This window comes from Nelumbo nucifera, chromosome 6, assembly GCF_055504915.1.
Source record: "Nelumbo nucifera cultivar China Antique chromosome 6, China Antique-T2T, whole genome shotgun sequence".
NCBI classification, from domain to species: domain Eukaryota; kingdom Viridiplantae; phylum Streptophyta; class Magnoliopsida; order Proteales; family Nelumbonaceae; genus Nelumbo; species Nelumbo nucifera.
In genome coordinates, this window is record NC_142654.1 from 62,340,004 (window position 1) to 62,412,092 (window position 72,089).

Here is a 72,089-nt window from a genome sequence, read left to right on the forward strand (position 1 = left end):
ACTTCAACAGCCACCTGTCACCGCCACCTCCAGTCACAGAGACGACTCCGACAAAGAGAGCAGTGGTGGTTGTCTGCCACAGCAGAGGTGATGACACCCGAATTGGTAGAAGTGCAGAGGTAATAATACTCGACCTGATAGGAGCCTGGGAGTGAGTGCGCGAAGTGGTTATAAAAGGCCCTCTTCCCCCCAAGAGGAAAGGTACGTGATAACTTTGCGCCATCTGGTTTCTTATCTTGCCTTTGAGAGAATACTAACTTGAGCTTCGGAGCACTCTCACTGGGTTCCTCCCCGGAGACTACTTGCTTTCTTCCCCGTTTTAGGCACCTTTTGCTCCAGCCAGAGGCAAGATCGTTGACAGCTAGGACCGACCGGATTGCGCTCCATCAGAAACCATTAACGAATCATCGACCAAGGAGACAATCCGCCTAGTCAGCATCACAATATGCATAGAGATGAAGTGGGCCTAGCTGAAGATGAAAGCATTTTCAAGTTTTAACAGTTGTGAAATGGGCTTTAGTGGGCCTTTTCAGAAATCGATAGGCCTAATTCATTAGAAAGGCAATAGGTCTGGTCAATGTCACATATTGAAGAGCCCCTACCAGATTTCTGTAGAGAAGTTGGATCAGCAAGAGGAGGGTTGGCATCAACGCAAAACTTGGCAAGAGAAGCAAGACTGATAATGGGCTAGCAGTCCACCATGTGTAAGTGCTCAAGTAGATCAAAAATATACTTGGACTGAGATAGAAAAAGTCTAGTAAATTCACGTTGAACCCATATGCCCAAAAAAATAAGATAGATGGCTCAGATCTTTCATCTTAAATGAGTTGCCAAGAGTATGTATGAGAGCAGTAATAAATGAATATTTGTTCTATGTGATTATGATATTATCCACATATAGAAATGATTAGTGTGTCATGGTAATGCTAAATGAAGAGAGATGGGTCTAAGGTAGGGATGACAATTATCCCCTTCCCCGACGGGGACCTGACTTCCCCGATCTGATGGAGTCGGGATGGGGATGGGGACGGGGATTAATAGGAATCCCCGATCGGGGTCAGGGTCAGGGATGGGGATTGAGGTCCCCGTCCCGTCCCAACCCTGAATAATATTAAAACATTATTTATAATTTAAAATTTGTATTTGTTTTAAATAAATTTATTTTTCAAAAAAATACTATTATCTAATTTTAGAATCGGGGATGGGGAGGGAATATGATCCCTGCCCCGTTGCCATTTCTAGTCTGAGGAACAGATGATAAATCCAAGTGCAATGAGGGTGGAGCCAAACTTCTCATACAAATCCAAGTGCCTAGAGGGTTTAACTAAGGTTGTAGAAGGCCTTGCACATTTTACATGCATAAGATGGATAATTAGGGTCAACATAACCTTAGGGTTGGGCCATATAAATGTCTTTATGGAGGTCACCATGCAAAAAGACACACTCAACATCCAACTAACAAAGAGGCCAATTTTGAGCAACAACAATAGATAACACAACCCGGATTGTTGTATACTTAACAACAGGGCTAAAAGCATCAATATAGTCAACTCCAAGCTATTGAGTGAACCCCTTGGCAATAAGCCTTTCTTTGTACTTATTAATAGACCCATATGGATTGCATTTGACCTGATCTACATATTTACAACCCACAATATTAACATGTGGGTGGGTTGTAACCAAGTCTATTTACCTTGATCTTGGAGTAGCTAAAACTCACTACCCACAACCTCTCTCCATTGAGGACATTTATGGGCTTGGATAAAGCGATCTTGGATCTCCTGCCCACAAGAACTCTTCCCACGTCTACCCACATAACATTGCAACCACACATGGGGAACATCTCATCCTCCTACATAGTATTATGCACGGGGAGATGTTCCCAATTCATAGAGGTAGTGTGTTGTGGGTAAACGTGGGTAGTCTCTACACGATTAAGTGTAGTGGGCTATATTGGACTTGGTAAAGTCATGGATTCAACTACAAATTAAAGGTAGTGAATATGTGTCAGGTGTAGACATAGCCAAGGCGTCCACGTGTGAAGTTGATGAAAGTGGAGGGAGGACTGAGCAAACAATATCCATGGGCCAAGAGTTGGATAGCCAATCTGTGAGAATTTGGATTAGCTGAACGCGATGTCTGTTCCTAGTGGGGCCCATGAATTTATTACTGGAATGGAACCTTATCATTGGTTCCACAGCCTACTGAATAGCCATTCCGTTGAGCCAAACCTTGTTCAATCTGTGATGGTGTCTGAAGAAAAAGTGGAGGGTTAAGAGGTAGTTTTAGCAGTGAGGGAGAAAAGGGACATGTGTGTTCATCAAACGGTTTGAGATGTAGACACGCCCGAAATCCGAAATCGAGGCCCATACACTTGTACCTCTTTTGATGTTGATTATAAACAGAAAACAAACACTTGGTTGAACAAAAACCCAATTTATTTGTGGTGTATGAAGAATTGAAGATAACTAGGGAAAACAAATACAACCAAAGAAATTTAAGTTTGTGTAGTCAGGACCAAACCAAAGAGAGATTCAAAGGGTGTAAGAGGTGTGGAGAATCAAATTGGCATTCTATTGATAAGATAAACTGTTGCATGGAAAGCTTAAAGCCAATGCTTTATTATTATTATTACTACTACTACTACTACTACTACTATTATTATTATTGTTGTTGCTGTTGTTGTTGTTATTATTATTATTATTATTATTATTTCTTAAACTATTCCTATTGTTTAGCTAATTAACTAACTATACCTTTACTATTTAACTATTGTCTTGGACCATCCCTACTGTTTCAGATAATTGACATCATCTTTAAGTGCTAACAGAAAAAACAAAATGTCAAATTTACCCTCTACTATTGCTGAAATTTTCAAAATAAAACCCAAATTTCAGGAAGAGAGGAAGCATATTGTTGCTCCGTCTCCATCTCTATCTCCGCCACCGTCTCTGGCGAGTTTCCTCACTTCTCTCTCTCACTCTCTCTCTTTCTCTCCTCACAGTTCTCGTACCCCTGTCATCGCTAAACTAGTTGCGGTGACTTCGTTCTTCCTCTTTTTCTCTTCATTAATTGGTTTCCTTCGAGCAACTCCATTAACGGGTTTTGGATTCTAGAGGAGGTTAGACAATGACAGCGAGGATTTCAATAGTGTCATGGCTCTGTTAATAGGTTTTCCTCTACGGTTCGGGTTCAACAACCAAGCTTTTCCTCTTTGAAACACTCGATTTTCCTGAGATAAAAGGTAACAAAAAGAACACATTAAAGGATCCCAATCTTTCATTGTTCATCATCTTTCCCAATGCAAGACATATAGAGTGCGGCAACCCCTCTTCTTTAACTCTTTCAACACTCTTTCTCTTTCTCTTCCTTTTCCTTTTCCTTTTTCTTCTTCCTTATTTTTTTTTCCTTTTTTCTTCTTCCCTTCCGTTGTTTTGTCACTACCACCAAGGTTTTAAAAGGCTAAAGGCATATTTGAGGCATAATGGCCCAAAAAGGTGAGGCTTCTCAAGGCATTGCAAGGTGTAAGCCTCAAAGTTTAAGAAAAAAAATAATTAAAGTTTGTAAATTGATGAAAATAACATATAATATACTAAATTAAAATGATAGAAGGTAGACATATCTTTGAACTAGAAGTTTATAAGCAAAAAGTTTTGGCATTTAAGCATTAAATAAAATAATTACTAATCAACTAGAAATTATAAACATTTTATACTTCATGTAAAAAAAATAATTTAGAAGAAAGTAAACAACTTAGTTGATTTGATCTATGTAAATAATAATAATAATAATAATAATAATAATAATAATAATAATATTATTATTATTAAGAAAAAATCAATTAGGAAAAGAAATGAGAAAAATAATAAACTTGGGTATTACATTTAGAACAATAAGAAAAATCCCACTTGACTTATTCAAAAGAAACTAAGAACTTAATTAATCCCTTTTACTTTTTAGTTTTTCATTTTTTAGTTTTTTATTTGATCCATAATTATTGAAGTATTTTTTCTATATGTTTTAAATTAAAAAATTAAAAAAATATATTTTTTGTATTAAATCACTAATTAATTATTAATATTTGAGGCTTACGCCTTTTTACACCTCAGGCCTTGAGATTGGCTTGAGGCAAAATTTGTACGCTTCGCCTCAGGGCTTAAACCTTTTAAAACAATGACGGCAACGCGTCCTCTCTCTCTCCGTCCCTTTCATTCACTCTCCCACTCATTCGTTTTTTATTGTTAAAACGCTTTGCCTACACCATTTTCGGTTTTATCGGCTGAGCACAGAAGACCGTAGAAGACAAAGAAACAATACATGATATTTGGTCTCAACATTCCCATTCCGGGTATAATGAAGGTTTTGTGTTTTTTTCTTAGATTCTGATCTCAACATTCCCATTCCGGGTATTATCTTTTTTGACAAAAATACCCCCATTGTTTCCAACCCTAATCGCCTAGAGGAATAAGCACCCATTCTTCTTCGGTTCTTCCCCTCCTCCTTCCAATCAGTCAATCCAAGATACTCGTCGTCGTCGAACTGCCCTCCGACGAGGTAAGATCACTGCCAACCCATTTTTCTTCTATTCTTCCCCTCCTCCTCCTTCTTCTTCTTCCAAATCAACTGCACATACTTTGATCCGGGATGTGGGATCTTCTCTGATGCAGGATCTTCTTCTTCCCTTCTTCCTCTTCCTCTCCTTCTTCCTTCTTCTTTTTTCTTTTAACTGACTACAATATGATTTTTATTTTTTGCAGACTCGCCCCTGTTCTAATTCGGGATTGATCTATTTCTTCACTGCTGACATTAACGAGTTCTTCAAATCAGTCAATCCACGTTTTGCTCTTCAAACCAAGCTCTATTTTACAATTTAGAAATCAGTACAGTAGATGCTCAAACCAGATTGGATAATCGGTCAGATCTCGTTAGGTACTGTCATTGAGATTGTAGGAATGGGTGCAATGTGATGAAATCTTGTTGAGATTTATGTCGCACCGTTGTATTCTTTTTTCTTCATTGGTTATTATGAAAAGTTTAATTTCAAGCTACTCTTTTTTTTCTTCATCTCGATCCAAACTTGTTGAGATTTATGCCACGCCATTGTATTCAAACCAAGCTTTTTCTCCCCCATTACCACCCCTTGTTCCTTGGAACAACTCACTTTCAGACTAAATTCAAATTCTCACACATGTTGGCCCAAGATTTTATCATCGAACCAATCAATGGCCCCCTCTTTTTTTTTTTTGATGAATATTAGTGGCCCCTCTTTATTTGCAGTTGAACCATAAACTTATTTGCCATAAGCTCCATTTAAGATAGAGTAAACAAGCTCTAGTTAATAGTGAAGGTGAAGGAAATAACCATACTTCTTGAAAGAATTTTTTATCAATCCCTTGAAAGTAAGGAACTAAGGATCCCTGATTTCTTAGAAACATAATTGGCTGAGAACTATTTGACAAACACATAAGGTAAAATAGAGATGGAAAAAATTTACCAAAGAAGCCAGGGAGTTTGGATAAAAAATAAGAGGCTCCTACATCTAGAAATAGTCCTAGTGCTGTTTCTGGCATGGAAAAGACCTGCAAAAAGTCAATTGTAGGATGAAGCAAATGGTTCTAACTCATGAGGAAGGAAAAAATATTTAAACAAACAAAAAGTAATGATTCCAATCTTATAATCATATTTCCTAAGAAAATAAGTAAGATATATACATACACCTACATGAATATACATATATAGATACATACATACATATGTATGTATATTACATATATGTTTACCAAAAGTTTAATGAAATCCTAAGATGTGAACTGCTATTCATAAATTATCTGTTTATGGGCACATAACATTTGAGAACTTAGATAATGGGACTATGGAGAATAAAGTACTGAGTTCTCTGTTTATGGGCACATAACCACAGCTGCAACATCCCCACCAGCACTAAATGCTCTTCCTTCTCCCTGCAACCAATTGAGCATATTAATCACTAAAATGAAGCAAAATGACAAGAAAACACAAAATACTGAAAATCAAATATTACATTAAGATAACTAGCACACATATTGAACAAGAAGAGAAAAGCTTGGAAATCAAACAACATTAAGTGCAATATTTGCAATGAATTGAATATATTACTAACTGAAATGAAGTAGAAGGGTAAGATTAAACACAAAAAATTGATTTGACTACATTAGCATAGCCAATGGAAATAATGAACAAGAAGGGTAAAGTTTGGAAATAATATATGGTAACAAGAAAAAATATGATTATACCACCTTCTCTTGACAGGATGAATTCCTCTAAACTGAGGGCACCACATGTGTATGTTGCTCTGCATGTCATAGCAGTCAATTGCTCTGCACCCTCCTCGTGCTTGTCAAGCAGTACCCCATGTTCTATCATCTAAAGGACATGGGTTTCTTTGTGTAATTCCTTTTTATATTATGTGACTAAGCTCATGTGTCTTTGTCCTGGAATTGGATTTGTTATAGGATTTTACAGCAGTTTGGAGTCCATTCCTTTGGTCTACTTCTTGGTCTAAAGCCTTCATGTCCAAATGAAGAGGTTAGGATGCTAAAGTTTAGGAACACCTTGTTAGGTAATTTTTTGTGAATTTTTCCTTTGCTTGTTAGTAGGGGTGATCATTTCAGCCTGGCCTGGCCTGGCCCGGAAATTCAGGGCTTGGGCCTGGGTTTTGTGCTTAAGCCCCAGCCTGGGCCTGGGCCCACATCAGGCCCACAAATTTTAGGGCCGGGCTTGGGCTTAATACCTCAAGCCCGGCCCGGGCCCGGCCCGACCCACATATATTTAAGCTTACACATTTTGTGTATAATGTATACATGTTATTTTACATTATATTATATATTTTATATATAAATATTATAACATGACATGTATAATTTATATTATATGTAATATTTTATATTATATAGTATATAAAATAAGTTTATATGCATGTTATGTTATTTAATATATAGATATGTAATGTTTTATATATGAGTGACATTGGCCCGGAATCAGGCCCAACCTGGCCCGGACCCTTATAGACCTGGGCCCAGGCCTAAGCTATAGACCTTATCATAAGTGCAAAGCCCGGCCCGGCCCATGATCACCCCTACTTGTTAGTAACACATTCTATTTCTAATACATTCATGATATGAATGGTAATCAAGGGGAGGAAGTGTGTGGTTTTGGCAAGAAATGCAATGTTAGTGTTGCCTTAGAGATCAACATTTGTCATCCATGATTCCTTAAATATATCAGGTATAACACTCTTGAATTCCTAGAACAAAGTTTTTTGAATATATTTTATTGAAAAATTCCCTTCTTATGTAGAATTTTCTAAGAGTTTGTTCTATTTTTTGTTCTTATAGCTTGCCCATTGTTCATTTTGTCTTATTGTCCAACTCTGTTTTTTTTCCTTGTACTTAGGTTTTAGAAGAGGATTAAAAAGTTAAGAGAGTGGCTTGATAGGTTGGCAAAGGTAACAAGTTTCTAGCATTTTCATGCATTTTCTGCAAGACTTGTAATTTATGCATTTTTCTGATTTTCTTGCAATTTTCTGCAATTTCCTGCAATTTTTCTGTAATTTCTATAGTTTTCTGCAAAAATATTGTAGTTTCTACATTTTCTTGCAAAGTAAATGATATTTTCTATAATTTCTATATTTTTTCAGGTAATTTCTGTAATTTTTGCAATTTTTGTAAAATTCCTGATATTTTCATGCATTTTCTGTTTTTTTAGCAAAATTATTGTAATTTCTGCTTTTTTGGGATTTTCTTGCAATTTTTGCAAAATTTTAGGTATTTTCAAGCATTTTTCTGCAATTTACTGCAAAATTCCTGATATTTTCATTCATTTTCTGATTTTTTCTGCAAAATTATTGTAATTATGCATTTTTCTGATTTTCTTGCGATTTCTGAAAAAAATAGGTATTTTCATGCATTTTCTGCAATTTACTGCAAAATTTCTGTAATTTCTATAATTTTGTACAAAATTGTTGTAATTTCTGCATTTTCCTGCAACTTTTGCAATTTCTGCAAAGTTCCTGATATTTTCATGCATTTTCTAAATTTTTATGCAAAATTATTGTAATTTCTACAAAATTTCAGCTATTTTCATGCTTTTTCTGCAATTTCCTACAAATTTTCTGTAATTTCTATAATTTTCTGCAAAATTGTTGTAATTTCTGCATTTTCCTACAACTTTTGCGATTTCTGCAAAATTCCTGATATTTTCATGAATTTCTGCAAAATTATTGTAATTTCTGGTATTTTCATGCATTTGTCTTCAATTTCTTGCAAAATTTCTACAAAATTATTGTAATTTCTACATTTTCCTGCAAAATTTCTGCAATTTATGCATTTTTTGGTATTTTCATGCATTTTTTGCTTTTTTTTTTATTTTTATTAGGGGCAAAATTGGAAATCATGGTTGATTTCGATTCCAGCCTCTTCATGAACCAAGCAACATGATTCCGATTCCTGTCTGAACCAAATAGGTAGGGGGAATAAACCCTTCCGATTCCAATTTCAAAGGATTCCCATTCCAATTTCGATTCTGATTCCGATCACGAACCAAGCGGACCCTTAATTAGTTTGTGTGGTCGTAATCCTAAAGGTTCACGTTTACTTATTTTTAGAGAAAGTGGGAAACTGCGAATAGCCAACGCCTCCTAGTTGTGCCTCTTGGGATTCAGAAGAGTTGCAAAGAACTCGAGTCCAGCTTGCTCGCCCTACAAAGGCAAGCGGACACGGATACTAAAGACCTCTAATCTCACTAATTTGTTCTTTTGATTCTTCAAGAGAATAATGCCACCACATACTAAATCTGTCTCTGTGCGACGAGAATAAGGATCTAATTACTGCGTCAAGAGCAATTAAGCCCCTATTAGAAGCTCTCAAGAATGGAACCACGACCACGAAGAACACTGTGTATGCTCTACTTCGCTTGTAACAATGGAAGAACCTGAGTCAGTTGGGTTTTATTGCCTGAAAAGCCACCGGCTGCACCTAGACTTTGAAAATTTTCATCAACGTGAGTTGCAAAAGACCGTGGCCGCCGACCCGCCAATGCCATCTCTCTCTCTCTCGTATGTCTCTTCTCCTTCTAAAATGTTGGATCTGAAAACTGGCATAATAGACCCGCTCACGGGCAGTGATTCTTACCTGGATTACAGAAGAAGGATGAAGAGTAATATTGGGGTTTAAAAAAATTTATGCCACATGGTGTAATGTGTGTGCAGATTTTGATAGAACAATAACAAATGCTAACAACAAGGGTAGAATTAATTAATTGTCGGAAACAGTAAGGGTGGTCAAAGACTAATTAAATAATAAGAGTACAATTTGTCAATTAACTAGAAAATAGGAGTAGTTTAAGAAATTTGCCCTTATTATTATTTACACTTCTAGCCATCCAAGTTGTAGCTCATGAAGGCCTTGGTGCCCATTTGGGAGGGCTTTCTTCTAGGTTATATGAGCCAAAAAAATCCACAAAATTGTGAAACCCTATTAGATAAAAATCAAGAAAGTTCAAAATAGGCTTACATTGGCCCAAAAGTCGACTTTCTATTAAAGCTATCATAGCTAGTATGTAACTTCTCAAAAGCAACTATACCAATATAGCTCAATCACCATAAAAGCCCTCCCAAACAGGCTTTCTATGTACATGGTCTAAAAGACAATTAGTTTGGAATCAAAATAAAATGACTGAATTAACCCCATCTCTTATATTTTCATTTAAAGCTATCATAGCTCGTATGTAGCTTCTCAAAAGCAACTATATCAATAAAGCTCAATCACCATAAAAGCCCTCCCAAAGAGGCTTTCTATATACATGGTCTAAAAGACAATTAGTCTGGAATCAAAATAAAATGACTAAATTAACCCCATCTCTTATATTTTCATTTAATTTTACTTGATTAATATACAAAAGTGGGTTGAAAACCCTAAAATTAGGGGTGTTTATATTGAATTTCAAACCAAAACGATTGAGGATAAATGAGTCATGATCTGTTTATATGTTGATGATATGCTAATAATGGGAATAAGTCTAGAGGTAGTAAAAAAGCAAAACAATTTCTAATGTCCAAAATTGATACCAAGGACTTGAGTGAGGCTGATATAATTTTGAGGATTAAAATCCATAAACAATAAGGAAACTTTATTCTCTCTCAATTACACTATGTAAAGATTATTCTTAGAAAATTTGGACACTATAATTGTAAACCGGTTAAAACACCTCTTGACTGTAGTGTTCACTTAAGGAAACATGTAGGAGAACTTGTTTCACAAAAAGAGTATTCAAGTATAATTGGATCTGTATCTTAATGAACTATACAAGACCAGACATGGCTATAGTTGTGGGAAAATTAAGTCAGCATACTCATAATCCTAGAAACAAACATTGGGAAGCTTTAATAAGATTATTAAAATATTTAAAAAGAACTATAAATTTTGGTTTACATTACCCATGTTTTCCTCCTGTTTTAGAAGGCTTTACTGATGCGAGTTAGATTTCAGATTTAAAGGATAGTACTTCCATTAGTGGATATGTGTTTACTCTAAGTAGATGAGCAGTATCGTAGAAATTGGTAAAGTAGTCATGTAATACAAGTTTAACAATGGAGGCTGAGTTTATTGCACTAGAATTGGCAGGGTTTGAGGCAGAGTGGCTAAGGAACTTACTAGCAGATATACCACTTTGGCCATAGCCAGTTCTATTTATATCTCTCCATTGTGATAACCAAACAGCAATAGCCAAAGCTAAGAATTAGATGTACAACGGTAAAAGAAGACACATCCACTTACGGCATAACCTGGCAAGACAATGCCTCAACGAAAGTACAATCGCTCTGGATTTTATAAGGTTTGAAATGAACCATGTAGATTCGTTAACCAAACTACATACTTCTAAGGTAGTTTATGAGGCATCGGTAGGAATGGGGTTGAAGCCCGTTACATAAGTCATTAGTGATGGACACCCAATCTATGTGAAAAGGAGGTCCCTGAAATTAGGTTGAATGGGTAAAAATGAGTCGCTAGATGATTTAGGAAAGCACTATCATTTGTGTCCCATTTTAGATGTCAATGTAAGATTCATTGCAGTTTGAGGAGGTTGAGCATGAGGCTCTTAATCAATTAAGAATAGTGTATGTAGTGAATGCTAATAACTGACCTAAGTGAGTGTGAAGTGTAGCCGCTTCTAAGAGAGATATAGGGCTGACTCTCTAAAACACTCATGATTCCAAAAGGGGAACAAGGCCGAAATGTTCTAAATCAAAAGAACCACTAAAGAACTGGCGAGTTGAGTTGGTTGTCCGGTTAGCTAGTTACAACAAAGAGGAAAGGCTGAAGGAATCTGACTCCACTATACTCTGTGACATAGCATGTCATACCTAAGTGATGATTGAAGTCCAAAAGACATCACCATGAATACTTTTTTCACTACGATGCTCAAATTGTTTGATCTTCTTGTAATTTTGAATCTTGTGGAGGATTGTTGGAGGGAGATTCAAAATTTCAAGAATATCTCTCATTTCTCGTTTTTTAGTTTTGTCTTTTCCTCTTTGCACTCTTGAAGTGCATGGGAAGACTCCTTGTCCCACTTTGCACTCTATAGTTTTGCAGGAAAGCACTATAGATACCCCATGCATGTGAGGGGGGGTTGGGGGTGCTTTTCACATGCGCACGCCAAGCTGAGTTGAGTCGGGTCGGGGCACGTTTGCGTTTACATGCGTGCAATGCACCGAGCCAGTTTTTCTTTTAACCAGATTAAACTTTTGAATTTTGAATTTATTTTTAAACATTTTTTCTCTTTCTTTTCATGTCTCTTCCTTCCTGTGCCTCTTCGAATAGGTGCACTATTCTGAAGAGGTTCCTGTTTGAAAGGACACCTCTGTGTCCATTCGGGTCTAGGAGCACTCTATAATAGGAGTATTGGTCGACCTAGTTTTCACACACAAAAAACATTTTCGACATTCTTCTTCTCTGTCTTCTTTGAAAATCTAAACATCATCTCTCAGTGGTTCACGGAGGTTTGTTAAGTGAGTGCACGCCTACCGGTGGCCTGTGGGTTGTTTTATCTTGGCAACCGATTTGTGATCACCTGATTGCATCGTAAGGGGCAATTGCGGTTTTAAGGAGAGTGACCAAATGGCATGACTCAACCCTCCTTTTCTTAGTTTTGTAGTTCTACAACATCACACTCCTGCAAATTCTTGGTTTGGGAAGCGATTACCAATAAGTTCCATCTACCTTCTTTATTATTTTCCAACAGATTGACTCGCCAATTAGCTATGGGTTATGACGTAGAGGAAAAAACAATTCAGCCTTCCAGGTTTGTTCTCTAAACAGTTCAGCCTTCCAGGTTTGTGAACATTTGATAACTGCATATTTTGATGCATCACCCTAAATCTCCCACATCGAATCAATAAATAAGTGAAATAAGGGAATATCTATGATGCCAAAAAGACATAACGCTAGAAGAGCTTTGACCAATTAAAACTCTAAATTTTGAAAAATATCACCTGATTAGTTACCACTTTTATGATAGTAGTGGATTAATCATGAGTTCAAGTTCAGGTTTCATGGAAATGACTTTTAATTCATTTTCAACAATGATTTATAATGTTTATATAATTTCTAATTCCTTTAATCGGATCCCAATCAAACCCTTATTTTTAGCTCTATTTTAATGATTCTATTTGTGTCGAGACTCATTGTCATTAAGCTCAGTTTGAAATAAGTATAAATTTAAACTGCAACACCTTATATTTTGTATGCATTTATACTTTACATATTTATATTTATGCTATTTCCAAACTAAGCCTACTGGTTGAATGAATTTTGGTTTTAGCCTCCATCTCCTCTCGCGCAAAAAGAGGGAACAGGAAACCACACTGGATAATATCCGATTTGAGATTAAATGTTACTAGGCTCATATTCAAATTTAGATGGATCCGACCCGTTTGCAGGCATGACCAGACTTTCAGTCTAGGTGAGCATTTCCCCAATGTATATGATGAAACCAATTAGTATGATGAGGTACATGAGTACATAGAATTTATAACAGCTCAGGGATCATTTGATGGCATTATTGGATTTTACAATCCGGGAATCCTAAAAACCTGACCTCTAAGATACAATAGCACGCAAATCTATAAATTTCAGATTATTGGGGCGTTGATTGTTTCATGAAGATATCCATTACCCAGAATTCCCACAGGTGAGGCCATTAGCCCATTACCCATTACCCAATGTTGATTTCAGCTATTTGAGTTGGGATCTGCTTTAAATATGAACGCTTCCAACATAATCTGACGCCATACGTCTCACCGTGTCATTAAGACCCGTAAGCCCAATAAGATTTTACCATCACACCAATTGACAGTCCTTTTAGTTGTTTTGTTATGTCCAATGCAGATTTTTGATTTTCATTGCAGAGTTATAAACATTTAAAGTGCTAAAAATTCTTATTTTATATATTAATGCCCACCATGAATTGACATTAATTCTGAGTGGGCACTCACCCCAACTATATTTCGGGCCTAAAAATTTTGACCCTGGGCTGAATCATCATTCTCCATATTTTAAGGGTTATACAACTATGGAAAGGGGGATAGTCCATCCCCCAACCCAGTGCAGTTGGAATTCAATTCCAAGTCTCCACTACAATTAGCAGGAGGCCTTATCAAACAATTGGTTGGCACCTTGCAATCCAATCCTATCCTGTGGGACCGAAAAAGCTTTAATCAATCAAACCACATTCATGAATTTTGTAAAAACACCTAATTGGTTACCACTTTTATGATACTGGTTGATTGGTCAAAAAAAATTTCGGATACCATGTCTTTCTTTCTTTTTTTTTTTGATAAAACCATGTCTTTTCTAGTATTATAGTTGAAACATTTTCGAATATATAATAACAAGCCATCTCTATTCTTCTTCTTCTCTCCCTGAACATGACATGACAAACAGCACAATGTTTTATATGGTTACCATTGTTTGTAAGTATTTTTATTTTTCTTTCTTTTCTGTTTTTTGTTTTAGCTTGGGAGAGTATTATAATTCAAGGTTTCAACGGTGCCATTTTGGGCTGGAGGCAGGAAAATTTAAAATCCCTCTCAAGTCGTGGTCGACTGCCTGAGCCACCTACTTGTCTGTGTCTCCCAATCAGTCAGACTTCCTGGCACACACAGTAAATTTGCAAAGTCTGGGCTTCTGGGCAAAACCCCATTTAAAATATAGCGATTCTTTTATTTGGGCAAGTAAATTTTAGTGATTTAGGGTGTCTCAGAAACTAACTTCATAGAAAGAGTTAGCCCTGTTTGAATTACTATTGAACCACGGCCAATAAACATAGACGTACAGAGGCCAGTCAATTAGAAGAACGAGGTATTCGTGAACCAGACAACATATTTAATGTTGATACGTTCTTATTTATTACTCTCTTACATACAAGGAAAAAACGATGGAGAAAAGGGATCCTATTTCCATGCTCAAAAGAAAAAGAAAAACTGAATAAGGAGCCATAGACTACCTCTCAAAAAGTATTAACTCTCGTTTGCCTTAAAGTTTGAAAATATCATTCATCCAAAAAGAAAAAAACTATATATCAAGTTCCGCTTTTATATTTTTTTACAAAGAATAAGAAATTGAAAAAGAAAACATCAAAACAATATAAAAGTATAAGACATTTGTAAATCGTAATACATGGTTGATAGCTTTCAAGCAAGAGATTTAGGGCCCATTTGGATCACAACTGAAATGGGAATCAAAATCCCGTAGAATGGGAATCAGAATGGTCTATTTTCATAATCCGTTTGGTTTACATAAAAATTAGGATAGTCTTGAATGGTATTTCATTCCCAAGGGAGGGGAGGAAATGGCCATGTGAGAATGTCATTTTAGCAGGAATGGGAATGAGATTCTAATTCCACCCATTCAAATAGTTAGAATCTAAATGGCCTATTTCAATTCCAACTTCAATTATAAACCCTTATTCTCACAAACCAAACAGGGCCTTTGGTTATAATTTCATCTGAATTCTGAACCCAATAAATAAAAATAAAAACCGAGGAATAAAAAATTAAAGGTCTATTTAGTTTATAGTCAGAATCAAAATCAAAATAAGAGTTAGAATCCTCTAGAATCAAAACCGGAGTATTATATTTTCATAATTTGTTTGGTTCAGACACGAATCAAAATAAAAATTAAAATAAGGTGGAATGGGATTTGATTGCCAATGGAGGGAGAAGGAATGGCTGTGCTGGGTGAAATTTGGATATTCATACAAGATATATTCGGCTTCATTTTCTTCATAAGCATCCATTAGACTGCTTTGAGGCAGAAACCATTGGGAGTTGGGGCTGTTAAAAAGTTAAAACCCTATTTGCCAGAAGTAATGTTATGATTTATGAGAGTGGACTCTGAGAGAGAGAGAGAGTAACAAAACTACAAAAGTAACTTATTGCTGGGATGAAAGTATGAATGAAACTAATTGTTTAGGCTGTGGACCGTGATACACCCAGACCCAGGGGACTTATCACTGACCCATCTCGACCGATGAGTCAATGTGTCTATCGTAAGGTACAACTGAGTAACAAGCATCTTCATCAATGCTTCTCTCTTAATTTTTTTTTTCTATAATTTGATTTTGTTCTTATTTCAGATTAAACGAATTGAAACAACGAAGTCGTATCTTGTTAATTTGATGTGATTTCCTTCTATATATGGTATTCCTCAATGCTCAAAAAACATCTCCTTGAAGAAGAGGGGGAAGAGAATATTACAGGGCGGTTCCCTATTAATGGCTGTGGCCTGCCCTTCTGGTTCTGTATCGTGGGGGTGCGTGGAGAGAGAGAGAAAGAGAGAGAGAGAATATTATGAGGCAGTTCCCTATTAATGGCTGTGGCCTGCTTTTCTGGTTTGGTAGCCGAGACGAGAACGAGAGACTGTGTCACAGTGAGAGAGAGAGTATTATGGGTCGGGATTCCTATTAATGCTCTGGCCCGTTTTTCTGGTCTGGTAGTCGAGGGTTTTAAATGCTGTTGCAGACCCTCAACCTTCTTAAATTCAACCAAGACATTCCCATCTCTCTTCACCACTCATCTCAAACACTTCTCCCGCCTCCTCTCCTCCTCCTCCTCCTCCTCCTCCTCCTCCTCCTCTTTCTCGTTTTTTAGCTTCTGTTTCTATATCTTTGTTTGATCTTTACGTCCTGCCTTCCTTCCTTGTTCGGAGGGCGGCCACCAAAAGAAAGATCGAAGAAGAAAGAAAGAGAGCTGCAGGTTACGTTACGATATTGAAATGGTTACTGCGATGTTGGCCCGGTTCATTCAGACAAACAACCTCACATGCAGTGTATTACACGTAGAGGTGTGTTATTTTGATTGAGCCGTGCCAATATCTCAGTACTCTTTCATTTCTCCCTCTTCTTATTCTTATGCTCAAGTTCAATCGTCTCTCCGACAAACCCTGTAACCAACAGAGAAGGTTTGTATTTCATCGAACACTACACATGCATCGCGCTTTAATAGCAATGGCACAAATGCCTTCGATCAGTTTTATATTATATGGCTATTTGTTGTTTCTGCATTATCGAATTGCTCAGGGCTTTCTTTTAATTTTTCAAGATGCAGATCCACGATACCTCATGGTCATGTTTTGTTTGTAACCAATGGATTAGAACTGATGGAATCCATTGATTCATCATCATCATCATCATCATCATCATCCACTTTGTTCCAATCCACTGGTAAGGATGGCGTCTGAATGATGCTGCCTTGATCTATATATATCTTGCTCATATTATTTGTTTTCTTCTACGTTTGTTAGGGAAGGTTATAAGGTTAATAATGTCCGAATATCAATTCTAACTCTGATGAGTGATGAATGACGAGTCTGAGAGGTTGACGCGGTTCTCTCGGTATGGATCCGATCCGAAAACTGAATCCTATGTATTCTGGTCGGGTATTGGGTTACCAAAATTAAATTTGTTGATGTAAAGATTCTCTTTTTTTATTGGAAGATTATATTTTTTTTTCTGCGTTATTACTAGATTTCTATTTCTAACTGGTGTAATTTACCCAATACAATCAATAATGCATGGGAATCCATGGAATCATGAAACCGGATCGGATCCACATGATCCGGATCCGTGAGTACTGGTTTATGTACTATGCGTGTTTGCTATAATTTCTAAAGGTTCAGCAGTGCTAAATCCAGTATTCGTTTTTGCCACTCACTCATCTCAACAAGTTGTAACCATGGTTGAGTTTTTTTTTTTAGGAATTGGAATCAAAATCCTTCAGAATTGGAATCGGAATTGAAATGAGAATTAAACTCAACAGGAATGAGATTTTATTCCCAAGGGAGGGGCAGAGAATGGCCATTCCCTTAAATGAAAAATGCCATTCCAACAGGAATGGAAATAGGATTCCAATTCTGCCCAACCAAACAGTTAGAATCTGAATAGCCCATTTCCATTCCGATTCCAGACCCCTATTCTTGTGAACCAAATGGGGCCTAAAAATTAAAGACCAAGGACTATGGTTTTCTTTTTTTGTTGGTTGATCAGTATAAATGTTCCTGCATTTGATCTTTATTTGTTAAATATTTATTTCTTTTAATTTTGATAAAAATGTAAGGTCCCCTTTGGTTTGTTGGAACATGGGTATGGAATTGGATCTAACTTTTTGGTTGGGAAGAAATCTTATTTCAGCTGATTTCAATTCTTTTCTAAACCAAACAGATGATGGAAATAGATCATATTTGAATTCGGAATAATTTTGATTTTAATTCCAACTATGAATCAAATGATCCAAAAATGTAAAGGTAAAAGGCTGAGAAAATAAATCGTTTGATTTTCTATTTTTCTTATTTATTTTTATAGTTGGGCTCATTAGTTTTTTTTTTTATTTTTTTTCTTTTTGGCGCTGGGAGTTGGTTGATAGGAATAAATGGGGGAAATGGGGGTGTTGGGCGTTCATTAAATGAGGAGAGGAGTAAATTTCGATTCGCGTGGTGATGAAGAAATAAAGAATACAAACTGTAGACATTTATACGCATTGCTGCCTGCTTTTATTTTTTTAGTCAGACAAAGATTCCCTCATTTAATCCTCATCGCCTCGCATAGTCGCATGCCATGCTCCTCCTGCAGTGCTGCCCCCTCCTCGCTTGGTTCAGATTCGGACAGGGCTGAATGGTTGGACCATTTGGACCTCCCATTCTTATCAATAGTCCAATAATGACTATAAAGAAAAAAAATAGTTACCTTAAATGTTTATATTTTATAATAATATTGATATTTATTTATTTATTTTAATGTAAAAATAATTTTAAAATATATGATTAACAATTTTATTTTAATTTTTTATATTTTTATTTGAATGAACAGAACGGTCAAACTAATTGATTAATTTGTCATGATCCGGGAATCAGGATTTATTCTTTACACATCTTTTCATGAATAACAACACACAAGTATAGGAGATATTCCCAATATACAGCTAAGATGTGTTGTGAGGTTGGTGAACAGCAGATCCAAACTCATGACCCATTGGCCAAAAGTCCAAAACAGGTCCAGTCCAAGTATGACAAGTGACAACACTGCCCTAGTTTAAGAGTGTTGAGAAAGTTGAGATACCATAGACTAAGTTATAGGGAATCTTGTATAATCCAATCAACTTGGCCCATGTCACAACCCAGTCCACCTAAGGATTTAAGAGCTTTGTTAAAAGGGAGTTCAGATTTGCTACCAACAAAATGCTTCCAACATCTCCCAACTGGCCACTGCATTTCTACATTGGGAACATCATCCCATTAACGAAAAAAGGGAAATGTTTTCAATTTGCCGTTGCAGTAGCCTGTTGGGACAGTATTAGGAGCATTTTATTGGTAATAGATCCCTACCCATTAAAGGAGGCCGGAGGACTCACCAGTGGCGGGGTCTACTGCAACAAGCTATGATATGCTAGTCCTGAATAGGACTGCCAATGGATCAGATTCAACCCAATCAATGGACTCACAAAAAAGTTCTCACACTATGCTCAAGGCCTTTTGCAGCCGTGCGTCAAGAACATCTTATTTGTATGTTTTTATTGATGACGAGATATTCCCAATATACAGATGCAATTGGCTGTGAGCACAGTATGAGAACGAACAATTATGTGATGACTGAATCCTATTTCTATGACTTAGGGTCTGCATTATGTGGCTGTTTGGAAAGGCCTTTATACTGCAGTTTTTAGCTTTGCAAGGTGGTCCCGTAGAAAAGTCTAAAATCTATGCTTGGTGAAACCCAGTGTGCTTCAGTTCAATTATGATATCCATTCTTCCATGAAGCTAATTTTAGTAGCAAAGTAGCCTCTCCAAAGCGATTTGGTCAGTGCAGCTCAATCAAAGCTGAAGCCCTTCTTAACTGGTCCTATAATTGGGACAGTTTGAGAGTTTGAAATAGTGAAATGTGCCAAATTATGAACTATGAACTTCCCGGAGTCTGTATTTGGTTTAAAAGAAAGGGGAGGGAAACTTCCTTTTCAAACCAAACATAGCCTACTGATGAAACATGATTCATGTAGTAAATCCATGTACTTGGGATAAAAAGATTAGGAGATGTTTAGTTCCATCCCCATTTATTTAAGGGAAATTGTCTAAAACTCACCATGAGTTTTCAATATTTGCCTCAAACTCACAACAACTTTTCAAAATGTCTAAAACTCACCATGTCAGTAAGTTTTTATTTTCCAAAACTCACCTTTCGTTAGTGCACCGCTAATGCTTCTTAACAGAGGTGGCCATGTCAGCATAAATAACAATTTTTATGACCAAATAACCCTTGAATGGCAAGTTAGAGGAAAAATGGTCTTTTTCAGTTTTCAATTTTCATTTTTTTTTTGCATTTTTAGTATTTTATTATAATTTCCAATATTTTTTATAATTTCTGTTTTTTTTTACATTTTTTATTTTCTAGAATCTATAAATTTTCCTGTATTTTTTGTTATTTATTTGTATTTTCTGTGTTTTTCTATAATTTTTGGTGTCTTTTCTACAATTTTTATTTTCTGATTTCATTTTTCAATTTCTATAGTTTCTATAATTTGAAAATAGTTTTTTATATTTTTTGTAATTTCTATATTTTTATGTATTTTACATTTGAAAATATTTTTTGAATTTTTTCCTTTTTCATGTCTAAATATTGAAATGGTAATATATTAACACCCGCTAATTTATTTTGTAGATATTTTATATTTTTCTATGAAGGTTAAAATGGTAATATATTAACACCCGTTAGTTTGTTTAACGTCAACTTAGTGACATGGTGGGTTTCAGACATTTTGAAAAGTTGTGGTGAGTTTAAGAGAAATGCTGAAAACTCATGGTGAGTTTTGGACAAATTCCCTTTATTTAATAAATATATTGTACGATCTTCCTTAAAGTTGTTGGAAAATGTTTTTAAACGTTTTTGACAGATAGGCACCATTAGTCACCAGACTCACCACGTAAGCTGAGTAGTGAAAAAATGTCTAAATGTGGGGAAAACATAAAAAATACGTTTTTTGATCGGAAAAATCTATAATACAGAAAAGATATGATATGAAAAGAATTTTAACCAATCAAAATCCACCCATAAATTTTGATAAATAACACCTGATTCACTACCACGTTTATTATTTTAATTATTTTTCGGATATCATATCTTTTCTCTATCTTACTCGAACCAATATGTTTATGTAGACATTTTATAAAGATAACTCTCACAAAATATATTTGGTTGGATGGTAAAAGGGGACAAAAACTAGCCACGTTAAAAAAAATCCTTTTTATTTTGTTTTTGTCATAACGCAAACATGTTTGGCCGGGGTCCCACATTGTACATTTTGAATGCTGTATATGAAATCATTTATCAATTATAGGCATTTATATAAGCCAATAAATATGCAAGCGACCTCTTGCTCCAGTGCGTTGCGGCACCGTTGTTCAAGGGGGTTCCTGTAATTAACGAAGCTTCTGTAGGCATATTCTCGCATTACAATTTTTACCTTAATTCCTTTATTATTAATATTTTATTTTAATTTTGTAACGCATATTTTAATAATTTATAAATAAGTTTACATTTCCAAAGTCTCAGTTTGGATAGAGTAAAAATATAAACATGTTCAGTGCGAATGGAGTCTAAAGTATGATATTAATAACTTTTTTTTTTATTTTGCTTATTTTTTATGTAATTAATATTAATATATTTGATTGAACTTTTATTCAAATTTTATCTAAATAAAATTATTATAATATACTAGTGTAAGACCACATCTGCACTAGTATTTGAATTTAACTTTGATGATTTACACAGAATCCAAGACAAATATGTATAGATATGCATTTAATGTGTATTTGATTGAATTTTTGTTGTATTTAAAAGCTAGGACAACCGAATTGTACATTAACTTTTTCCATATTAATTTTATGGCTGAATAAGGACCCACTCTGAACTAGGCTCCGTATTTCCTTACGAAAAAAATAAATAATGAATTAAGGAGTGAACTGGGGCCCACCCAACCACCCCAATATGCTTAGATGGTTTCTAATTTTTGTGCCTATTTACTTCTTATACAAAGTAAGTAAAAATTGTGGATTATTCCATCTCACAATTTTTTATTTGTTTTTATTTTATTTTCTAAAGCCTCTACTTATGACACACAATACACGTATCCCCTTTTATTGTGTCATATTTCCCCATTTATCACTATTTGTGAAGTTGGAGAATCAATAATTTGTAACTATGACAAATTTGTGAAGTAGAAGAATCAATAAATTGCCAAAAAATATTGTGTTGTGATACGAGGTGTATAATGCACATTGTATCCCATATGTGTGTGTAGGGGGGGATGCGGATTAGGGATGCAAAAGCTTGGATTGAATTCAAATTAGGGTATATTTGATTCTGACCTTAAGATCCCATTGAATCTCATAAATATTGATTTGAATTCAAATTTGATCAATATTGATTTGAATTCAAATTTGATCAAGATGTTGGATATCTGAATATGATCTAATCTGAATTAATTTTTTAAAAAATAATAAATTATTAAAAGGAAAAGAACATATAACTATTTAAATAAAGAAAAACAAAAAATACAAATATTTCTCAACTATGTTCATCAATATATACATGTTTTTATAAAAAATTATAAACATACAATATAAATAACATTTTTATAAATAAATAACATATGTACATATATATTATATATAATTAAATAAATGAATAACATATATCGGATCGGATCCTTTTAGAGTGGATGGGGGTGCTCCAAATCCGATCCAATCTAAAAATCTGAAAAAAGGATATCCAAATCTAACATTATAGGATCAAACTTTCAGATCGGATCATCATCTGATCCATTTGCACCCCTAATGTGAATGTAATTTTGGAGAGCTATACAAGATTTAATGCTAATCCAGACTCAGGTCTAAGGCCAATGACCCTATAGCTGAGATGGTCTATTGGCGTCTTACAGGGTCCCTATTACGTAATATATGATACCAGAAATTAAAATAAAAAAAAAAAGAAAGAAGGAAAATCCAAGAAGGTGTTTGGCAATGCAAATGGTTTTCTTTTTCTAAAACAAAAATAACTGCCACATTGTCCAACCAGGGTTCAGCGAGGTTTTCATTCAAGGCCCAATCCGAGCCCAATGTACAATTCTACAACCCAAAAACTTATAGTGACATTGTAATTGTGGTTTTGATTTTTGAATACGAGAAGCTTGAAATTCGAGAAAAAAAAAGATTTTATAAGTTCAACTTCATTGACTTATGCATGCTATAAGCGGACACTTGCCTTGAGGTTTGATAAGGTCGTAAATGAATCCAAATACATAATATCATATATGATAAATGCTTAATTGTACGTGTTCATAGTTGTGGATAATTGTATTTACCAAAAATAAAATGTGGATAATTCTGGATGTCTAATCTATAGTCCTATACTAAATACAAGTAGATCTGTTTATGGGCCGGGCCAGACTGGGCTTTAATTCTGTATTAACAGATTTTTCTAAGGCCCGAGCCCGAGCCTGGCCCAACCATCGAGCCTACAATTTGGGCCCGAGCCCGGCCCTCATAAAAAGCCCGAAGCCCGAGCTTAGGCCTGAGCCCAAAATTTAGCTCATACTGTTACTATTGCTGAAGCGGCTGAATAGAGATAAAGAGAGAGATAGAGAGAAATGATAAAGAAAAAAATGTATATATTAAATTATAAATATATATTTCAATAAATATTATATTATTTATATATTTTATATAATATATAAAATATATATTATATAATATATAAAATACATATTATATATTTTATAAAATATATAATGCTGAGTCGGATTTACTGTGTTAGGCCCGAGGTCAGGCCCGCGAGCCTAATTACATAACCAAGCCCGACCGGGGTGCGGGCCAGGCCATCGGGCTACCTGACCCATGAACAGGTCTAAATACAAGTGGACCTAAATATTTTTGCTCCAAAGGGTAAACCGCTGTATTATTGAAATTTTTATTATTTATTTATTTTAATAATTAAAAAGCAAAACAGTAAGTCTTTCTGTTAAACAGCCATCAACGGCCTTAAAAGTCTTGCTTAAGGGAGTGTTCAACAATGTAAATGGTTTTGTTTTATATATATATAAAAAAAAAAAAACTGTAACATCAGCACAAATGTATTATTTTTGCTGATCAAATTGCTTTTATCTAAAAAAGACCACTTACATTGTCCAACACCCCCTAAATTTCAAGTGACCAAGGGCAAATCTCTTAGGGGGCGTTTTTCTTTTTTTTTTGAGATTTTGAGAGGGGGAAAATTGGGCAATAGGATTTTGGTTCCCATTGACCAAGAAGCCTAAGTTCTTTTTTCATATTTATGTGGGGACCAAGGAAAGTTTATTTTTCTTTACCCGCCCATCCCCTAAGTGAGTAAATAACTTTCCCACTTAGAGGGAAAATTGACAACACTTGAATGGGACAAAAATGCCCCTTTTAATAATGGAATTTTATAGCTAAAATGGTCATTGCATTATTTACATGGGAAATAAAAGAACATGGGTAAATGCACTTACTCCGTAAATATTTCCCCAACAAAAACTTACCCAAGTAATTGCATTTACCTGGATAAATAACTTACGGAAAAGCAAGCAAGGCCTTAAAGTACCCCCTAAGTTTTAGGAAATTGAGTAACTCTACCCCTATTGTTGACATATTGTCCCCTAGGTTTTTCTGATAATTGACTAAATCCTCCCTTGCTGTTAGCGTCCATTAACAAAAAGATGGAAAAAACTATTTTATCAGGTAAGACAAGAGTGATCATTTGGGTTTAAATATCAGGTAAGACAAGAGGGTAGCATCATCCACAATAGAAGAATACAATGAAATGGGTAGCTAGACGTTACTCATCTCCATAAAAAGTCTCCCTTCCGTTTTTTTGACCTTGAATAAGTAAAGGTTGAAAGCTGTATTGTTATTAGTAAGGTGGATGTTGAGTTTTATTTTGAAAAATTAAAGAATAGAAAAGGGTAAAATCGATCACAAAGGGATAATTAATATTGGGCTTAAAAACGGAAATGGAGGATTTAATCAATTGTTAAAAAACTTAAGGATACTTTAAGAGAATATGTATATAATAGGGTAAGTTTAATTAATTTCCTAAAATTTAGGGATCCCTCAAGAGATTTGCCCTTTTTATATGATATAATGCTATAAAATGTAGCATGATAAAGATATACTCATACTTGTATAAGATATAATAATAATAATAATATTATATCGGGTAAATCTCTTAAACTACCCTTATCGTTTAACAAATTGATTAAGAGTGCCCTTACTGTTTGAAAATTAACTGTGTGCAACTACCTTTTCTGTTACTCTCAGGTCTTTCCCGTTCGGTAGAGATTGGACGCAAGGAGAGAACCGGAGACCGTCAGACATCTCCAGAAAAAAAAAATGGGGAGATTTTAGACAAAGGTTCAAAGGGTCTGGATTTTATAGGGAGATCGAGATTCCTTTGAAACCCACCCCACAAACATTTAAGACCCTCTGCATTCTCGTCCATCAACCCAAATTGACCTCTACCCAGTTCCTTTTCGAGCATGTAATGAGCTTTAATATCTTCGAAAGGCTTTTCCAAGATCGTATCTTGCTTATGAACAAGGGAATGAGGAGAAGGCTTTACAGGAGTGGTGGCTGGCGGCTGAGTCTGGTGCCTTTTGGGTAATGGGTGGGTCTGCTGGGTAGGAATTTTGGGTTGCGCATGAACGACAGGCTCTTGTCTTCTCCGTTGATGCCTAACAACATTCGCTCCTGATCTATGCCCGTTAACATCTGGCTCCGACACCTAATAGCATTCGCTCATGAACGACAGGCCCTTTGCATTCTCGTCCATCAAACCAAACGGCGCTCGGACAAGCAATCTGAAAGGATCAGATTGAGAAGGAGGGGGAGGGCGGCAGAGATCTCCGCCCGCCTGCGCATGCTCCGCCTTCGGTAGTTGCAGCGACGTCGTCGTTGGCGATGGTGATGGTGATGGTGATGGCCGCGTCGATGGATGGCGCTCCCTCCCTCTTTCGATGTGGCCATCTATTAGTCAAAATGGTCGCTGGCCATTTCCAACATTCCCCTTTCCCCTTCATCTCGTCGATGACTATTTCCAAACTGCTCTTATCCCCTGTTCCCTGGTTACGAAGGCAATCCTATTATCACCCCCATCTTCTCATATTTGTTTTCTCTGTTTTTTGGTTTCGTTTTTAGTCTGAAGTAATGAGCTTATTTTTATTTGATCGTTTGCTTCATTTAATGGCTGCCATTAAATGAGCTTCTCGATTACATGGTAGAATTAATAGTTCAGCATAAATAAGAGAAGAAACAAAAAAAATCAAGAGAATTATAGACCTTTAAGGGCTTGAATTTGGGTTGTTGAACGTGTTTATAACTAATGGAGAGTAAAGGTTTTATTTTGAAAATATGAAAAGAATAAAGGGTAAAATAGTCTTTTTGTCTTTCCTAGAGGTAGTGTTAGTCAATTTTCAAACATTAAGGGTATACTTGGTCAATTAGCTAAACCATAAAGATAGTTTAAGAAATTTACCTTTATTACATTCAAAACAATAAGTTATAATAATAATAATACTATAAATATTAGAGGCTTTGATGTGTACAATACTAAATAACTTCATAGTCTTACCCATTTATAAAAAAGAAGAAAATGGATGAATCGTCCAACACCCTGATTTCATATTTCTAATCTTGCCCTCTTAAAATGCCTGAAGAGAATGAGACAAGTAGAGTAGTCGAAATATCCCAATATTACACCTATTACCCCTAGGCTACAAATGTTTGGGTGAACACTTTGATTTGTCCCATTCATAATAGATGGGCGAACACCCTATTAATGGCGCTAGAAAACATGAAGTTTATCTTCTCCATTTGACGAATGGTTTCTCACCCCTACAAGGCTGCAAATGCTGGTTGTCCTATTGGGCGAACACCCTGTTATTGGCATTGGAAAATATGAAGTTTCTCTTCTCTATTTAGTGAATGGTTTTGGTGCTAAAAGGAGAGTAAGAGAAAAATAGCAAAGGGTGTTTCGGCATTAACACTTGTCACATATGGAACTCCAAGTGTTTAGTTTCTTTGATTTCGAAGATAATCGGAGTTATTGCGCTAGTGGGAAGAAGACTAAATCAAAATGCATGCCGGAATACTTCTCAGCAGTGTCAGGATTTTCCCCATCTCAGTGGTAATTTTTGACCTTTGTTTTTTCTCATATATCTTTTTAGGCTTAGGTTTTATAAATAGATTTCCTGTTTTGTGATTTTTGTTCCTATTTTTTGTGAATAAATTAAATAAGTTTTTCTGTTTTGGTTTATCAACAATAGATTATTTTGTGATTAAATTAAATAAATTTTTCTATTTTGGTTTATCAGCAATAGATTATTGATTCATGAATCATGAATGAATCTACTAAAGCATAAAATCAATATCAATTTCGGTGGTTCAACTTATGGTAGTTTTTCAGTATTTCGGGTTTTTTAGCTCAAGCCTCCCAACAATGTAGTTTGGTGCGTCATAATGATAGGTAAGGATTTTTAGTAGCAAGTGAGAAATTTCAAAAATTCTTACTTTTTTTTTCTCCACTATAACTTAGATTTCTTATGATTCTTTTTCTTTTTCTCTTGTAAAAATCTGAAAATTTTGAGATTTCAAATTCTTTTCTAGAACATCAAAATACTTTATAGAAATTTGACTGAAACAATAACTAAAGTTACAAGTCATTCTCATATATCTTTTAGGTTTTTATTGAATGTAACTGCATTATTCAATTGATTTCAATTAGGTTTTACAAATAGATTTCCTGTTTTGTGTTTTTTGTTCATACTTTTTGTGATTAAATTAAATAATTATTTCTATTTTGGCTTATCAACAATAGATTATTGAATCATGAATCATGAATGGAATCTACTACACCATAATTTAGTCTTCCACAAGAATAATTTCCATTACATTTTTATGGGAATCTACTACACCATAAATTCCTGGCCAAAGCTAGATAAATTGGTTTCACACACTTATGAGTGTTTAACAACTCATTGCTTATTTGCTTTCCATCCTCACTTCTAGACTAAATGGGCTTGTATAGCCAATTCAAAACAGTTTAGATATGGCTTACTTCATCTCATTCATTATCTTAAGCATTGCTAAAATTTTTCAAAGTTTTTTTGTTCCTGACAGTTTTACTGAATGGAAAACCTTGTCTTAGCTTTTGTTTATTTTGGCCATAGGGCTGCAAATGAAAAACCTTATTTTGTGTTTAATTTTGTAGGTTTATGTTGGTTCTATACAGTTATATTGAGCTTTGAAATAAAATGGGTATTTGGACATATATGAATTGAACTCATATTTGGATATCACCCTATCTGGGTTCAATCCAACTACTTGGCCAAAAATTTTTTAGTGTAGTTAATGCCTTGCTTAGGCATTTTGGAGGCCTATTGCTTAGGTAAAAAATTCAGTAGGTGATATAGATATGAATGCATGGATTTGGCTGAACTTATGTCTTGGTATTTAATAGGGGTGTTCATGGGTTGGGTTGGGTCAGTTTGAGTCATTTTCTTCAACCAACCCGACCTAATCGGTTTACTTATTGACTTAATCAAAACCAACCGACCTTGAAGCAAAACCAACCTAAACATGAAGGATCGATTTATCGGTTTAGTCGGTTTTTATATATATTTTAAACTAAAATATCTATTTATATTTAAGTTTATTTCTTTTTAGTTTTTATGCAAAACTGATTTTTTTGTCAATATATATTTAAATTTATACAAAATTGAATTATATATTGTACCATTGTATTATATTTGTATTGGTTTTATGTTTTTAGTTTTTATCATAAATAACCATTTTTTTTCAAAGTTCAAACAAAACACATACAATATATCAACATTTAACATATAGGGTAGGGACTAATTAATAATTACTTAAACATATTGGATCGGTTCGGTTTTGGTTTTCATACATGAAAAATGAAACCGAATCGAATTGTTGGTTTATTTTCTCATACAAACCGAAACTGACCGGTAGTTTTGAAAAAAATGGCCAACTCGGGTTGGGTCGGGCCAGTTTGGTCAGTTTGACTTTTAATGTAAACACCCCTAGTATTTAATCAATTATTATTAACAGAGAGTGGCCTTTCCTAGCTTTGCAATCTATAAAAGATAAGTTTTGGGGATATATATACCATACATTGCAAATACACTAAAAAACCAATTGTGGTGTTAGAATTTGGATCCTCAACTCAATTATGATGGGATCAATTTTATCAAATTTGTGTTGGAAATGTTTAGACCACAATAAATTATTAATTGGTGGAAAGCTGATTTGATATAAGGTCACTTAGAGGAGTTCTCCATACTCAAGATGTTCTGGTATGTAGGCAGGTGGTTGAATCAATATTTCACTGTGATATATAGAAGGTTACAAGAATGTATCAACCATTAGCTTTTGGGCAGTTCAAATTCGTAAGAAGATTCATAGCTAATCAATATTGATAGATTTCAACTGTGGGTGAACTAGAGATGGAAGCAGCTGTTAGTTTAAGAAAAATGGTAAAATACAAAAACCTCCCCTGAACTTTTTGATAATCATAAAAATCTCCCCTATAGTTTCATTTTAGCAAAAACCTCCCTTTTATTTTTGAAAAATTTGAGAAAAACCTCCTTTCCATCAATAATCATGACAAAAAGCATTAAACCCATGATCAATTTTTTTCAAATACCTATTTTACCCTTCATACGTTAATGATTTTCAAATACCTATATTTTTGTTTATCCAGTAGGGAAGATCTGCCTCCCTATCCCCACCAACTTAAACCCAGAAAAGTCATTGGGTTTGCAAGGCTTCGCAGATGAAGAACAACATTGGCAGCAACCCGTGTTCATGGTTCCAGTCAATCGGTCCAACAAGCTGAGTCTGAGGTTGAGGTTTTTCAAAACTGATCTGTCTCTAACTCTCCATCTCTCCTGCTATCAACTTCGACAATGATGCAAGTATCCTTCAATCAATGTACTTACACCAATCAGGAGTGGACACGTATCGGTACGAAATCCAAGCAACGGGAAAATGTCGGTCTTAACTAGCAGGTGTCCATCATTTTTATGCATGGCGAACTGAGCCAACATGTTGACTGAATTCTGCGTTCTCACCACAATGGGCTTTTCAAAGTTTTAAGATCAAGGCTTTGAGAGAAGCTTCGAGGAGCTTGAATGTTTTGGTCTTTAAATCGCCGCCTCTATTCGATTACTTGTACTGTGGCTCATCATTATATGACTGATGAAGGGTGATTTGCATGACCTAATAAGAAGGGGACACGTGGATGCAATCTGCTCGAGAGGTGACAACTGAGCTAAATGAATCTAGTTCGCAACATTCGGAGTTCTAGTATTCAGTCACCTCGGCCCAAAAACCACATCGACATAGAAACACCATGACACCCAATCCAATTTAGGACTAAAGAACCGAAGTGCCAGTTCGGAGTTAAAGAGCCGAAACGCCACGTAATCGACTCCAAAGGCCTCCCCAACGGACCCCAAATTTCTTGGGATCACGAGGAGACTTATCCTAGATCCACATGAATCGGAGGTAAACGATAAATCTTATCAACACATTGCTCTCCTTCAAAAATGGAACAGTCCTTATCCGCACAACCCGGCGGAGCTCTTTCGTAAGGTACGCGTGATTATTTACTCACTAGCATTCGAGCATTCAAGTATTCAGCTCGCATCCATAGTATAGTACTGACTTAAGCATCAGAGCGATCTTGCCGGTTAGCCACCTCGGGTTCTCTGATCTACTATTTTGTAGCTTGGTCCAGCTCGCTGCGTAACTGGAGTTCGGATCATCCTCCAGCTAGGAGTATCTAGATCGTGCACCATCAATTGGTACCGTCTGTTTGAACTCGATCGAAAGGTCATCCCAATCTTAGTTGCAATTTTATTTTTCAATTTATCCCAATGGATTCTTCCAACAACATAGGAAAAAGCATCGAGATGAACGTTACCAAGGGGCAAGATCAGCAATCAACCTTCCCCCAAGGTCCTACGGTATGCATTGGCCAGTTTACTATTCCTCTTATGTCTCGTCACTGTCCGTACCGCAAAGCACTACGCAAGTGAGCGTCCCGTTTCCCCTAGTGGGCGTAACTTTCTCCGAGCCACCTATGGTCCCTCCTGGAATCGGGCACTCCCAATTCCATGACCTCGTTCAATGCGTCTGGACAATACAGATCCAGATGCAATAGGTCCAGCAGTTCCAATAGTATCAACAGTACTATCTGTACCAACAATATCAGCAGTAGTTCCCACCACTGTAGTCGAACCAGCAACCAATTCCACCCCGACACCCAGGGTTGTGTCAGGGCTAGAACCTGAATCGGCCTGGAACTAGCCAGAATGTTAATCGATCCCCCCATCGGGGTGAGGGGACCTCGCAGGTGCCGGTTCCTTCTAGGGGTCAGGTTTCGCCCCGTAGGAGGAGAGAAGACTAGCACACTCCTCCGTTCTCGCAAGGAAATTTTAGAAACAGGCCCGGGGATAGTCAGCTCAATAGGACCAATCCAGCTCGACACTCCCACAGAAAAATAACAACTCGCAAGGAGATAACAACCAACTCGAAGTTCGAGGCGCGAACTCGAGGCAGGACCCCTTCGTTCCTTGTGATAGTCGGTGCGAACTCCCCAACCAAGAGAACCCGACAAGAAGGAACTAGGATCCACCTTGCGATAATGTCCGTAGTGATGCCAAGATACCAAATTAGACCGAAATCAGTAGTACCAACACTAAGCCGGTGAAGAAGCAGCAGCAGTGTCGTCGCAAGACACGCCGCTCTTCGGCTAGAAACAACCCACCAGCGAATCCAAGCCAGCAAGTAGAGCAAGCTAAAGAAAAGGAAGAAGTGAGTTCGGTGGCAACGAAGACTACGCCTCCGTTGCTTTGCCGGTCATCTCCCCTGTCTCCCGAGCTCCTAACAACTCCGATGCCGAAAGACTTCAAGGTGCCCCCATTAGATAAGTATGACGGGTCATTTGACCCCAACGATCATGTGGATTCCTTCCAGTCTCAGATGCACCTAATCGGGGCTGACGAGTCCTGCATGTGTGTAGCCTTCTCCACTACGTTTAGTGGGGTAGTCTGAACTTGGTATCGGAACCTCGCACCGGTCTCCATCAAAAGCTGGTCCCAATTTGCCGACCTGTTTACTACGCACTTCATTACTAGCAAGAAGTGCCCGGAGTTGCAAAAAAGCTTTCTAAACGTGGTTCAAAGGGAAGGAGAATCAATCAAAAGCTATATAAAGCGCTTCAACGATACTTACCTGCAGATACCGGACCTTGATCCAGCGGTGCGATTCACCACGCCAAAGAAAGGGATCACCCATTAAGAGTTCAAGTGGCACGTGGTAGCTAACAAACCAAAAGATATCACAGAGTTCCTCAAGTTGGCAGATCCGTTCATCGGTACTGAGGAGGAAATCAACCTAAAGATTGACAATCCACCGCTGGAAAAGAGGAAGAGAGAGAATGAAGGGATGGGCAATGGTGGACAGAAAAGAAAGAAGAGCAAGTCCCCAAGCAGGGGAAGAAGGAAGTCAAGAAGTCGGTCTCCCTCGCGCACCCACAAGCTAGGTCGGTGCTCTAGGACCTTGACCATGGAAGAACGAGCTATATGCCTTTGAATGCTAAGTGAGGAGAAATCTTAATGGCTATTAATGATTCCTCCTTCGTCAAATGGCCTCCCAGGTTACGGGGGGACCCGACAATAAGAAATCCGAATGTCTACTGCCATTTTCACCGAGATCATGGACACAACATGGAGAATTGCAGGAATCTCCGCGGCAAGATCGAGGAACTTACCCGCCACGGGTACCTAAAGAATTACATATTGTGAGAAGAGAGGGGGCAAGCAAACTGACAAGCAAATCGACAAAGGGACCAAAGGAGGAATGACCCCGAGGTTAGCAGGCAGAATGAGCAACCACCGTGACAGTTGCTAAAGGACCAGTTTGCGGGGTGATCAACATGATCACCAATGGATCCATCATTGCCAGATGTACACCGGAAACTAGGAGGACATCGGTCCATAAATTGGAGAACGAAGGTGAAAACCTGCCAAAGAGACCTCGGCTCGAAGAACGAATCTACTTCACTAAGGACGATGCGCGTGGGATCCAGTACCCGCACGATGATGCTTTAGTAGTGAAGCTAAGGATTAACGACTTCGAGGTGAAACACATCTTGGTGGACTTAGATAGTTCAGTAGACATACTCTTCAAGGAGACCTTTGACAAATTACAGTTACAACAGAGCGACCTGAAACCGGTAGACACGCCTTTGATAGGGTTCAGCGGTGAGGAGGTCATACCTCTTGGTCGAATAATGGTACCCATGGAAGCCGGCACGTGGCCAAACATTATGCGATTTGAGCACACGCTCTTGGTAGTCACGACTCCCTCCCCCTACAACACAGTAGTAGGTCGGCCTATCACACACGTTTTAGGTGCGATAGTGTCCACTTACTACTTAGCAATGAAATTCCCAACTGATTACAGAGTGGGAGTCGTGCGAGGTGACCAGCTCAAATCCCACAAGTGCTACGTGGCTTCCTTAAAAGGAAAAGCAAAACTGACAGATGACGTTGAGCTTGAGCGACCTGTGGAGTATACCGACGAATGAGCTGCCTCGAAAGAAGAAATGGTCCACATACCAGTCTCTGCTATCAAAGTAGCCAAAACTCTTCAGATCGGTGCCTCAATTAGCGAACCACTTCGAACCCAGCTAGTAAGTTTCTTATTTGAAAATTTAGATATTTTTGCTTGGTCCGCGATAGAGATGCCCGGGATTGATCCAAAAATTATAACTCACAAACTTAATACCGACCCTTTAGTCAAGCTAGTAAGACAAAAGAAACACAACCTCGCCCCGGATCGTTGGAGGGTAGTCGATGAAGAGGTCGGGAAGCTCCTTGCGGAAGAATTCATCAGAGAAGTCCATTACCCGAGCTGGTGGCAAACACGGTTCTAGTGAAAAAGGCCAATGGCAAGTGGCACATGTGCATCGATTACACCGACCTGAACAGAGCCTGTCCGAAAGACTACTTCCTGCTGCCCAAGATTGACCGCCTAGTGGACGCGACCTTAGGGCATGAGTTGTTGACCTTCCTGGACGCCAATTCCGGTTACAACCAGATTAGGATGGATCCTGCTGACGGAGACAAGACCGCTTTCATAACTGAGCTCGGGTTATATTGTTACAAGGTCATGCCCTTCGGATTGAAAAATGTTGGGGCAACATTCTAATGCCTTGTAAATAAAATTTTTGAGCCGTTGATGGGCAATAAAGTAGAATGTTATGTTGATGATATGGTCGTGAAGACCCGATTTTCAAATTCTATGTTGAATGATTTAAATGACATTTTTCAAATTTTATGAAGATATAACATGAGATTAAATCAGAATAAATGCGTCTTCGGAGTCACTTCGGGTAAATTCCTAGGCTATATAGTTAACCGACGTGGCATCGAGGCCAACCCAGAGAAAATAAAAGAAATCCTAGATATGAAACCACCCTGGAAAAAAAAAAAGAGGTCCAGAGGCTGACTGGCCGGATAGCCGCCCTAAGCCGCTTCATGTCTAAATTGGCAGACCGGTGCCTCCCCTTTTTTAAAGCTATAAAAAAGAGCAAGAACTTTGAATGGACTAAAGAGTGTCAGCTCACTTTTGATGAGCTGAAAAGGTACTTAAGTACTACCCCAGTTTTAACTTGACCCGAAGAAAGGGATGTGTAAAAACTATACATCTCTGCGAATGATGAAGTGGTTAGTTCAGTACTGATCAAAGAAGTAGATCGGGTACAACAACCCATCTACTATGTTTGTAAAATTTTGCAGGATGCAGAAACTAGATATTCGGAGATCGAGAAACTAGCATACGCGCTGATCATAGCAGCCCAAAAACTTCGCCCATACTTCCAGGCCCATACTATTGTTGTTTTCACCAACAAAACCCTGAGACAGATTATGCTCAAGCCCCGAGGTTTCTGGATGATTAACGTCCATCGACTAGCAGTAAAAGCCCAGGTCTTGGCAGACTTCGTAGCAGAATGCACGTTCAACACAACAACCCCCAAATTGACCGAGCTTGCTCACATGACGGGAGCATCAACCAGTACGGTGCCAGCCCTAGTCAGAGTGGAACCGACTTGGGACGAGGGGCCCTAGATCCTCTACGTCAACGACTCATCCAACCAGCAGGGCAGCAGTGCAGGACTGATACTGTACGGCCCAAGCGAGGTGAAGCTGGAGTATGCTCTACGGTTTGGATTCAAGGAATCGAACAACGAGGCAGAAGATGAAGTGTTGATCACCGGGCTAACCTTAGCAAGGGAAATGAAAGCAAAACACCTCATCGTATGCAGCGATTCACAACTAGTGGTCAACCAAGTCACTGGTGAGTATGAAGCCCGTGACCCAACTATGGCAGCTTACTTGGCCAAAGTCAGAGAGATCCTGCACAGCTTCGTTTCCTGCTTTATTAGGCAAATTCCGAGGCCCGAGAACACTGAAGCCGATGCCTTGTGACGTCTAGCGAGCACGAGCAGCAACAATATGCGAACTATGTACATAGAGGACTTACATCGACCCATCATTCTCGTGGGGCAGAAGAGGTCGCTCTCGTGTCACAAGCAGAACTGAGCTGGATCGACCTGCTCGCTGGTTATCTGCTCCACGGGAACCTACCTACATAACACAATGCGACTTGGAGGGTAGAGCACTAATCAGCCAAGTACGTCCTCACAGACGGACAACTGTATAGAAGATCCTTCACGCTCTCTTATCTGCGCTGCCTGCGACCCTCAGAAGATGAGCACGTACTTTGTGACACCCATGAAGGCTTGTGCGGTGGACACTTGGGGGGTAGAGCACTCACATAGAAAGTGTTAAGGCAAGGCTATTATTGGCCCACAATGAAGGCAGATGCACTCGATCTCGTCAAAAAATTTGACAAGTGTTAGAGGCATGACAACTTCCACCACCAACCTGCTGTTGATTTAAAATACCTCACTAGCCCGTGGCCCTTCGTGCAGTGGAGAATCGACATACTTGGTCCTTTCCCACTAGCAATAGGGCAGAGGAGGTTCTTGGTTGTAGCAGTATATTATTTTACGAAGTGGGTGGAAGCCGAACCCCTGGTAACGATCACAACCCGCAACATACAGAATTTCTTCTGGAAAAGCATAGTATGCCGCTTCGTACTACCCCAGGTGTTGATATCCGACAATGGGAAGCAGTTCGAAAATGTTAAGTTTCAAAACTAGTGTGCCGAGATGAGAATTCAACAAAACTTTACCTCGGTGGCACACCCCCAAGCGAACAGGCAAGCTGAAGTAACTAATAGGGTGATACTCGGCGGATTAAAAGCTCGCTTAGCTCGAGCCAAGGGATTGTGGGTGGACGAACTGCACAATGTCCTTTGGGCCTACCGAACTACTATCAAGACCGCGATGAGTAAGACCCCTTTCAACCTCACGTATGGCACAGAGGCGGTGATCACGGCAGAAATCGAGGTACCCACATTATGATTGGAGGCTTATGATGAGGAAACGAACGATGACAAGCTCCGTACCAACCTGGACCTATTAGAGGAGGTGCGAGACCTGGCCTACACTCGGACCGCAGCCTACCAACAAAGAGTAGCTCGGTACTATAACGCCTGGGTCAGAAAATGATAGTTTTGTGTAGGTGACCTAGTTCTTTGGAAAGTTATGGTACCTGAGCCCGACATAGGTAAGCTTGGACCGAATTAGGAAGATCCATACCGTGTAAAGCAGGTATTCGAGGAAGGCACATATGAGCTCGAGACTTTGGAAGGGAAGTAGGTACCTCGAGCATGGAATATCGATAACCTAAGAAGGTACTACTTATGAGCCCGTAACTCAAAGGAAAAATTTCTCTAAGTCTATGTGACCACCGAACTGGTCGAAAAAGATGACCGACTGGAGAGAGGACTGTGAGTCACTCCTAGAAGCCTAAGGGCTATGGCGTCAAGCTGACAAAAGACCTCGACACTACAATAAGTCCTAGTTGCCTCTTCGACATAGGCAGACAAGTCCTAGTCGCCTCGACATAGGCGCAACGATCCCCAATCGCCTCCTTGGTCCTAGTCGCCTCTTGGCTCTAAGAACTTCACCCCGAGATAAATCTGGCTCGCAGTAAAGCTTTCGAGCATTCTCTTTGGTCTCCCAAGCTCACTTCAGGCAGATATCAAATTGGTAGACGAGCGAGTGGATAGTGGAGTTCACCTAAAAAATAGAAAGCAAGTGTAAGTGTCATTGATAGAAGAATAAGAAAGTAAATGAAGGGGCAGGTTACTTACCATCATACAGTAGCTATCTGCCCTCCCTCTGATATGACTTGTTGGCATGTCAGCCCACTCCACGACCTCCACAAGAAACACGACACGACATCTTTGCTCTTAAGGAGCCTGAGCCTCGGAGTCATGATGCACTCCTTTGCTGAGGGGGGTTGAGGCTTTGGCATCGAAGTACCTTCAGGCTCGCGAGGTGGGATCCCCTCTTCTTGATCCTCGTCCAAGTCAACAACCGGAGGCTAGGGGCGAACTTCCTCCCCAGGGAGCTTGGTAAAGGGTAGCTCTGGTGCTGTAACCTCGGGATCGGTAGGAACCGAAGAGGTGGCCTCCTCTCGACGGGACCTCTTTGAGGCCTTTCTCTTCTTCCCCTTCTAAACACTCCTTATAAGGTTAGTGGCGTCGTTGCAACCTCGGGTCATAGCTTTTGCAAGAGAGAAGAAAAAGAGTTAGCTGCGAACTAAAGTAAGTGTGAAAAGAAAAAAGGAGAAGTAATGTGTGTGCCAAGGTGGAGGCCTACCAAGAGGACTCAGCCTAGCTCGTACAACCTGAGGTTTAGGTTACTCAAGTTGAGATGGCCCAACGTCAGGTAAAGGCATTTCTTGTAAGAGGTGTAAAGAGGAGCTCTCTTAGCGAAAAGCTGGCTTCACCGATGGGAGCCAAGGACCGCACCTCGACACTCTCGGACTCGCTAGAATCACTAAGTAACCTATCTATGCTAGCACTAGACATATTGGACAGGAAAAGGAAAAGGGAACAACTAGTGAAAGAAGACGAACTCACCAAAGAAGGCAATAACGACCTCGGACACAAAGGGACAGAATGGTGAGCTGAAGGACCCCGACGCGACCTCATGAGACCTCAGTTATACGATTTATGGCGAGGATAATGGGCCCTTCGGCCCTTATTTATAATCCACCACATCTGGAAACCGACAGTTGATATCTGTGCGATCTGACGACTTCCATGAAAACCGGCTGCATGCTACCTGAGGACGAAATCGGTTGAGCGCGCCCTTTAGCATCCGCGGAGTTTATAAATAGTGCGACGTTCGTGCGTGACCGAGACGTGACCTGAGTCATTTCATGGTTGAGCCAGATGATTGAAGAGGCCCAACCAACGGTTTGCCCTCCAAGTCACCTAGACTTCGTGCCAAATCCACCTAGACTCATCATGAACTCCCCGCACTGGGTCAGGACCCCTAGCACGAGGAGTGGGGGGCAATTAATGAAGGGTGAATTGGCACAACCTAGTAAGAAGGGGACACATAGACGCGATCTGTTCGAGGGGTGACAACTCAGCCAAACGAACCCAGTTTGCAACATTCGGAGCTTGAGTATTCAACCACCTTGGCCCAAAAACCACTTCGGCGTAGAGATACCTCGACACCCAATCCAGTTCGGGACTAAAGAACTAAAGTGCCAATTCGGAGCTAAAGAGCCGAAATGCCACGTAATCGACTCTAAAGGCCTCCCTAGCGGACCCCGGATTTCTTGGGATCACGACGAGACTCATCCTAGCTTTGCCTGAACTGGAAGTAAATGATAAACCTTATAAACACATTGCTCTCCTTAAAAAATGGAACAGACCTTATTCGCACAACCTGGAAATCCCGGAGCTCTTTCGTAAGGCCCACGACTACTCCGTTATATAAGGACATGAAACCCCAAGGCAAAGGTACGTGTGATTAATTACTTACTAGCATTCAAGCATTCAAGCATTCAGCTCGCATCCATAGTATAGTACTAACTTAAGCATCAGAGCGACCTCGCCAGGTTAGCCACCCCAGATTCTCTGATCTACTATTTTGCAGCTTGATCCAGCTCGCCACATAATTGAAATTCGGATCATCCTCCATATAGGAGTATCTAGATCGTGCACCATCAATGACAATCTCAGTCCAGTCCATAGAGGGTGAGAGAGTAGATTGCCTACTATGTGAGGTTGTTCGGACGAAAATCCCATTTCTTGATCCATGATGCTGGTGGGGTCCATCCGGGTGTTCTCGACGTTCTAAAGCCATGGATGGAGAAAGGGTATGTAACATTGCAGGACATCAGAGAGCAGGAATGGTGTGATGGCTACTATCACAACCAGTTTCTCGTGGTGAATGACTGCTTGCATCCGTATCGATCGCTTCATGGCCAAGTGGATGTTCTTCTTCGATGGGGATGAATACGTTTACGTCCCGCCAAAAAGCACCATTACATCGGTTCTGGATTCCTATCGGATTATACCCAGTTCACGATTGAAACAGATGTCTAAACAGAGGACGCCACCTTCTCACTCTGTTTTCCAAATTTCACTTAAAACTGAAAACTCAAGAATTTCGTATAATTAGAAACTTCAATATTTTAGAGCAGGGTGAGAAATTAAAAGCACTGATTTGATGATTTCTACTGTGCATTTACAGTTATGTTTGGAATTGAGCAACTGGGTTTTAAGTTTCAACATCATTTGTCAATGTCAAATGTCCATTAGATATTCGTTTTTGTCGTAACCTCGGATGGTCTACAGTTTAACTATACTGTTGTAAGTTGTTAGCGTGTCAAATGAGAGTGATATAGACATGGGCACCTTCGCTTTTTTGGATAGAGAGTGATACAAACTGGTCCGTCCGTGTCTACCATCGATCTAATGTTGCAGAGCGAGATGGTGTACTGGATCTTTGTTGCGAATTTGATGGTCTAGTTACGAAAGATGTGATGTGTTTAGAGGGGGAGTGCATCGCCATTCAGCCGTTGTGATCTTGAGGAAGAAGATGAACAGTGTTCGACTAGCAGGGCTATTTTAGTAACAACATATACATATTAATTCGTAAAAAAAGGGTAAAATAGGTATTTTAGAAAAAAATGATCATCTCAATAACGTTTTCAGTTTTGGTCATTGAAAGAAGGGAGGTATTTGTTGAATTTTTAAAAATAGGAAGGACATTTTTGTTAAAATGAAATTATATGGGAAGTTTTTATGATTGTCAAAAACTTTAGGAGAGGTTTTTGTATTTTACCCTGAAAAAATCACTGAATGGAAGTGCAAGAAAAGTATTAGAGATCCAAAAACTTGGAGCACGGGAAGTTTTAATTATTTTCAATTCCCTCTTATTTTTAATTTTAGTTGCAGAGTACCAAAAGTGGAGTGGAATGGCTGGATCACTTATGCATGGTTTTTTGTCACAACTAGCACGTAAGATGTTCAACTTGGATGGTTCAAAATTCCTATTTATTTCTCTGGATCATTCCCACACTCCACACTGCAAAGTTGAGTGTTCCACACTTGATTAGGACCCGGAGATAACATGAGATGGAACAATATGGGAGTGGTCAACAAACAATGTTCCTATTTGATATGGATGAGTTTCCTGACAAGTTAAGAAGTGGGTTTTTTTCATAATACTCACATTTGACCAATGTTAGCATACAAAGACAATTGTCTTGATGAGAAAGAAGTTACTGAGGGAGCTATCTTTGTATTAGGTTTTCCAAAGACATATTACGCCTATTTCATACCTTCGGGTAACTTTCTTTGGGAACACGGTCCTGATGAGATCGTGATATTCCGGGAGCAGCTCGTCGCGGGGCTGCGATTACCTTTTCATCCCCTCTTTGTCGAAGTCTTGAATCACTTCGGCGTGACGGTCGGCCAGTTGCACCCGAACTCCATTCGAAATTTGGTGGGGACAATCTCTTTATTTTGCGAAGAGAGCTTTCCTTCGGACTTGGAGATTTTTTCTTCGATCTTGATGCTTAAGAAGCAAGCGGGTCCCCTCCCTGGGTGTAGGCGGGCATACTACTTGTCTCCTCGCTCGGGCTTTAAGCTTTTACAAGAACTCCTCAACAAGGTCCCAACATGGAAGCGGGACTATTTCGGGGTGCAAAGTGTGCTAGGGTAGCCATTTCAGATCGGGTGGGGAATGGCCGCTCCTGACTCCGGGGTCACGCTTGACAAAGAGACGGCGAAGGGCCTCCGGCAATGGGCACGGCTTGGGCTGAAGTGTCAACAGTATCTGACGGAGGCCAAGCTCATTGCAGCCGGCCTGAGCTCGGGTAGGTTCTTCACTTAGAGATTCTGTCTTGCTATTTTTCTTGCTTTTTACTGATGGCGAACTTCTTTTCGCAGGTGTGATGGATTCTCGAGGGACCCGGGGTGGTCACTTGTTCCAAGGCATGAAGAGGAGAAAGCGGGTTGCCAAGCGAACTCGCACCGAGATGCCCGGGGATGTGGAGCCCGAGGTGCCGGACTATCAGCCAGAAGATCTGCCCAGGGAGCCCGAGATGGTTCCTCCAATGCAGGAGCCGGCAGGGGGCCCTTATGCTGAGACTACCTACACAGGGGCTCCTACATACTCCGGTGCTCCTTCTTACTCCGGGTCTGCTCATACGCGAGCTGGGCCCTCGGGGGATTTCAGGAGTGTGCTGTCGCCGACCCATGCTCTTCAAAAGAGTAAGGAGGCTATTTTCCCCGAGGAGGTCGCGACGTGGACTGATCTCCCTCTGCATCAAGTGGCCTGTCGTGCCATTACCCATGCCATGGTGGTAAGTGTTCTCCCTTTTTTAGAGCTCTTTGGCTTTCGTTTTGTTGGTTCTTTTGATCACTCGGTTCCTTTTGGTAGGTGAATTCTTCTATTCACGCCTTGGCGGCTCAGGTGGAGAGGAGCTCGAGGCAGGTGCGAGCTGCCGAAGAGGCTCGTCGCGCTGCCGAGGAGGCTGCTCGTGCTGCCGAAGAGACTGCTCGGTTTTCGCGGATCAGGCAGGCGAGGTCTCAGAGAGATGCCAAGGCCATGGGAGTGGTGGTGAAGCACATGGCGGACTTGAGGCTGGATCTGCAGCATCAGGTCGAGTACCTTCAGGAGGATATCAGGGAGAGGACGCAGATCTTTTCTCAGGGTATCGAAGATGCCAAGAAGAAGGCTGTCGATGAGTACATTGCTTCGCCGGGCTTTGATGATCTGATGGTGGATTCATACAGGAGGGGTTTTAAACTAAGCTGGTGGATGATCTGGAATACGTACCCCGAGCTCGACATTAGCGCCATATCCACTTCGCGCATAACTCAAGAGATGGCCAATGCTGCTGACGGTGAGCGAGACTCCGAGGGCAAGGCGGGGCCTTCGGGTATTGTTGAAGTGCCCTCTGATGATGAAGAAATAGCTCCGGGCTTGTGAAAATTTTCTTTTTTTTTTAAATGTACTACCTTACTTTTGAAATGGAATGACTTTTGGTTGTTCTTTCTCCCGAACTGAGCATATTTTTCCGAACTAATCACGTCCGATCTGTTTTCTGTCCGGGCTACCGCACTCGCGTGGCCTGTTTTGGTGGTGATTTTATCCACTTTGCTTGGCGGTCTATAGGTAGTATCGCCTTAGGTTGACGATGTTCCATGCTCGGGGTACCTGCTTACCCTCTAAGGTTTCGAGCACGTATGCCCCCCCGAGTGCTTTCTTTACTCTGTAGGGTCCTTCCCAATTTGGTCTGAGTTTTCCTATGCCGGCTTCGGGTACCATGATCTTACGGAGAACTAGGTCGCCGACACGGAAGCCCCTCTTTTTTACTGTGGCGTTATAGTATCGAGCTACCATTTGCTGGTAGGCCGGAGTTCGGATGTGCGCGAGGTCTCTTACCTCATCCAGTAGGTCAAAGTTGGTGCGTAACTCGTCTCCGTTTGTCTGCCCGTCGTATGCTTCTAGTCGTAGTGTAGGTACTTTGATTTCCGTCGGAATTACCGCTTCGGTGCCATAGGTGAGGTTAAAGGGGGTTTCTCCTGTGGCGGTTTTTTCCGTGGTTCGGTGAGCCCATAGAACACTTGGTAGCTCGTCCGCCCACAACCCTTTAGCTCGGTCTAGTAGTGCTTTCAGTCCGCGGAGGATGACTCTGTTCATTACTTCTGTTTGACCGTTTGCCTGCGGGTGTGCGACCGACGTGAAGTTCTGACGAATTCCCATACTTTGGCACCATTCTTGGAACTTGATATCCTCGAACTGTTTGCCGTTGTCGGAGATCAGTACCCGATGTAGTCCGAAGCGACATACTATGTTCTTCCAAAAGAAGTTTTGTATGTTTCGGGCTATAACTGTTGCCAAGGTTTCAGCTTCTATCCACTTTGTGAAGTAGTCTACTGCCACCACAAGGAACTTTCTCCCACCTGTTGCTGGCGGGAATGGCCCCAGAAGGTCGATGCCCCATTGTGCAAAAGGCCATGGACTGGTGAGGTACTTGAGGTTGGCAGCAGGCTGATGGTGGATATTGGCTTGCTTTTGACACTTGTTGCATTTTCTAACGAGCTCGACGGCCTTTGCCTTCATCGTTGGCCAGTAGTATCCTTGTCGAAGTGCCTTTTGAGCGAGGGCTCTGCCCCCAGGTGTTCGCCGCACAAGCCTTCATGAGTGTCGCGGAGTACGAGCTCGGCTTCGGCAGGTCGCAAGCAACGCAGGTAGGGGAGCGTGTAGGATCGTCGGTACAACCGTTCGTCTATTATGACGTATTTGGCTGCCTGGCACTGCACCCTCTTGGCTGCATTGCGGTCCGCAGGGAGGGTTCCATCTAGCAGGAAGCTCGCGAGTGGGTTGATCCAGCTCGGCTCAGCTTCAAAGACGGGAGCGACCTCTTCTGCCCCATCGAGAATGCTGGGCCGAGGTAAGTCCTCTATGTACACAGTTCTCATGGCGTTGTGACTCGTGCTGGCTAGCCGGGACAGGGCGTCGGCCTCAGTGTTCTCTGACCTCGGGATTTCCCTGATGAAGTGTGACTGGAAATTGAGTAGAGCCTCCTTTACTTTTGCAAGTATGCAATCATAGTGAGCTCGCGTGCTTCGTTCTCGCCTGTAACTTGGTTGACCACGAGCTGGGAATCACTACAGATAACTACGTGCTTTGCTCTGACCTTGTGTGCTAGGTTCAGCCCGGCTATCAGTGCCTCGTACTCCGCCTCGTTGTTGGATGTTGCGAACTCAAAGCGTAGTGCGTATTCCAATTTTGTTCCGCTCGGGCCGCGTAGCACTATTCCAGCCCCGCTGCCCTGCTGGTTCGAGGAGCCATCTACGTGAAGGATCCAGGGCTCCTCATCCCAGTTCGCGTTTGGCCTAACCAGGAGAGATGCTACACTGGCTGCTACTTCTCGGGGTTCAGACTCTATTGGCTTGGGAGCTCCGAGCTCGCCCAAACTGGGGATCTCGGGCTCGACCGGCTCAGAGGCTTCGAGGCTAAACGTGCACTCGGCGATAAAATCTGCCAAGGCTTGGGCCTTAATAGCAGTTCTTGGCTTGTACTGGAGGTCGTACTCACTGAGTTTGATGGCCCATTTCATCAATCGACCGGAAACCTCGGGTTTGAGTAAAACTTGCCTCAGAGGTTTGTTAGTCAGGACGATGACGGTGTGAGCCTGGAAGTACGGGCGGAGTTTCCGTGCTGCTATCACCAGTGCGTATGCTAGCTTTTCTATCTGCGGGTACCTTGTCTCTGCTCCTTGCAAAATTTTACTAAAATAGTAGATGGGTCGCTGGACCCGGTCTGTTTCTTTTATTACTACCGAACTGACCACCTCGTCGCTTGCCGAGAGGTACAGTTCTAAGACCTCGCCCTCCTCGGGCCGGGCTAAGGTTGGCACACTAGCGAGGTAACTTTTTAGCTCGTCAAACGCGAGCTGGCAGTCTTGGGTCCATTCGAACCCTTTGCCTTTGATTGCTTTGAAGAAACGTAGGCAACGGTCTGCTGATTTGGACATGAGGCGGCTTAGAGCGGCTATGCGGCCGTTTAGCCTCTGAACTTCTTTTACTTTCCGGGGTGGTCTCATATCTAGGATGGCTTTTATCTTGTCCGGGTTGGCCTCAATACCGCGCCGGTTGACAATGTACCCTAGGAACTTGCCCGAGGTGACGCCGAAGACACATTTGTTAGGGTTCAACTTCATGCTAAATTGACGCAGGATTTGGAAGATAGAATCTAAGTCTTGTATTAATTCCTGTGAAAACTGTGTCTTGACGACCATGTCGTCTACATAACATTCTATCTTCGTGCCAATCAAGGGCCGAAACAGCCTATTTACAAGTCTTTGGAAGGTTGCCCCGACATTTTTTAATCCGAAGCGCATGACCTTGTAGCTGTACAGGCCGAACTCGGTTATCAAGCTGGTTTTTTCCTCATCGGTCTGGTCCATCCTGATTTGGTTGTAGCCCGAGTAGGCGTCCAGGAAGCTTAGCAACTCATGTCCCGAGGTCGCGTCCACTAGGCGGTCAATTCTGGGGAGGGGGAAGCAATCTTTCGGGCAAGCTCGGTTCTGGTTGGTGTAGTCGACGCACATGCACCACTTGCCGTTTGCCTTTTTTACCAGCTCTGGGTTGGCCACCTAGCTCGGGTAATGGACTTTCCTTATGAAGTCTGCTGCGAGGAGCTTCTCGACCTCCTCGTCGACCGCCTTCCAGCGCTCTGGGGCTAAGTTGCATTTCTTCTGTCTAATGGGTCTGACTACAGGGTCAGTATTAAGTTTGTCAGTTATCAGGCCGAGGCTAATACCGGGCATGTCGGCCGCGGACCAGGCAAAAATATCTAAATTTTGAAGTAAAAAAATCACCAGTTCGGTTCGTAGGGGTTCCTCGACGGAAGCACCGATCTGTAGTGTGCGCGCTGGGTCCGTAGCCGAAGTCGGGACTGCGACCGTTTCCTCTGTGGGCGAAGCTCGTTCCTAGCCTTGCTCCGCAGGCCGCTCCAGTTCAAGGTCGTCGGCCACCTTGGTTTTTCCCTTCAGGGCGGCAACATAGCATTTGCGGGACTCGAGCTGGTCGCCCCGCGCTACCCCCACACCGAAGTCTGTAGGGAACTTCATGGCCAAATAGTAGGTGGAGACCACCGCCCGTAGGATATGCGTGATTGGCCGCCCTATTATGGCATTGTATGGGGAGGGGGTCGCGACCACCAGGAAATCATGGTTGAGTCTGACCGCACAAGGCCATGTGTCGACTTCCACAGGTACTGTTATTTTTTCGAGGGGCCTGACTTCCTCTCCGCTGAAACCCACCAGAGGAGTGCTCGCGGGCTTCAGCTCGCTCCTCTGTAACTGTAGCTGGTCAAATGCTGATTTGAAGAGGATGTCCGCTGAGCTGCCCGAATCTACGAGCACGCATCTGACCTCGAAGTCGCTGATCCTTAGTTTAATGACAAGCGCGTCATCGTGGGGGTAGTGGACCCCTCGCGCGTCGTCTTCCGTGAAGATGATTGGTTCTTCGGTCTTTGGTCTTTTTGGGGGGTTCCGTTCCTCGAGGGCCACTTCGCGAACTGAAGTCCGGGCTACTGCCGAGGTACACCTTGCTACCACCGAACCTCCCACAATTACATGGATGGTTCCCCGAACTGGCCTCTCTTCCAGAGGCTGTCACTGCAACGGTTCGGCAGGTCTGCTGCTAGATTCGGGGGCATCCTTTTCGTGCTCCCCTTGCCGACCTACCTTATTGTTATTATTGTTATGCTGTACAAAATTTCTTAAGTATCCGCGACGGATGAGTCCCTCTATCTCGTCCCGGAGGTTATTACACTGCTCGGTACTATGACCGTGGTCTCTATGGAAACTACAATACAAATTCTTATTTCTCTCGTTCGGATTTCCCTTTAGGCGAGGTGGCCACTTTACGTATGGGGCGTCCTAGATCGTTATTAAGATCTCGGTCCGCCTCGTGTTTAACGGCGTGTAATCCGTTCGAACTGCTAGGGGAGCTCGGAACGACTGGTTCGGCTTCGGCTCCCGGGCCGGGTTTTTTCTGTCGACTGGGTTGGAGGGCTCGCCTTCCCTCTTTCTTTTCTCGTTCCCGCTTTCAGTTTGTTGGTTGATTTCTTCCTCTGTCCTCATGAACTTGTCCGCGAGCTTGAGGAATTCGGCCACGGTTGTGGGCTGGTTAGCTACCATGTGCCATTTGAACTCTTTATGCGTTACTCCTCTCTTGGCCGCCGTGAGCTGCACCGCGGGGTCTAACCGCGGTATCTGCAAGCATGCTTCATTGAATCGCTTGATGTAGCCCCGGATGGATTCTCCTTCCCTCTAGACTACTCCGAAGATGCTTTCCTCTGTTATGGGGCACCGTTTGCTGGTGACAAAGTGTGCGGTGAAGACCTGCACGAACTGGGCCCAACACTTTATCGACCCGGGGGCCAGGTTCCTGTACCAAGTGCGGGCTACCCCCCTGAAGGTGGTGGTGAAGGCCACGCACATGCACGATTCACTAGCCCTGGCGAGGTGCATTTGGGACTGGAAAGCATCAACGTGGTCGTTGGGGTCGAAGGACCCCTCATACTTGTCCAAAGGTGGAAGCTTGAAATCTTTGGGCAAGGGGACCGCCAGGAGTTCTGATGCGAGGGGGAGGGAACTGAGAGAATCGGGGCAGCTCTTACCTTGTCCGAGCTCGTCTCTTCCTTGCCTCTGAGCTCTAACAAGACACGGGTGGCAGTTCGGCGACTTTGCCGGTGCCTTCGTTGTTGAGTGGGCCTGGTATTGGCGCTGCTGGCCTCCGTGTTGCCGAGCACGATGGGCCCGGAATGCTAGTGGTCTGCTGCCAGTGCGCCGAATTGGTTTTCTGTGAGCGGGAACTTGGGCTTGGAGCGCCGAGGTGCTAATCTTGCGGGCGAGCTTCCCGACCCGCCTGCGAGCTGCGAGGCGGGGATGATTTTTCTCTCTCTTCGGCCTGGGGACGAGGCCTGGTTGTTAGGGGGGTTCTAGGGCCTGGAGGCCTTTCCCTGGTGGGGGCGTCCATCCTGTGGGGAGGCCTTAACCGGCCTCGGAGCAGGGTGCCGAGGTGGAAGTAGTGGTTGGTTCAGCGGCAGTTGGGGGAACTGCTGTTGATAGTGATACTGGGAGATGTTGTGCAGTACTTGGTGCTGATGAAGCTGGTGTTGCTGGAACTGTTGCATTTGGGCTTGCATTGCCCGCATGCACTGCATCAGGTCGTCCAACCGGTTTTGACTGGCTGCCAGGGGGACGACAGTTGGTTCAGTAAAGGTTGTCTCAATAGGGGGAGGAAAGGAGATGCTCGTGGCAGGAAGGTTTATGGGCGCCACTGCTTGTGGCGCATTCAAGCTGGGGATCCCATCCACCGAAAGGGGGATGGTGAACTGTCCAACGCACACTACGGGGACTTGAAGTTGTTCCCCGGTGGTGTTTGTCTCCGTGCCACGTCCGGCGTTGCTGGAAGAAGCCATGAGTGTTGGGTTTTTTGAAGAAAAGAGGTTATGAGAGTTTGGAGGGAGGCCTTTTGAAGCTTTCCCACAGATGGCGCCAATTGATGGTGTGCAATCCGGCCGGTCTTAGCTGTCAACGACCTTGCCTCTGAACTGAGTAGCAGGGAACCTGAAACGGAGAAGATGAGGAAGCTCCGGGGGGAACCCGGTGTAAAGGCTCCGAAGCTCAAGTTAGAATCTTTCAAAGGCAAGATAAAACCAGATAGCGCAAAGTTTGCATACCTCTTCTTTGGGGGGGGGGGGGGGGGGTGGAGAGCCTTTTATAACCACCTCGCGCACTCACTCCTAGACTTTTGTCAGGTCGGGTATGATTACTTCCGTGCTTCTGCCAATTCGGGTGTCGTCGCCTCTGCTGGGGCAGAACCGTCACTGCTCTTTTTGTTGGAGCCGTCTCTGTAACTGGAGATGGCGGTGGCAGGTGACGGTGGCAGGTGGCCGTTGAAGTGCGGTCGTCAAGCGTCAGATCCCAAGTCAGTCAGGTGTGCCGCCCCTAGATACGGACTCCTTCAGTGTCAGATACGATGTGGTTTGTCCAGTTTAGTGCTCTGGAGGTGAAGTGCTTGGAGCGGTGTGCGAGGCGAAGTCTGGAGTTCGGATAGGGGAGTGTCCCGAACTGCCATGAGACGGGCCAGTTCGGGTCATTGTTTGTGTGGCTCGGGGCCAAAGGGAGAGTTCAGGCTCCTCGTAGGGAGTTCGAGCTCCTCTTAGGGAGTTCGGGCTCCTTGTAGGGAGTTCGGGCTCCTCAAAGGGAGTTCGGTCTCCTCAAGTGGGGTTCGGAGTACTGGTCTCTTCCCTTTGGTGTTTGCACCCTGGGTACGCTGCTTCAAGTGCCGAGCTACTTGTTTTTTGCCACGTGGCGTGATTGCGAGGCCAGGCCAAATCTTCCTTCATCAGATGAGTTTCCTAACAAGTTAAGAAGTGGGTTTTTTTCATAATACTCACATTTGACCAATGTTAGCATACAAAGACAATTGTCTTGATGAGAAAGAAGTTACTGAGGGAGCTATCTTTGTATTAGGTTTCCCAATAGTGGGTTTTTTGTAAAGTTACTGAAAAACCCACTTTATTACATGTTTGTCACTTCCTCCACCCACTACCCACCATATATAATGGTTTTAACAAGAACTTTGGGGCACCAAGGACCCCCACCTTTATACTTGGCTTTGCCCCTGGCTGCAGCCATATCAACACTTGAAGTGTAGTTGCTTAAAGTTTCTTTTGGATTTATTTCTTCTGCAACTTTCCTCTTTTGATGCTATGTTGATGTTTTGCATTATGGCACTTGTTTATTCCTAATTCAATATTTTTCTATAGCTGTTTTTGGGTAGCATTAGGTTAACTCCTGCTTAATGTTGATTTAATGCTAACTTTGTTGCTCATAATTGATAGTGCAATTGTATAAATTCATTGACTATGGTCATAATTTGGAATCGCAAAAAAAACCAACAATAAGGGGTTAAGGCAACCCTAAAATTCAATTCCCATTTAGCTTCACAAACTTCTTCGAACATCTTTATACATGTCTCTGCATAAACCCTTTGTCATTCAGCCCTTTTCTAATGAACGGGATGTAAGAGATCCAAGAAGAATACAAAATGCAGCACCATATTTAAGGTTTGTACAAAGGTTTTATGAAAATCATATTTTTCTTTGTTTTGTCTAAGAGAGAGTCGTGGAAATTTTGAAAAAAAAGGCCAAGGAAAAAAAGCCAAGAATTCATATAGAATATATTCTTTCTTAATAGACAGGAAAATATGTAAAAGATGTTTTCTAAGATCAAGATAATAGCACTCACTACTTATTCCACATATTTTCCTCACTTTATGTCCACGGTTGTGACTCAAATCACCTATCCACCATTAATGTTTGTTTCAGATTCTATAAATAGTTTGGAAACCATTTCCATAATTGAAACTGTCTTTTAAGTTTTTTATCATTAAGCAACACGAGAAGCTACTTTCTACAGGTTTGCCAAATATCAATGGCTTTTACTGTAATTTCATATGAAGTGCTTGATGTCAATTTTATTTAATTTTAACATTTCCACAATTCAATTTGTATTTTCTATTGCAAAATTATATTGATGATGATTTTCCTTCCTATTACCGACCTAAACATGCCCCTTCCACACTAAAAATTTTGATAAGGCCATATTCTACGGTTACTGAGCAACACGTAGTGGTGATTGGTGAGATATAAATTTCATTTGGCCATAAGGCCAATAATCCGTGCTTGTCCCCTTTTGTCTCTTAGAAAGATTGCTGCAAAAATCTCTTTTTCTGGCCTGTAAACTCCTAAGGTAGTCTAAAGAAATTTGGTCTTCCACAAGAATAATTTCCATTACATTTTTTATGGGAACATACTACACCAGGAATACTACCATGGGCTCGGGCCACACTTGGGCCTTGGTTGAGCTTAAAACCCAATCTAGCCCACTCCACTAAACTGAAATTTTCGAAAGGTAGTTCTCTTGTGTCACACAACTAGAATACCACCAGCATATTCCAATGGCAAGAGGCACCACTCAACTCATCTCTTGCCTCCCCACATCATTATTGTTTCCTTGCTTAATTGCACCACTCAACTCATCATTTTGTTCCTGGTTTTCTTAATAAAGGAAGAACGCTCAGGCAAAAAACTATTTCTCCTTCTTTAGTTTCAGGTCATGAATTACAATTACAAATTGATCTTTTTATCTGCCATAGGTGTCCTGTTAGAAACTTCATTGATCTGATATTCTCTATCCATTTCCCCCTTGGTAAATTGGAGTTTCTATGCCGGTTGATTTTCACATCTGTTTGGAGACCGGATCTACTCCTCACGTAGGGTGCTTCACACGCACATCCTACCATGCATTGGGAACATCTCCCATACTTTTAAGTTATTATTCACGGGAGATGTTCCCAATGCACGATGGATGTGCATGTGAGGCGCCCAAGTTTGAGGAGCATATCCCGTTCCATCTGTTTGATATTGGATGGGTTGATTTGAGTTACAAAAGATTTTGGTTGATACTTGGATAATATGGATTTGTTGGCATTTGAATTAATTCTGTAGTTTTTCCCATTTTTTATGTACAATTTACTTTTCATTTGGTATTCTGAGATATTTTGAGGTTTCTAAACTAGAAGAACTGTTTTATGAATGATTCTTGATTTCAGTTTTTTTTATTTTTTTTTATTATTATTTTCTGATGCTTGGACATTTGTATTGGACTAAGTCTTTACATTAACTACATGCCTCAAGAAACTACTGTTGCCTCTCAACTCTACAACCAGCTTTGGTATCCCGTCAATGTAGGAAAGGGAAGAAAGGGCTGAACTTGTTCTTTTCCCAACCAAGACCCTTGATATATGGGAAGGTATGCTTAATATTCTGAATCTACTCCATATGTGCTTATTGATATGAGAGCAAAAATAAACAGATTCACCATTCATCATGGGTCTTTAATGCATTAAAAATATTCAAATTCAGGCATAACATGTTGGTAAGTTTTATACCTGGTTATGGTTAATCTTTCACTGGTTTTTCCCTTGTATCGCATGGGCCATTCTACTAATATTCTAAAAGGCAAAAAAAAAGGTTACTTTTGACAATTTAAGTTGTGTTTGGTAGGTTTCTTGCCTCTAAATGGGCTTTTTTAGATGCAGTTTTTTGATAAACGCTTCTAAAAACACACTTAAGTAAAGTGCTTTTTTGGGGTGTTTTTTTCCTAATGAAAAAAATGTTTATTTAACATTGCTTGGCTCAAAAAGGGCTTTTGCCAATATAAAGACAATATTACCCTCCATTGTATATAAACATAAAAAAAACATGTACAACATTTTATGGTTGAAAACAAGCCAATGATAAGGGGGTTTTTAATCAATCCATGCCCATTATATCAATAAAATGAGAAAACATATGAATCATACCTGGATTGTTGCATAAACCACTATTAGAGGTGTTTGATTCAAAACAAACAACAATAAAAAAAAAAAAAAACTAAAGGGGTGAGATGGAGTGGTGGAAGTCAATATTTGATCAATTTTTTTAAGGAAAAATAGAAAAAAATGGTTGGAAATTGGACCTAATTCTACCGCTTCTGCAAGTGGTGAGAAGTGAAAATGGAAAGAAAAGTGAAGAAGAAGATGGGGCAATAGTTTTAGAGTCAACAGGGACATTCTAGAAATTAAAAAAAATAAATAAATAGGCATGTAGACACTCCATTTTTACGCTCCTTAGTCTTTTTGTAGCACTTTGAACTTCAATCATGCTTCAACTAACATCTCAGCCAACTCGGGGGTATTTTTAGAATTTTACAAAAGTTGGCACCTCAAGGATCCAAGACCATAGGTATGTAGAGCCTAGAAACCCAAACCCAATGACACCAAGGTCACCCAAATCTGGTACCTTTTACCCCTACATCCTAAGACTCGGAGCCGAAATCGATTCCGATCGTTTGATCAGAGTCATTTTGATCCTGAACCTCATTTCACATCAAATCCAAAATCCAAGACCATAGGTATGTAGAGCCCAAAAACCCAAACCCAATGACACCAATATCACTCGAGTCTGACACCATTTACCCCATCATCCTAAGACCCGAAATTGGAACTGATTCCAATCATTCGATCGGAGTCATTATTATCCTAAATCTCATTTCACATCAAATCAGAAATCCAACACCATAGGTACGTAGAGCCCAAAAATCCAAGTCCAACAACACCAAGATCACCAAAATCCGACACCGCTTACCCCTTCGTCTCAAGACCCGAAGTTGGAATCGATTCTGATCTTCCGATCGGGATCATCTCTGATCCTAAATCCTATCCCCCAGAAAATCAGAAACCTAACACCATTGGTACGTAGAGTCCAAAAATCCAAGTCCAACAACACCAAGATCACCCAAATCCGACAACTTACCCCTTCATCTCAAGACCCGAAGCCAGAACCAATTCCGATCGTTCGATCGGGATCATCTCTGATCCTAAATCCTATCCCATAGAAAATATAAAATCCAACCCTGTAGATAGATAGAGCTCAAAATTTTGAGTCCAACGGTACCAAGATCATCAAATTCTGACACCGTTAGCCCCTCCATCTTGAGACCCAAAGCTAGACTCGATTCAGGCCCTCCGTTTAAAATCCTCTTCACAATAACTTCGAACCTAGGGCATTCCACGACCAAAACTTCCTCTCATCCTCTAGAAACATCTTAAAAATCTAAGACTTGACCAGGTAGATCTTCCAGTCAATCAAGTCAATCACCTAAACTTAGAATGTCCAATTTAGGTGAATTGGTGAAATCTCCCACTCTTTGTCTTGATTAATTGAGAGGATCTCTCCCAAAGCTGTCTTGACAGCCCATTCTCTCAATCAATCTCCCTCCAAAAACTCTTTAAACCTCAGCCATTGATCTTCATAGTCTCCCAATCTCAACCCTTCAATCCCTTACAGAATCTTCCCCAAAAATCTATAAATACCACCCCTTTCTCACATCCTAGACACATAATCTAACCTAGACACAAGCTAGTTTAGGGAGAGAATTCAACTCCCACAGCCATTACCCACGTCTCAAAACCTCCCAACCCACTCTCCAGCAACCCTAGAGTCCCTCCATATCAGTTTGAAGCCAAAGAATACCCTTGGGTCGTGCCTCAATTCAAGAGAAAAAGTATGAGGCCTTCTTGAAGTAATATCAGTGTAGCAGAAATTTACAAGCATTCAGTAGTCATTACACACCATTTGGGCTACATAACCAACATCCTTGGTCCACCAAAATGAATCAAAGTTCATTCTAAAGCTTGGGGATCACTCAAGGAGAACAAAGCATCCCAAAGAAGAGCTCGACAAGTGCAATACCCAATGTTTGAATTGCTCTACTAAGCCGATTTTTCTTGTTGAATCCCTTCATCGTGTATGTTGTTTCTGGGTTCCTCTTAATCACATGCTACATTCTTAGTTTCTCTCATTAGATAGTTCAATTTGTTTAACTCTAAGGGGGTGGTCTTTTTTAGGATTTTGAGAGGGGAAAGTTGGTCAATGGGATTTTGGTTCCCATTGACCAAGAATCCCATGTTCTTTTTTCAAATTTATGTGGGGACCATGGAAAGTTTATTTTCCTAGGTATCCATCTCCTAGGTAGGTAAATAACTTTCCCACCTAGGGGGAAAGTTGCCAATGGGACAAAAATGGCCCTTTTAATAATAAATTTAAATGGCTAAAATGGTCATTGCCTTATTTACATGAGAAATAAAAGAACATGGGTAAATGCGCTTACCCGGGTAAATGTTTCCCAGGTAACTGCATTTACCTGGGTAAGTAACTTACCGAAAAATGAACGGGGCCTAAGTATTCGCGTAAGTTTAGCCTTTGGTTGCCCGAAGACGAACAAAAATTTGTTAATTTCTCCAAATAACATTCACCTTTTTCATTTTTTTTTTATTTTTGATTACTTATTTAGATTTTGTGCTTTTCTTTTATTAACTTAATGGGGTAACGTCTAAAATCATTTTGTGTGCTTCTCCTCGTTAGAAATAAAACTTCTTTTCTTTTTTTTTTCATTTGTTTAACAATTCGCCTATCAATACTCTTAACTCATGCCAACGTGTGGATTTTCATTTGTTTATCTCTTGAATGTGGTTAGAGGTTAGAGTATGTCTTGTGGATTTCTTCAATGTCTGTGTTAGTTTTATTTATTTATTTTTAATTTCCAAAAAAATTATTAAATCTTCCTTGGAAATTGGTAAAGTAGAGGCCGGTTTAACCAAATGCGTATGGGGTGCCTAACACCTTCCCACACCGTATCTTGGTCCCCGGACCCTAAGAATCTAATCCCCATTGGTCAATGAGTCACCAAGAAAGTAAAATGTTTTTCTTGAAAAATCTCGGATTTTCCTAAATTCCCAATTCCAAAAATTTAGGTGGTGACTCCAAATCCCATATCCAATCCGTCCCCCCTCTGGGTCGGGTAGCCACAAGGCAAAATCGGGATGAAAAATAATAAGAAGCATTTCTTAAAAACATAAGAAGGCAAAAGTCACCCATCAACTATTTTTTTTTCCTTAAGCTCGTGTTTGGTTGCAATGCAAATAAATTTGCACTGATGCAAAACCATGGCAGTGCAAATGATCTAAGTGTAAATTCTGACCTATTTTTGTTTCAAATTTTAGTTTATTTTGTTTGATTGCAGTATAAATGAAGTAAATGAAGACATGAAACAGAATAAAATAAAATCCAAAAGAAAATTAAACAAAAAATTGCATGTTTTACATTTGCATTCTCATGCATTTATACTATTAACTTCAACCAACACGGCCTAATGGACTTTTCCGTGGAAAAAGCCCATTACTACTTTTTCACCAACGATACTTGGAGGTGCTTTTGGTCTTAATAGTAAGTACAAAAGGTGTTATTACATGAGATTTAACTATTTAATGAATAATAAGTGGTTACCCCCTTTTTTTTATTTTTGGTAATAATGGTTACCTCCATTTGGATGTATGTGGTTAGATTCGTGATTTGTTCTTCAAATAGCGCTCCTCACAGCATGTCTATTGGGAATCCCTCATAAACTAGTTAGGACTCATGTGATGCATGAGTTTTATTTATCAGCAAAATTGAAGATGGGGCTATATGACATTTCCAATTAAATGGTGTCCATCTAAGTTCAATTCAAGTATTATTTTTTGGGGTTATGTCTAGTTTATCCGATTATAATCTAAGTTGTACTTTAGTGAGTGTGATCAAATTTCTTTTTACTAGATAAGTTTGTATTATTTTTTGTATTTTAATGCTATTTTTTGGAAAAGATTTTTTTATTATATAAATTTATTGGTTTATTATTATTTTAGGTAAAATTATAAAAGAATTCCTCTTATAACAATTCTATAAACCACTTTTGTGCTTTGACCCTAACAAAGACCTCCCCTATAGTTTTGAGAAAAAGTGCAAATACCTCATTTCCATTGGCTCTTCGGTAACAAAGACATTAAAGTTACCAAAATACCCTTATAATTCTTAACGCATTATAATACATAATTTAAAGTTTCAACTTTATCGTCCACTAATCTATTTTGCTAGACAACTTTCAAAGAATAATTATCCTTAGTCTCCTTGGACAAATATAAAAAGGCTGAAGTGAATTTAAATTAATGCATTACATCAACATTTTTTATTTGGAATGCTGACTAAAGGAAGGTATTTGCACTTTTTTTCAAAACAATAGGGTAGGTTTTTGTTAAGGTTAAAACACTGGGGAGTTTCATAGGACTGTAAAAATTGAATCTATTTAAGTATATTAAGTTTTTATTAAATTTAAATTCCTTATGAAATTTAATTAACTATATAAATTTTTATTTTTTAGTGGAACTTAAGTTGGTTTTAAATTAATAGAATTCAATTATAAAACTAATAATTATTAGATAATTTTGTATTAGTTTTATATTAATGTTAAATTAATATTCATTTTTAATTTATCTTATTCTTTCTTTTAATTAAATTCTTTTTATTATATTAATAAAAATATTTTTTATCAATAAAAATAATTAATAATCATTTTTATTTTATTTAAATAACTTACTAACTTATTTTTTTTTTATTTTCTAATGGAATATAAATGGATTATAATTTTAAATGGAAGTAGATTATTTAGTGCAATAACATATCCTTAAATATATCAATTTTCATATAATTAATCTTTAGTGATAACTAGAGTTTAGTTTTTTATTTTTTTCGAGAAGAAAAGTCCCAAAGCCTAACTTTCATTAGATATCTCAGTAGACTGATCATTTACAATTTTTCTCAAGAAAATTGGAACCGATGACCGGGTACAAGCAGAGTTACAAGTCAAGCCAAACCTAGCTAAGGAATGAGCCGCCTTGTTAGTCAATATCTCGATGAAAACACTACTGAGAAATCAAGGTGGTGATTCAGTATATTCTTGCAATTGTGAATGAGTGTAAATACACTCCATGGAGGATTACCAGAATCTCCCAACAAGAATTTAATGAGAGTAGCACAGTCACCTTCAAAAATTGCCTTGGAAATACCACAAGATACAACAAATTGAAGACTTTCAAGCAAAGCACGAGCCTCAGATTCCAAGGCAGAGTATGTACAAAATGGTACAACTCGAGCATAGATCAAAGTCCCAAAACGGTCTAGTAATACATCCAGTAGCAGCCCGAACTAGAGATGTGGCTCCATCAAAGTTAATCCTAACCATTTAAATAGGAGGCTTACACCAATTGCTAGGGGGAGGGGGAACTAAAGCAGTAGGTGAAACTTGATAATTAGAAAGAACACCAAACAAAGATCGAGCAACAAAGTCCCGGGCCTTACCAATGATCAGATCAGGAGACCAAACATTCCCCCGAAATATAATTGCACTTTGAGCTAACCAAAAATGCCAAATGATGGAGAAGACCAAGAGGTAAGGAGGATGTGGGGATGAATAAGAGGGAGCTCTCGGGGATATGCAAAAGGATAGCAATTTTGGAAGAGAATGAAAAAACTCAATCCGGACACCCAGCTCAAAGCCAAACCACACCACTTTTGCAATAGGGCACTTGAGGAATAAATGGTCAATCGGTTCCTCCTCAATCATACAGAAAGGGAAACCAAAATCAAATTTGTTTTTCCATAGGTTGAGTCTATTCTTTGTGGGGAGAGCATCATTTAAGACATTCCAGATGAAAATCATAATTTTGGGATAGGTCCACTTGAGTTTCCAAAAATTGGACCATTGATAGTCCCCCAAACAAGAAAGTTGCATTTGAAGAGATAGGGAGTTCCAAAAATAGAAGCTGATGATCTGATGACATGGTAAATTGCCCATGAGGAGTAAGGGTCCAAACAAGGTGGTCCTCCATGACATTACAATTCAATGGGAGATCTAAGGATAGGATTGCTTGAGCTAACTGAGGTGAAAAAAATTGATTTGCCAGTCCATGGTTCCAAGTCATTGAGTTTTGATTAATGAGTTCCACCACTTTCACTGGGTTATTTCTTTGATGCAAAAGAAAAGGAGCCACGTCATGTGACAGCCATTGGTCTAGAGAGCGTCAATACCCCACCCATTGCCAACAATCCAGTGGTAGCCAATGCGAAGGTGAGATTTTCATGCAAGATACCATGCCAAATATAGGAATCTCCCGATTTTGGATTTGCATTCCAAAAATTAGAGTTTCTAAAGTATTTTGCACGTAAAACCTTCACCCACAAGGATGAGGGGGACTTGAGCAACCTCCAACCCAGCTTCATGATATGGGCTCTGTTGGTCGCCTCCATGTCACGAAAACCAAGCCCACTGTAAGCTTTAGGTTGACAGGACAAGGACCACTTTCTTAGATGCAAACCATTCGTCTCAAATTCAGACCACCAAAAATTTCAGAAGATGTTGTTAAGCTCAGTGCACGTCTATTTAGGAAGAAGGTAAGTCTGCATGATGTATTGAGGAATTGCTTGGAGAGTTGACTTAATGAGAACTGACCTATCGGCATGAGACAAAGTACGTTTTTTCCATTCCTCTAGTTTAGACTTAATTCTGTCAACTAAGTATCTCCATTCCTTGACTTTAGCTCTTCCCAGAATTAGTGGCATGAATTAATGGAGTAATGGAGATAAAGATAATGAATTTTATGAAATTTAATGGAGTAATGGAGATGAGAGAGAATTAGTGGCATGAGTTATGAAGGAGAGAGTTAATAGCATAATAATAAGGAGAGATTATTAAGAGTTAATGGGAAAGAAGATATATATATATATAGAGAGAGAGAGAGAGAGAGAATTAATGGTATTTTAATGAGGAGTGTTAAAACTCGTAAAGGTGATTGGTCACTTGAGTTATTTTGTTCAATTTTAAAATTCAAAAAAAAAAGATAGGTACATTTGAGAAGAAACCAGAAAAGAGATGAGTGACTTTTAGAATATACCATAGATTTGGAATGTGCCAACTTGGCACATTGCATTTCAATATATAGATATAGATAACAACACACAAGTGCGAGAGCACTCTGTGAGTAGCAGATCTGGACTTGTCTGGTTAGAATTCAGATTTGCTCCTTAAAGAATGCGCCTCACACCAACCTCATAGAGCGGTTGGGATCATCTTCTCATGATGAACATCAACTAAGGAAGATGTTCTTAATGCACTGCTGCGATGCATTGTGAGGTTGGTGTGGGGAGTACTCTGTGATTAGCAAATCCGATCTCATCTTGTTAGTGGTTATTCATCTAAAAAGGTTATTTCCATATGAAAATTAACTTTGATTTCACCACTTGTCACCTAATTTTTTAATGAAAAAATGGACCACTTGCCACCTATCAACGAGATCACATCAGTGCCCCACATGCACATCTCATCATGCATTGGGAACACATCCCGTGCTTGTGGAGCATTGTTGGGCGCACCCTGTGGGGCACTAATGTGGAGCATTGTTGGGCAACTAGTTCCATTTCACCTAAAAACCGTTATTGGGCCAAAAAATGTTGATTTGATCAGCGGCCCACTGACTTGGGTAGTCCAAACCATCGATTCAAACAGTGGTTTTTTGCCATCTTTATTTTAATTTTTTAACTTTTTAAATCAGAACGGGCTGTCTTTTCGAATCGAATGGTTGGACTGTTTGACTTGAGAACTAGTAGCTAAAACAATTCTGTGTTCGGCATGGTTTTTAAAACTTTTCATAATATTTAGGGGGTATTCTATAGTGTGGATGAGAAATTGGCCACACCACACAGGAATCAATCCACACCACACCACTATCCACAATTGTTCTAAACTGTGAACAAATTGTGTGGACTTGACTAGTCCACACCCATAGTGTCATTTTGTAGGCATGGTGTGGACCAATCCACACCACACTTTTTGATTCTATGTATCTCATATACATTTATGAATGATCTACACCAATATTTTAAAAATGACCCAAAAAATGGAACCGTTCTGTCCACCAGTTCCGAGTCAACGGTCCGACCGTCCAATTTGAACGAATGGCCCGTTTTGGCAAACAAATTAAAAAATAAAAAAATAATTAAAAATAAAAAATGATAAAAAGCCGTTGAACGGGTCGATGGTTTGATCGCTCGGGTCAACGAGTTGTTGACTTTTTCAATGGTTTTTGGCCAAAAACTAGGTTTGGAGTAAAATGAAACCACTTGCATGAACGGTTCCTGGGCTGAATGGCCTGACCTTCTAGGTCAACAATAGTTCAAAAACCTTGATCTACACAATTAATCATAAATATCTATTTTTTTGCATTATATATGATAAATATATTGAAAATGTATCAATGAATTAATATTAACTAATAAATAATAATTTTTTTTATAAAAACAATAGTAAAATAATTAAAATTTTAAAAAATATATTTAAAATATAATTTTATTGATAAAACATTAAAATTTTAAGAAATTAAAAAATTAAGTAAAATAAATAATATTTTATTGACAAACATATTAAAATGTGAAACAGACAATAGGTAGCCTTTCAAGGAAAGTGTGAAGTAGGGGATCAAAAATCAAGTGTGGATAGTCCCTAACCATGAGATTTTACTATAGATGAGAAATTGGGCTGTGGACAGGATCTGTCCACGCTATATTGGGATGTGGACAGGACGGGTCCCGTCCACACCTAGCCGAACGCGACCAAATTCCGTTGTCCACGAGATTTATGCAGTTTTGAACATTGCCTTAAATGTAAAAAAGTTGTTATTTCCAATAAGATCTATTTAGACCTGAGAGATCAGGATTTCAATCCTCCAAAGGCCACCTTAGCAAGTTATACATCTAATGAAACCACATTTGTGACAATATATCATCCTCTTGTATATACTGCATTTTACTTGTAACACCATACATATACATATATGTGCATCCATCCACAGGTTGAGCCATGTTGGGTTGGGTTGGATCAAACATTGGCAACTCAAGCTCAACCCTTTCAAAATTTTGTGTTGGAAATAGGGGTGTTTGTGATCCAGTTTGGTGCGGTTTAGAGAATATCTCAGACCAAACCAGTAAATTACGGTTTGAGAAATTCTTACTTTATCAAACCAAACCAAACCATTTTGGCATAGAAACCAAAACCAAACAATTTTATTACAATTTGGTGCAGTTTCTAATACGGTTTAGGGACTTTGTACCCTTCTATGATTTACTTGGACCAATGGACTAGTATGGAAAAAATTAATTAACTAAACATGAATAACATAGATGTAAATGTCAATAGGAGAATAACATATGTAAGCCATTATAGACTTCATTAATTAATAAATCATATATCTTTTCTTCATATTTAATTTGACCCAAACAAGTATGTAAATATGCTAATAATGGAATATATTAATAAGTATGACCCAAACAAGTATGAAATTAGGAACATTTGAACAAAGAACAATGAAATATATTTTATATACATATGCTAATAAATTTGCAATAAAAATAAATCAGTTTATTGTTGACAATTTAAATATATACAATGTAACAAAACCAAAAATCTTAAGAATAATGTAAAATAATCAATTAAATAGATGCAGTAAAAAATAAAATATGAATAAAAACATTCTCATCCAAAACACATAATTAAGCATTCTACTCCTAAACATGCATATATAAACATATAATAAAAAATAAATAAATCATAATTTTTTCCAAAATTGTAAAAATGGTTGATATTTTACCCGTCTCCCAAGTCCAAATTCAAGTTCTTGTTCTTGTACTTCCAATTCTAGAGTTCTAGTTCCTCATGTCCACAGTTGAACATAGATTAGAGTAAGGGTGGATTCGAGCCGAGCCGAGCCGAGTAGTACCAGGCTTGAGCTCCACTCGAGACTATTCTACAAGGCTCGAGCTCGGCTCGAGCTAAAACCTTGAGCTCAAGCTCGACTCGGCTCGTTTTATATTTTATAAAAATATTTTATTATATATTTTATAAATATTTTATTATAAAAATAAAAATTATATATAAAAATTTTTATCTTATATTTAAAAAATTAAGAATTATAATATTTTTATTATTATATATATATATATATATATATATATATATATATATATATATATATATATATATATATATATATTCGAGCCAGCTCGCAAGCCTCACGAGCTGAGCTCTAATAGGCTTGAGCTCGGCTTGTTTAATAATCGAGCCACTAAAATGGGCTTGAGTTTGAGCTCGACTGAAACTGAGCCAAACCGAGCCGAGCTCAAGCAGCTTGTGAAAAACTCGGCCCGTTGCCACCCCTAGATTAGAGACCTAGATAAAGGGGTTAGGGATTTTCTTTTTCAACAAATAGAAGAGAAGAGATGGAAAGATGAGAAAATTGTAACAGTCAGCGGTGAGTTGGCGAAAATGGTGGCAACTAGGGCGGATATGGTTCAATTGAACAGAGGAAGAGGTTTTCCTACGATAGGGCTTTTTGTAAGGGTTGGAAGAGAGATGAAAAGATGTGTGTGAGAGAGAGCGGTTAAGGAGTGACTGGCGATCGGCGATAACAAATCGGAGATGGTAGTGGTGGTCGGTGGAGTGACATCGACGAGATGGCGATGTATATAAAGGGTTGTCTTCTCTTCGGTGTTCTTTGAGAAAGAAATGAGAAAGAAAGTGGCTACAGGTAGGGCATCTAAGAGAAGAGAGAGAAAGTTAAAATTAAAAGCATAAGTCTTTAATCTTTAATCTTTTTCAAATATTTATATATTTATTTATCTTTTATTTATATATTTATAACTTAAATTCTAGAATATTTGACATATATAATTATATATTATATTAATACGGTTTACGGTTTGGTTTGATTTATAAAATTTAATAAACCAAACTAAAACTGTAAACTATATTTTTCAAAATTATGAAACTGAACCAAACCACAATTTTAGTTCAGTTTGGTTTTATAGTTTAAACCGAACAATGAATACCCCTAATTGGAACAAGGTCATCTCTTGGATGGGTTGGGTAGGGTGTGTGTGACAACATAGTTGGTTTTGTTTTTGAAAACAAAAACAGCCGGCATGTAGCAAAAAATACATCATACCTAAATTTCCAAGCTTTGGCATAGGTTGTTGATAAAGGCGGATTTATCCCTCCAGTGACATCATGACACATGGCATCTCGAAACAATTGGATGACACCCAGGCACCACCTAGGCGATGACTTGCCCTAACCGAAGTGATGGAATTCCAGATCGTGATTCATCTTCGCCATCGACTTAGTGACCTATCTCTGCTGCCGACCTGGCGACTTGCCTCCTCCACCGACCTAGCAACCTCAACCATAACTTAGGGCGGCTAGCAGCACCTCGCCTAGGGCCGACCTGTAGCACCTCGTCACCTGCCAAAGTGACCTCGATATGAGGAGCAACCTCCCTAGAGGGCTTGTCGACCTAATTGAGGTCTAGGTGGCGACCTGCGAGACATGCTCGCCAACCAATTTTGCATGCATGACAAATCACTCCCGGTTTTCTTGGAAGTTGGCCCCCGTGCCGAATGTTCTGGAGGAAACCGAACAAGGTGTGAAGATTGGTCTACATGCACAGCTACCTTCGAGGACTTCGGACTGTTTAGACACGACCTCCTGGAGATCTTGGACACAATGCGTGAAATCCACACCAAACAACGCCTATATATAGGCCTCACCTCCAACTTCAGAAAGGTACGTGCAATTTGTGCTTACCAACTCTCTTGCATTCGAGTATTAGCTTGCTCTACCTCCGAGGACTTCAGACTGTTTAGGCACGACCTCCTGGAGATCTTGGACACGATGCGTGAAACCCACACTAAACAACGTCTATATATAGGCCTCACCTCCAACTTCAAAAAGGTACATGCAATTTGTGCTTACCAACTCTCTTGCATTCGAGTATTAGCTTGCTCACAGAACCAACCACTAACTTAAGCATCGGAGTGACCACACCGGATTAACCACTCCGGGTTCTCTATGTTTTCTCTTCTTGTAACTCGACTCGCCAACCAAACAATTGACATCCGAGCTGCCATCCAGATAGGAGCTCCAGATCGTACACCATCAATTGTGTTTAGGGCTTCTATTGAAGCAAGTTCATCTCTTGGATGAATTGCGTAGGGGGTATTCCAAAATGTAGTTGGTTTTGTTTTTGAAAACAAAAACAATTGCTATATCAACACAAATGCACCAATAACCATACCTAATTTGCAAGCTTTGGCATAGGTTGTGTTCAGGGCCCAAGCTAGGGCTCACATCAGGCTTGAAACTTATATATACTATACTTTTTTTGGTAAAAATATATACTATACTATGATGCATATAATATATTAAAATATTTGTATTAAAAGTCATAGGCATGGAAGCCCGGAGTGGCCTGATCTAGGCTTAGTCCATGATCACGCTTAGGCCAGGTAAGTGTGAAACTTGGGTAGGCCCAATCCAATCTTAGCCCGAAATTTTATATAAGCTGGGCTTGGATTTTAGGGCTTGGGTTGAATTGGGGCCGAAAACTTTGGGTTTTTTATCTAGATAAATCAAACCCAATCCTTCCTTATCCTAACCCAAGCCTAACCAACCAACTATATATATATATTTTATAAATTGTACGTATGTACACACACTTTTATATTAAATTTTAACGTGAACTTATTGACCACCTCGAGCCCAACTCGCCAACCGAGTATATCAAATTTTAGTTCAGATCGGGCCGGGTTGAATAATTCAAACTTGTTGGGCCTAATTGAAACCCGGCCCAACCCTCCCTCCCACAGATCCGGAGTCGGACCGGGGAACATGGATAATGTTTTCCTATGACAATAGGACCTACGTCATAGTCTTTTGTTTATTTCCTTTTTTCTATTTCTTTTCTTCGTAGTAAACGGAATTGTCCAAACTACAGAGTCCAAACCAGATCATTGCAAAAGCCTCCGAATCTGGTCACGATCACGAAGCCTTTCATTTCGGGGAGGGAAGGAAGGTGGGCGAGCGATCGGGCGGGCAGGTGAGAGAGAAAGAGATGGAGAACTGCATACCAGAAGGAGAGAATCTAGAGCTTTTGCCCTCTGCTATCCTCGCAACCATAATGGCGAAGCTCGATGTTGCATCGATCTGCTCCGTTGCAGCCACATGTAAGACCTTCAACGGCTGCGCTTCTCAAGTCCTCTCATTCCTCCCTTGTTTCCATCTGCTCGTAAGTAATCTAATCCTTCATGGAAAGGCTTCGATATCTGCAAATTGTTTGTTCCAGAGCTTAATAAGAAACTACCCTAGATTTATTTGTTCGTTCATTTATTTCTTAAATACGGATCTCTATTTCAGGATATAGCTCCATCGATCGATTTGTTGAGGCCTTTGTTGCCGCCGAATCCTTACCTTCGCAGCCTCAAAGTTGATTGTAGCCAACTCAGTGATTCCTCTATCGAGCATCTGGTCCGGCCTTATCTGAATGAACTTTGCCTTCATAATTGCCAGGATTTTAGCGGAAAGCTGCTCTCGGAGGTTGGAGGTCGATGCAAAGACCTAAGGTGTACTCTTTCACTCGATCCCCCATTGAATTCTTTCTACTTATTTAATTATTTTCATAATTGAGCGGCGTAATCTCGGATATTCAATGCGTGTATCTTCTAACAATGCTTGAGTGCTTAGGGCTTTTTTTTTTCGCTACCTCGAACTGTAAAAGATCAAAAGTGATGCAACTATGCATCATTGAATACATAAGTTCACTCAATACGCTTTGTGTTTTGTTTCCTAGTTTCCTTTTACTTCCGTTAATTCCTTGTCTATGCATCATTGAATACATAAGTTCACTCAATACGCTTTGTGTTTTGTTTCCTAGTTTCCTTTTACTTCCGTTATTTCCTTGTCCGTGTGCTGTGTGTATTGTGGGGGGGGGGGGGTGATGGAATGAAATTGAAGAATGACAGGCTTATTCTGGATGATTCCGTGATTATATTTTGTACTCCTTAAATGAGGGATTGTATTTTTATCTAATATCCAAAAAAAAAAGAGTGATCGTGTGGGACAAGGGGCAAATAAGGACCGAAGCAGAACTTCTCTAGAGCTATTCGATTAATGGCCTCAATAAAGCTGAAGCAAGGTTTCCCCTGGATGGTCTGTTTGATTAATTAATTTTTTTCTATGTTCTTATAACCGTGGAAATTATCTTTGTCAACGTTCTTACTTAGATAGCCGTCCTGTAGTTTGCTGGAAAAGTGTATATATTATTAAAGCTTCTGTTAGTGTCCTCAATTTTCGCTTTCCTCTTAGAGTTAAACTTAACGTCTCTATCATATTCAGCATCCATTGGAGGGCAAAATCTTCTGCCATAGGATGGACTCTTTAGATTGGCCTTCCTCTATGTGGGCCCCCCCTCTCTCTCTCTCTATCTATCTCTCTCTCTCTCTCTCTCTCTCTCTCTCTCTCTCTATCTATCTATCTATCTATCTATCTATCTATGTATCTATATTTATATATATATATATATATATATATATATATATATATATATATATATTCACCTTTAAACATTTATATTCTTAATGAAATTCATCTTTTTGGAATGCAAATCCTAGTTTTTATATGGATAAATGATCTGCTTTGTCAAGTTATTTGTAAACGTGTAGACAGGAAATCATATACTATCTAACCTGACACTTTTCTTTCAGTTCATTGTATTATTTAAAAAAAAAGTAGAAATAAATATTCTTATTATTACTGTATTTAGTATTTCTCTCATATTTACAGCAATGTTGTTGTTCATTTCCATTTCTCTCCAGGACTCTCTACTTGGGTTCAGTAGCTGAAAAAAGGGGACGAGCAATCCACATTTCTGATCTAGAGGAGTTACTTGGTGGTTGTACTCAATTAGAAGTAAGATGAAACTCTGAATTTAGTATAGACAGAGGAGTCACATCCCACTGCTACTTTTATTGTTTGTCTGATAAGGTTGCAGAGACCTGATTCATATAAAATCCATATTAACAAACAACACATTGATGTAAAGGGTGCTTATGTAAACTTGTCACAGCATCTTTCTATGGTGGAAAGAGGTGCATACTGTTTTCTTTTAATACAATACCTTACCTTTTTTCAAAAAAAAAAAATCCCAATTTCCAGTTAACTAACTTCCGAAACACCTTGGGCATTTATGTGGCATACCATTGACAGGAAACTTGATAGTGCTGACAAAAATGCCTCCTGAAACATCACATTTTCTTTTTTTCTTTGGGTTAAAATCTCCCCCTACTTTGGGTTTTATGAAATCGTCAACAAAAAACTTATTATTGAGGAAATATGGAGAAACACTAGATGGTAGGAAGAATTTATATGTATTTATCAAACACAGGAGTTAGTCCAGAAAGAAAGATAATAAATTGGAACTATAAGGGTTACAGAAAAAAAGCATATTTTCTTTTCTCTTGTGGTAAAGGCTCCCCCTACTTTGGGTTTTATCAAATTGTCTGTAGGAAGCTTATTATAGAGGAAATATGGACAAATACTAGATGGTACGAAGAAATATATGTATTTATCAAACACAAGAGTTAGTCCAGAAAGAAAGATAATAAATTGGAACTATGAAGGTTATATTGCACAAAACTCATTACCCTTAAATTTGATATTTTGCATTTTTAAAACCCCAACTCTAATCATTAGTTCTTTGCTTAAGTTCTCAGTTTTCTTTCTAGTCATTTTTCTGTTGTTCAAGCAGTCTGCATTTGACTGTTTAAAATTTTAAAAATCCATTTAATCTCATAAAATTTTAACTCTTCTGTGCTCTAGAGTCAGCAAATAGGCAACTTGCAATTTGGTTAGAGAGAGATGAATAGATTAGAGTAGAGTAGAGAGGAAAATAAATGTACCAGCATGGTCATCTGTATGTGAAGCCAAGGCAAGTACTGGCATTATATAGTAAGGATGAATAGGTAGGTCAGATATAAATAAATAGTTCAAAATTTCAAATATATTTAACAAGCCCATTTCTTGGTACAATGGTCTTGGGATGGCGAGCTAGAGAATGTGGGTTCAAGTTTGAGAGCTGCCATGTTGTGCAAAAAAGTGCCAAAGGCTAGGTCCATATCCAGTCCATGATCCCTCGCAACCCAAGACCCCAGATATCTGGGGCTTATCTCTTCGGAGACATCCATAAATTGGTATTATACAGAGATAGTTGGGACCTATATTGGGTAATGGCACTTTTAATTCAAATATAACTTTAAGATGTTTGCATTTTCAATTAATTACTAAATTATATACTGCAAGCGCCTAAGTGGGTGGAATTGGCACTCATGGTCAAACTCCGAAGATCTGAGGAAGGCAGCAAACCAGGAGGGGGAGAGGAACGGAAGTAAAGGGATCGGCCAAACCCCCAGAGGGGATGCCTACATACCCTCCGGTAAGGGGTTAGGCCATTGTAGTTCACCAGTTTTGGAGTTCCAGCAGTGAAGGGTCAAAGGTGGTGGAAGAGAGTCTCCAGTTTCACTTGAGTTCATATAAATCTATTGTACTTGTATAAATGTACTGTCTTAGGAAACATGTAGCAGCTAATTCAAAGGTTGGGAGAAATTGTAAATTGGGTAATAGAGCTGCAAAAGGACTAGCAAATGGCTGACAAGGCAAGGGATGGGCAGAGAGTAAATGTGTTGGAGTTTGGTTTATCAAAGGGAGTTATAATTGCAATTTTCATATATTGGGTGGTTAGCCAAGTTTAACCACATTCTGCACCTCTATGTACCAATTTTTATTTTTATTCAGTAATAAAATTTTCTGTTATCAATAAAAGAACTAGGAAACATGTAATCAGTGCATGTTCCCACCAACCACTCATCTCATAAAGTTGATGTAGAATATTGTCATGTGGTACCCATACAATGATACAACGCCCCAGATTAACTGTGTGCAATGCATGTTTAGTAGCAACGTGCATTAATTACATGTTGCGTTATTATTGACCTTAAATGCTAAGTTACTACTGCTGATAGAGATAACAAACATAATGAGAAAACTGCAATTTAATAATATGATAAATTAGGAAATCTCTTTTAAACATCTACACATATATGTGCAGATTATTTCTTTGGCTATTGGAGCATGCATTACTTCTAGGACTGTGCTTTTGTCCAATAAATTATGTTTGTGCAAATTTTCCGGTGTCAGGTATATCCAAGTGTGTTTCACTGTTTGGTCATCACTGATGAAAACTCACTATCCTAACTATTTTTTCTTTTCTTTTCCTATTTTTGGTTTCATAATCAATCCAAATTGATGCTTATTTTACAATTTCCTAAAGCTTCTTCCCACAAATTAAGCATTGTGATGGTATGTGCATAGCTTCAATGCATTTTTCTATGCTAAAATGTTCTCTCATAAACCTTCATATATTAGTTAGCTGTTTACTGTGTTGTGGCTTTGTAAGTTGCAAACTTTCATAAATATACTTTTTAATATCACAATACTCATTTTGGAATTACCAGTCATTGTTACCCTCAAAGGAGAGGGTTCAAGTTGTGATGAGAGGGAATTAACTCATGTTCTATTTGAAGAGATTTTGTCTTTACTGGTAATTGTCAGAGTATTTTCTGAACACTCTCATTGTATTCCGTTTGTATTATTTTTTTCCTTTTAAATGACGATATATTAACGGGTATGGTAATGAACTTCAGCTTCAGCCATTAAGGAGCTCACATCCTCCTTAATAATTTATGCACTGAAGGACAAAGCAATAAGTTATTCAGTTAAATTTTACCAATCAAAATAAGGTTATTCAGGTCAGCTGCTCCAGCTGTTATCAAACGGTCCCTAAGAAATAGATGGGTTGGACGTTTATTTTTTAGCAATAATGAAGTGAAACTATATTAAGCATGAGGGAAAATCCACTTTAATATTTTGTCTTAACACTCTAGTTACTGAGGCAGGAACCATGGTTCTGAGCCAGGTAAAGCAGTTACCTAGGTGAAACTGATGATTACACTATAAATAAGTATTTGTATATCTATTCTCTTTCTTGTGTTGTTCAAAGCTTTCTATGTTGTGTTGGCAACAACTGTAAAAACTAGCCCTGTGTATATTATTATTTTTTCGAGGTTGATGCATTTTTCTTGTGTTAATAATCGTTTCTGGGTCTTCTTAAAGAATTTATTTGTTACCAGTCTACCCGTCCCAAGACCCAGATAGCTAGGAAGTAATGGCCTTGTTTATTTTTTCCTAATTTTGCAAATAGTATTTGTGTTGTATTACTTGAAACAATCATGCATATTTGTTGTAAACTCCATAATTAGAACACTTTAATCTTAATTCTGACATACAAATATGCACATGTTTGACTGTAAAGTGTTAACTAATACCAGCCTTCGTTATTTTCTAGTCACTGAGCCTGATGTTCGATGTTTCAATATTTCTACGTCATAATTTTGGTCGAGTCTGGGCAATGGCTTCAGAAAAACTTTCTGCACTTGAGATTGGTTATATTTCTTCAGTAATGGTAACTGAACTGCTTAGCCCAACTGTGGGATCTTATCCGTGTCCCAATTATGTGCAATCACCTATTTTACCACATATTCAGAAGTTATGTCTTTCTGTAGACTATATCACTGACACTTTAGTTGGCACGATATCAAAAGGTCTTGTATTATTGACCCATTTGGATCTTCGTGATGCACCCATGATAGAACCAACAGTGACATTTGACCTCACCAACCCAGGCCTTCAACAGATCAATCAGCATGGGAAATTGAAGCACCTGTGCTTAATTCGAAGCCAGGAATTCATTTCCACATACTTCAGGCGAGTTAATGATCTCGGTGTCCTCTTAATGGCAGACAAGTGCTCGAACATCGAAAGTATCCATCTTGGAGGTTTCTGCCGTGTTACAGATGCAGGATTCAGGGCAATCTTGCATTCATGTTCAAGCTTACACAACTTTAGGGTGTTTCATGGGACCCAACTTACTGATCTGGTGTTTCATGACATTACTGCCACTTCCCTTTCTTTGACAAGTGTAAGCTTAAGATGGTGCAACCTCATAACCAACCTAGCAGTTGTACGCTTGGTATCCAACATGGATCTCAGCTATCTGGACTTGAGAGTTTGTCGAAATCTTGGGGATGAAGCATTGCAAGCCGTCAGCACTCTACCTAAGTTGAAGACCTTGCTCTTGGATGGCTCTGATATCACTGATGTTGGTTTATCATACTTGAGACATGGGGTAATGAAATCACTAGTCTCATTATCTATTAGAGGCTGCAAAAGACTGACAGATAAGTGCATTTCGGCTATATTTTATGGTTCTTCTGGGCAGGAGTTGCAAGATTTGGACCTTTCTAACATTTCTAATCTCTCAGACAATGCAATTCTGCTACTAGCTAAGAGTAGGGTTATGCTTACTGAACTCCGGTTGCGGGAGTGCCCATTGATTGGTGACACTTCTATCATGGCATTAGCTTCAATGCAAATTGGTGATGGTGGGTGGCATGGGAGCATCTTGCGTTTGCTGGATCTTTATGACTGCAGAGGCATTACACAGCTTGCAATCCGATGGTTGAAGAAGCCTTACTTTCCAAGGTTAAGATGGTTGGGACTGACAGGAAGCGTGAACAGGGACATGGTTGATGCTTTATCTAGGAGTCGGCCATTTTTGCACATGGCATGTCGTGGTGAGGAGCTGGGAAGCGACCATTGGGATAGTTCAGATGGTTTGTATGGCCATGACGAAGAAGAAGTAGATGAACTTGAACAGTGGTTGCTGGAAGTGGAGGAGAGTGGTGGAGAAGAGAGAGAGGATGATGAAAATGATAATGAGATGGAAGGGTAATTTGTAAGATAAGATATTTCTGTATTTCTATCCCTGGGATCTGTATTTGTATCAGTGTATGGTGGAGCTACTGATTGTAACATTATGGTTCGTTATTTTCAACTTCGATGATAACCTGTTTTATTGACAGAAAGAGACCATGCCAATGTAGAAGTCAGGGGGAATGTTGTT

The 72,089-nt window shown here is 39.5% G+C and overlaps 1 protein-coding gene and 2 long non-coding RNA genes across 8 annotated transcripts in view; all 3 read left to right on the top strand.

Moving 5' to 3' along the window:
- The first annotated feature begins 4,190 nt into the window (after nt 1-4,190).
- LOC104604323 (uncharacterized) lies at nt 4,191-9,921 on the top strand. Of its 5 annotated transcripts, XR_016077211.1 has the most exons (6): nt 4,191-4,554; nt 4,758-4,929; nt 6,492-7,263; nt 7,432-7,483; nt 8,413-8,500; nt 8,642-9,920. It is a non-coding gene; the product is annotated as an uncharacterized LOC104604323 (long non-coding RNA). The 5 variants fall into 5 exon arrangements; XR_016077210.1 differs by having other exon boundaries at nt 4,192-4,554; nt 8,413-9,921; XR_736390.3 differs by lacking the exons at nt 8,413-8,500; nt 8,642-9,920 and having other exon boundaries at nt 4,197-4,554; nt 6,492-6,598; nt 7,173-7,263; nt 7,432-7,666.
- Nucleotides 9,922-13,843: 3,922 nt separating this feature from the next.
- Nucleotides 13,844-17,054, top strand: LOC148791111 (uncharacterized). 2 transcript variants are annotated; one of them, XR_016077757.1, is made up of 2 exons: nt 13,844-16,496; nt 16,637-17,054. It is a non-coding gene; the product is annotated as an uncharacterized LOC148791111 (long non-coding RNA). The 2 variants fall into 2 exon arrangements; XR_016077756.1 differs by having other exon boundaries at nt 16,643-17,054.
- Nucleotides 17,055-64,962: 47,908 nt separating this feature from the next.
- Nucleotides 64,963-72,089, top strand: part of LOC104604324 (F-box/RNI-like superfamily protein) — a 7,271-nt gene continuing 144 nt past the window's right edge. The window contains exons 1-4 of the mRNA XM_010268622.3: nt 64,963-65,303; nt 65,432-65,637; nt 66,889-66,982; nt 70,473-72,089. The exon at nt 70,473-72,089 is cut by the window's right edge and continues 144 nt beyond it. Coding sequence (XP_010266924.1) covers nt 65,130-65,303; nt 65,432-65,637; nt 66,889-66,982; nt 70,473-71,918 — 1,920 coding nt within the window. The 5' untranslated portion in view covers nt 64,963-65,129 and the 3' untranslated portion in view covers nt 71,919-72,089. The remainder of the gene's footprint in view (nt 65,304-65,431; nt 65,638-66,888; nt 66,983-70,472) is intronic.